General features: G+C 32.5%; 8 protein-coding genes and 1 pseudogene across 11 annotated transcripts; 4 read left to right on the forward strand and 5 right to left on the reverse strand.

The window, feature by feature from the left end:
• The first annotated feature begins 6,641 nt into the window (after positions 1–6,641).
• LOC102583471 (WAT1-related protein At3g30340) lies at positions 6,642–9,531 on the forward strand. Its single transcript, XM_006360362.2, has 6 exons — positions 6,642–6,888; positions 6,990–7,052; positions 7,159–7,275; positions 7,502–7,883; positions 8,384–8,535; positions 9,303–9,531. The coding sequence occupies exons 1-6, from the start codon at positions 6,707–6,709 to the stop codon at positions 9,448–9,450; spliced, it is 1,044 nt and encodes a 347-aa protein (XP_006360424.2). The 5' UTR covers positions 6,642–6,706; the 3' UTR covers positions 9,451–9,531.
• Positions 9,532–18,279: 8,748 nt separating this feature from the next.
• LOC102583797 (uncharacterized) lies at positions 18,280–19,023 on the reverse strand. Its single transcript, XM_006360363.2, has one exon. The coding sequence runs from the start codon at positions 18,927–18,929 to the stop codon at positions 18,423–18,425; it is 507 nt and encodes a 168-aa protein (XP_006360425.1). The 5' UTR covers positions 18,930–19,023; the 3' UTR covers positions 18,280–18,422.
• Positions 19,024–24,276: 5,253 nt separating this feature from the next.
• On the reverse strand, positions 24,277–28,214 carry LOC102597033 (GDSL esterase/lipase 6-like). The gene is made up of 5 exons (XM_006360400.1): positions 28,207–28,214; positions 27,386–27,576; positions 26,493–26,638; positions 25,189–25,654; positions 24,277–24,515 (listed from the first exon to the last, which is right to left on the reverse strand). The coding sequence occupies exons 1-5, from the start codon at positions 28,212–28,214 to the stop codon at positions 24,277–24,279; spliced, it is 1,050 nt and encodes a 349-aa protein (XP_006360462.1).
• A 415-nt stretch (positions 28,215–28,629) lies between these two features.
• On the reverse strand, positions 28,630–30,994 carry LOC102597360 (GDSL esterase/lipase 6-like). Its single transcript, XM_015314809.1, has 5 exons — positions 30,981–30,994; positions 30,598–30,791; positions 30,374–30,507; positions 29,785–30,250; positions 28,630–28,868 (listed from the first exon to the last, which is right to left on the reverse strand). The coding sequence occupies exons 1-5, from the start codon at positions 30,992–30,994 to the stop codon at positions 28,630–28,632; spliced, it is 1,047 nt and encodes a 348-aa protein (XP_015170295.1).
• Positions 30,995–31,810: 816 nt separating this feature from the next.
• LOC102584129 (ALG-2 interacting protein X-like) lies at positions 31,811–43,127 on the reverse strand. The gene is made up of 10 exons (XM_015314827.1): positions 42,599–43,127; positions 40,520–40,827; positions 38,824–39,777; positions 38,185–38,274; positions 37,406–37,474; positions 36,033–36,173; positions 34,430–34,478; positions 33,871–33,974; positions 32,408–32,865; positions 31,811–32,332 (listed from the first exon to the last, which is right to left on the reverse strand). Exons 1-10 carry the CDS (start codon positions 42,972–42,974, stop codon positions 32,074–32,076), a joined length of 2,808 nt encoding a protein of 935 aa, XP_015170313.1. The 5' UTR covers positions 42,975–43,127; the 3' UTR covers positions 31,811–32,073.
• Positions 43,128–44,131: 1,004 nt separating this feature from the next.
• On the reverse strand, positions 44,132–48,297 carry LOC102584460 (ATP synthase subunit beta, mitochondrial). The gene is made up of 9 exons (XM_006360365.2): positions 47,686–48,297; positions 46,717–46,792; positions 46,512–46,600; positions 46,250–46,367; positions 46,060–46,163; positions 45,808–45,966; positions 45,495–45,719; positions 45,083–45,394; positions 44,132–44,533 (listed from the first exon to the last, which is right to left on the reverse strand). The coding sequence occupies exons 1-9, from the start codon at positions 48,175–48,177 to the stop codon at positions 44,420–44,422; spliced, it is 1,689 nt and encodes a 562-aa protein (XP_006360427.1). The 5' UTR covers positions 48,178–48,297; the 3' UTR covers positions 44,132–44,419.
• A 1,542-nt stretch (positions 48,298–49,839) lies between these two features.
• Positions 49,840–54,639, forward strand: LOC102597685 (protein DETOXIFICATION 16-like). Of its 4 annotated transcripts, none has more exons than XM_006360402.2 (9): positions 49,840–50,184; positions 51,862–52,406; positions 52,564–52,650; positions 52,734–52,790; positions 52,856–53,094; positions 53,192–53,310; positions 53,402–53,488; positions 53,877–53,938; positions 54,395–54,481. In XM_006360402.2, exons 1-8 carry the CDS (start codon positions 49,909–49,911, stop codon positions 53,922–53,924), a joined length of 1,458 nt encoding a protein of 485 aa, XP_006360464.1. In that variant the 5' UTR covers positions 49,840–49,908; the 3' UTR covers positions 53,925–53,938; positions 54,395–54,481. The 4 variants fall into 4 exon arrangements, with proteins under 4 accessions (XP_006360464.1, XP_015170321.1, XP_015170320.1 ...); XM_015314835.1 differs by lacking the exon at positions 54,395–54,481 and adding an exon at positions 54,167–54,351; XM_015314834.1 differs by lacking the exon at positions 53,877–53,938 and having other exon boundaries at positions 54,395–54,639.
• Positions 54,640–54,985: 346 nt separating this feature from the next.
• Positions 54,986–58,143, forward strand: LOC102598006 (putative pentatricopeptide repeat-containing protein At1g12700, mitochondrial). The gene is made up of 2 exons (XM_015314833.1): positions 54,986–55,338; positions 55,415–58,143. Exon 2 carries the CDS (start codon positions 55,431–55,433, stop codon positions 57,261–57,263), a length of 1,833 nt encoding a protein of 610 aa, XP_015170319.1. The 5' UTR covers positions 54,986–55,338; positions 55,415–55,430; the 3' UTR covers positions 57,264–58,143.
• Positions 57,348–58,143, forward strand: LOC102584789 (arabinosyltransferase RRA3-like; annotated as a pseudogene).
• Positions 58,144–71,478: the final 13,335 nt, after the last annotated feature.

Here is a 71,478-nt window from a genome sequence, read left to right on the forward strand (position 1 = left end):
GACCAAATTCTCTCTCTTTTAGGATTATCTATTTATTATCAATAAAGAAAAAACCTAAAATAAACAAACAATTTAGGCAGAGTCCTTAATTATGAAGTTTGTTATTTAGCCAAATGCCACATAAATCTAAATTATTCAGTTCAATAAATTAAATACAGATGATTATGCCAAAAAAATAGTAATATATATATATATTGAATATCATTTTCATATATATATATGATGGGCTTAATTTGACTAATCGGTTATCTTCCAAAAAAAACTATTTGTGTACGTTGCAATTGATTAGTTGGCTAACTATTTCTAAATCTTGTTTTACGTGTTGAAATAACTTTATTAAATCAATATATGTTAAATTAAAGTCATGGCTCTTTCATTGGTTTGGTTGGTAACCCTCCTAAACCAATTAGTTATCTCAATATCTCATATAATGCATGAAGTCAAAATCATGCTTAATTCCTCCTTTTATTTAATAATTTATTTGGTCACACACTTCTTTTTCATGTATGTGAGAAGGAAAGGAGGATGATGTAAATTGAACTCATACTTATTGTGTGTGCTCTTGTAATATCACAAGATTATAAGTGCTGATGAGGAAAATAGTTCAAGATTAATTACTTTATCGAAATATTCTAAATTTCGATTGTATCTTATAGAATTTGATTTTACTTTAAAGGATGAATATATTGTTACGGAGTTGATTTTCAAATCAATTTATAAAGTCCAAAAATAAGAAATAATAGCTAGGTTTATTTTGGTGTGTGTTGTGGAGGCTAAAGTGAGGTAAGCTTAGGCAAATTGTATTAGGTATGGTTGACCAACTAGTTTAGTTGCGTAGGGTGAAATTGAGAGTCATAGGAGTATAGTCATCATAATGCCAAAGATGATGTTTTGTTTTATATATTTTACTCGGTGTCTGAAATTCACGCATTGAAGGATTTATTTTGGGGGATTACTATTAAGATTATTTTTTTCATTTTGGGGGCTTGAATCTGAGACTTTTATGATTAAGAGTGGAGGAATCTCAATCATCTAACTACAACTCATGTTGGTGCTAAAACTGATGTTATTATATTGGTGATCTTATTTTCTTGATGTTTCACTCAGTATTAGATACCTGCATTGAAGTCCGACTAATTCAGATGTGCATAATACAAGCTAAGGCCAATTTCGTGGAATTGGCGTTTAATAAGTTTTTTTTTTTCGAACTCAAAACTGAGACCTTTATGCGGAGGAATTTTAACCATCCGGAAATATGTTGATTATTGATGATCTTCATTGTCCTTTTTAGTATGTTAGTATTTAGGTTTATAATAATCTAACTTAAAAGAATTGGAAATTAATTTAATAGTTTGGCATATGTACGTATAATTATATTAGTTTATAATCTATGCATGTATATTAACTATTGGCTATAAATATTTTTGACCAAGTAGCCAAATGTATAGTCTCAGTATACATGTTAGTTATATATACATATTTTACAATTACTATACTCATTATACTGAGTTATAAACTTTATATAAGCTAAGTAAAGATTATACTTAATTAATTTCTTGTAAGAGTAGCTATAAGGATGATCAAAATTAATTGTCATGAGAAACTCACAATCAATCATGCAATATAAAAGAAGAAAAATGAACACAAGATTTGGGTTTGGGAGATATATTGTCTTGATGTCAACACTCGATATGAATTTTATAAGAAATTTATGAAATCCGATAATACACGAGACATTAGCACTTGCAAATTAGGTTTCAACTAATCATGGGCCAAAAATTCACTTGGCCCAAATTCAATAGTTTGTCTAGAGCTGGCCCAAATTGGAACCTTCTAGAGCTGTCTAACTCATACGGGCTTTGGATTTTATGGGTTAGGCGGGCTAACCTAATGATGGGCCGAAAAACATCAAGTTCAACCCATTACTATGTGGCTACGGGCTTAGACGGGTCAACCCTTTCTAAAAAAGAAATATATATTTTTTATAATTATTAAATTTAAATTCTATATTTAAAATTTTAAGATAACTATCTTCACTTCATTTTACTTGACACTCTTCTTTTAAAATATATTATAAAATGGAGGAAGCAAGATTTTAAATTTATTTATTGATACGAAAATATGTTGTCATTATCTCTGGACCTCTTTCGTGTAATATAACCCACAAACTACATAGGTAAACCCACTCCGGTGGAAATTGGAATATACCCCTAAATCACATAAAGTATATGTCTACAAACCGCATAGGTATTTCACACTCTAGTGTAATATAGCCACAAATCATACAAGAAAGGCAAATCGCATTAGATAAGTCTTGTGAAACGAACTCAACCCAAAAAACATGTAAATAAATTTCAACTCCGAAACTCTAATTTGAAATATCACCTGCTCAACTAACTCGTGATATTAATCGAGTGGTATGTCTTATTGATATTTCTACGAAGTGCTATATGAATAGTCATAGCGCATTGGTTATAGGTTTTTGTGTCTACAAATGGTCCTACACAAACTTCTGCTTCTACAGCAGAAACCTAAATGAGATTTAGCTTCTCTATGAGGTGATACCATTGTCTTCTTAATTAATACGGGCGGAGCTAGAGTATAACTTACGAGTTCAGCTAAAGCTATTATTTTTTATTCAATATAGTTGTATAGGTTTTAAGAATTTCATTTTTTATGTATGAAGGATTTTAAAAGAATTAAAAAAAAATTGAATTTAAAAACTTTAAGTACTGTTTCCATCTCTAGTCATATATATGATTCACAATTAATTAGATGTTTATTCATGAGTGCTTGTAGCAACACTAATGAACTTGGTGGGTGAGGTCTTCTTTAGTAATCGAGTTAAATTATGAAGAAGAATGTTTGAATTATTTGATGGAATGGACAAGCAAATACAATAGAGGAGACGACCTAAAATGTAGATGCTACGATAATTGTATATTTAGTTTCGAGCATAATTACAATAATAACAATAACAATAAATTCAGTGTATTAATTTATGAAAAGGATATAGAATAGTATATTTTAGTGCCTAATTTGTCTTGATTTTCAAATGATGAATAAGAAGAAAAAATGGAATAATTGGATTTTGGATAAGTAGATAGAGAGTCTGTTTCAAGTAATTAATCCCACTAGTTAAGACGTTAATTACTTAGATATACTCTAGTTTGCAATATTACATATTTTATCAGATTTTGGTGCATCCAGATACGTTCTGATACATCAAGAAACATGTACCTCCGGATACATGAGGTCAAATTTGTTCAAGATACATTGTATCCAAGTGGATTCACATATCTATCTGAGATAAGTAACAAATCTCGCTCGCCTCTCTCCGATCTCCCTCGCCACTCTCCTATGTATTTGATATCCCAGATACATGCGAATCACGAATCACACCAGATACATACAAATACATGTATCTCATATGTATCTAATGTGATTTGCATGTATCTGAGATGCATAACAAATTAAAATCCCGCTGGCCTCCTTCCCAATCTTGCTCACCTCTCTCCCTATTTTAGTATATATGATAGCAGAAATATATGTATCAAAATGTATTTCTCAATATATAATAGGAAACTCATAATTCACATTAATAATAGTATATATGATAGTGAATTACGTCAGTAAAGTGATTGTTAAGGAAATGAGGCTGCTTGTTTCTCTAGTTGTAGCATCCATACCACACAATTTATGAATGCATGACATAGTTCCCTTTTAAGTCTAATTTCCACCACCTTCTAAGACATTCTACTTTCAATATATTAGTGATTCTCAAAGAACTTTGACTACTTTAATTAATTTTAATAATATAATTATAGCTACCAATTTAAAGATTAATTTGCTAAGATATTCTGCTTATTAAAATGCGTGGGTGTAAATTCTACAACCGTACTAATATATGACAGAAAACTATATTATCTTTGACTTCTGTTTACTTATTATTATTGTTCATTATTAATTTAATATATGGTGGTCATTGTTTATTTTGACAATACATTATTTAAAAATGTAAATGGCGTCCTTTCATAATTCAGTAATCAAATCACTAATTGGTGGAAGAAAAAAGGCTCTCCAAGAATCATGAGGTGGTGCAACTAGACTATTTGCTCTTCCTTTATTATTCTAATATAAAATAAATTAATTTTATATTGTTGGGGTTCTCGAAAAGTATTATATTCTTTTCATTCAATTTGGTTAACCTATTTAATGAATTTTCTCAAAAGTTTTATGCCATTTATTTAATTTTCTCTTTTATCTTTTGGGAAAACTATACAAATTGGACTCACTAGGAAAAATATTTATCCAAATTGGACTCAACTCAATATATTTATTCTTATTGGACCCATGACCTAAATAGTTTACGTGACTATCTCCTTGTTCTATTCACTGAACCACTGCTTTTTTTATCATTGATATCATCAAAGTATATATATTTACATATATATACTCTGATGGTATCTATATACTCTAATGATACCAATATATAATTGAGCAGTCTATTCACTGAAACATTGTTTGTTCCTCCTTGATGTCATCAGAGTATAGATATACTAATGGTATCAAGAAGTAACTGAGTAGTGTTTTCACTAAAGTACTGCTTCTTTATCTTTGATACCATTAGAGTATATATATACTTCAAGGAGTAAATGCACATCAATAATTAAAAACAAGGAGGCAGGAAAGTAAGGGGATAGTAGTTTCTCTTTTGAGATATAAGTGTTCTTTTTTCTTTTTCTTTTAATCCGTCTAAGATCACAAAATTTAAAAATCCTCTTTATAGATCAAATAAATTAAAAATGGGCGTGGTATTATTTTTCTTGAGAGTTCCATTCATTCATGCACAGGAGGAATTAGTAATAAATAACAATAAGATGCAATTAGCTATTAAAAAATGTTATCTTATGAGTTATCTAATCTATAATTCAAAAGAAATGTTTGTTTAATTAAATAAATAAAATTAAAAGAAGACAAAGTTATTTAATTGTTTGACTAGCTAAACTAGTATACAACATTTCCATCCAACGTTGGACGAACAAACTTGTTTTATTATATACCAAAAAAGTTGAAATAAAGGCAACAGAATATGAAAAAAATGTGGTGCATACTTTAAAAAGTAAAACTAATTATATACAAAAAAAGACAATACAAATTAAGTAACAATATAGGTTGTGGTAGGATATTTAGGGTCCCTCCGTCTTTAATTAGAGTTTATGGATTTGAGTCTTAACATATGATAAAAGAAAATAAGTCTCTATTCGCTTTATCAAACATTGTTTTTTTTTTTTGAAGAAAAAGGCAAAGAATATGAGTTTGACATAGAAAACAGTGAATCCCTAGATTTCACCGCCTCTCCGTCCCTGACTGTGATTATAAAGGTGATCCAAGATTTCAATATTATGGATATTGAGTTCGAAATTCAACCGTAACTCATTTGGTTTACTAGGCTCAAGATTTATTATTTGTGTTTGATTAGTGAATTTTTAACATATATACATAGGTTCGAGTCAAAATTACTAGTTTGAATGAACTATAACTAAAACACTGCATCCGCCTTTGTGTGACAGGGCACTTTTACCCTTATTTTGTGCTAGTCTTTAATTTATGTCCCTCATAACAAATATTTCTTCCATTTCAAATTATGTGATGTAGTTTGTACAGATACAAAATTTAAGAAATATGGAGAATTTGCAATGTTCCAAAACTACCTTTAAAATAATGATTTTTTCAAAAAAAAATACCATTGTGAACTTTTTGCCAAATAATTAGACCCAACATTGGTAAAATGTAATATTAGTCAAATTAAAAAATATGAACGGACTAAAAAAGAAAGTGTATCATATAAGTTGGGACAAAAAGAATAATGTTTTCGCAAGGTATAAATTTATATTTTCATATCATAATATCCCATCAGTATAGTTCATGTCTGGACATGACTTCAGTTTTAAGGGACCTAAGTCCTACTAGGCATAAATTCGATTGCTAAAGATTGAAATTTGAAAGACAAAACGTGCAAATTTATGAGGTTAGTGAGCCTTCCATCCATCAATTGAACCCTGAGGTCCATACATATTCTCTCCTAACATAAAAAGTAAATGATGTGACTCTAGCCAGTCTTGTACCATCAAACATCATGGAAAATGGAACATGTCCTATGCCAAATCTTGATCTTGTTAACTTTTATGTGTTAGTAATTAGACGTAACTTGATGCCATCAGAGTATATATATTGAAACGGAAAGACCACTTACACATTGTTCATATTAATCCAAGATTAGACACATTGTTCTTCTCCCACTTTCTAAATATATTACTTATTAATACACGAAACCAAAGAAACTAGTTCTTTGTTTCCAAAAGTAGAAGGATAAGATGCTTAATGTTGTATTTGCATATAATTTCTAAGGTCATTAGCTGATTATGCATAGAATATTTAATTAAATAGTAGTTGAAAGTGGCTTAAAGAACAGTATAAACATGGAAATATTGGCCTTGACATAAAAAAATAAATAATGATGTGATGTATGAGTCTATGAGAATCATATCTTATATTCACTCTGTTTCATGATGTTTTTACTATATATATGCTGAATTTTGGTGTGTGTCTATGCACCAAATGTGGCTCTAAGGCGAGCGATCAAGCAAGCTAACATACTGGAAATATAGATAGTGCTAGTTTCGTTCCCTCAGGGAAATTAGAAATGAGTTTCTTTGAGAAATGGAAGGCAGTATCTGCAATGATTGTTGTTGAATTTGCTCTGGCTGTTGTAAATGCTCTATTCAAAAAAGTACTCAATAGAGGAATGAATCAATTGGTGATAAGTACGTATAGGTTTTCAATTTCTACGATTTTCTTAACTCCCATCGCGTGTTTCCTAGAGAGGTATGGCCTTTTTTACACATCATGTACTGATTAGAACAGTTTAGTTTCCATATCAGGTATGTATGACATTTTAAGATGTTAGTTAGTTTGCCTTTTTGCAGGAATTTTATATCGAATTTGACAGGTCGTGTTGTGTGTTCTCTGTTTTTCAGCGCGCTTTTAGGGTGAGTACTTTTCTCCTCATTCTATATGCTTAAGTATATATCTTCATCACATTTAGTAAAGCAAACATGACGAAAAAACTCTGATGAGAAACATTGGTGTTTTCAGGGGTACGCTCACTCAATATTTCTTCCTAATTGGACTTAAATACACCTCAACAACATTTAGTTGCGCGTTCATCAATATGGTTCCTATCAACACATTCATCATGTCATTGCTACTCAGGTAAGCACCACTTGATTGATTCTCAGATGGTCACTCAGCTGATAGTTATTATCTCATAAAGTCACTTCCTTTATTGAAGAAAACTGGACTCACCATGACTTTCTGAGATAATAACTATTAGCTGAGTGACCATCTGAGAAATCAACGCCATCAAATTGTTGTACTAACTTTTGACGACTCAAAATCATTATAATGATCATATCCATATGCATGAATGATCTTGCAGGCAAGAGAACATAAATATGAAGTGCAAAAGTGGGAGAGCTAAGGCATTAGGAACCTTATGTTGTCTTGGTGGAGCCTTAATACTTACTCTATACAAAGGAATGCCATTGATGAATCAATTAACACCAGAAGTTGAAGTGAACCACAATATAAAGAGTTGGATTGTTGGTTCATCATTTCTATTCGCGGGGAGCCTCGTGTGGTCTTCGTGGTTTCTTATACAAGCTAGGATTGGGAAGGACTATCCTTATCAGTATTCAAGCACAGCAATAATGTCATTTCTTGGAGCCATTCAATCTGCAATCTTGAGCTTGGTTATTGATAGAAACACATCTACATGGTTTCTCAAAGGAACTTTAGAGATCTCAACTGTCATATATGCTGTGAGTAATGCCTTACTCCTTCCATTCATAAACTCCATGTCCAGTCAAAATCAGACAAACAAATTGAAACATAGAGAGTATTATACAGTCAAACCTCTCTATAACAACATTGTTTGTCCTAATGTTTTTTTGACTGCTATAGCGAAATATCATTATACAAAACATATAATATAACATGACATGAAAGATCGGTTCCATAGGAAACATAAGTGTTATAGTGAAGTATTGTTATAACGAATGACTGCTATAAAAAGGTCTAACTGTAATTGATTATAACCATGATCATGAGTTCCATAGGAAACATGAGTGTTATAGTGAAATATTGTTATAACGAATGACTGTTATAGAAAGATCTGACTGTAATCGCTTATAACCATGATAGGTTCCATAGGAAACATGAGTGTTATAGTGAAATATTGTTATAACGAATGACTGATTTAGAAATGTCTAACTGTAATCGATTATAACCATAGTAATGTTTATTATGTGTGTGTATACAGGGAATGGTGGGATCAGGTTTATGCTATGTGGTCATGTCATGGTGTGTAAAGCAAAAGGGTGCAGTATTCACCTCTGCATTTAGTCCATTGATTCAAATATTTGCTGCTGTGATTGACATCTCCATACTTCATGAACAAATTCACCTTGGAAGGTGGGAACTACTTTTCTTTAACAAATTATTTTTTACCAAAAAATGGAAAAAGAATCAAGAAAAGGGAAAAAAAAAAAAGAACAGACTTAATTTTAGTTTATGTGACACTATTTTCACAGCTGATCATTCTAAAATGAATGACACATTTCTAAAATTTGAAAATAATATAACTTTAATTTTTCGTATTACCCTTAAAAAGAAGTTTAGGTAGTCACACAAGCGATGTGAAAGGTATAAAACCACAAGTTTTGAAGGACTTATAACTGCACATATATAAAATCATAAATTTCAAAACTCATTTTTTTTTCTTAAATAAACTTCATGTCAAGTCAGGGAACCGGTAGAACAAAATATCCCACATTCATGCAGGGTTTGGTGAATGGCCGTACCTATCCTAATGCAAGCATATTTAATGACTATTTCCACGACGCGAACCCATGAACCCATGACCTATAGGTTACATGAGATAACTTTATTGTTACTCCAAGCCAATCTTTCAGACTATGTCAAGTAAATTGAAATCGAGGGAGTAGATGCTTAACCTTTTAAAATATTATCTTCTAAACAGACAAAAGACTCAAATATGTCATCAAACAACTTTGGCATGAGTGAGCCTTTTCTTTAACGAAAATGGCATAGATGAGCCAAACTTTTAACGGATGACATCAGTGAGTCTTTTGTCAAAGTTTGATGACATATTTGAGTCTTTTCCCTTGATTACTATTACTCTACTAAAATATCTTCTTCTTCTTTTGTTGCTTTAACAGCATTTTGGGGTCCATTTTGGTTATTATTGGCTTGTATATTCTTCTATGGGGTAAAAGCAAAGACACAGAGAATTTGAAGAATTCTCCAACAACAGAAAAGAATGTGCAGCCTACACTTCCTCTTACTTCCAGCCCATCTCATACATAAGAAGGTTACATAATGCCAAAAGTGTATATCCAATATGGCTCTTTATACAGTCAAATCTTTCTATAATGACGTCATTTGTCTGGATATTATTTGACTGTTATAGCAAACATAGACTATAACATAAACATGAAAAGTTGGTTCAAAAAAAAAAAAGTTGGCCTTTATATTGAGAATGATTGTTATAAAAATAACTGACTGTGTACTGTAATCAACACGACGTGTCCTTCTAAGGGTCCAAAGAGTTATGATCTGTTTATTAACAAGTTCAAATTTGTAAAAGAGAATCTTTCCATCATCCACAATAATGTCTAACATATAATATAATTAGGGAAAAAAACTTAACTATAAATTATCACAATAATGTCTAACATATAATATACACATATATTCTTATTCGCAACATTGATAAATATATATATGGTGCTGATGTAAAGTCCATTTGTGAAACTAATACTCAGCATATGCTAGACTAAAATAGAAGTCTTTGCTAGAATCTTTCAATTGGTCCGATCTAGTTGATTTCTCAGATGATCACTCAACTAATAGTTTATCCCGTTTATTAGCCACTTGTTCCATAATCTTATGTTTATCAATTGAAGACCCCCTACAGTTGTTGATAAGCACATCTTATCCCATGATAAGAAGCAGTGACAAATTCAAAATTTTCATTCATGGGTGCGCTTGAATGTCCTAGACAACTAAGCTATTTGGCCCTTTGCATGTTGTTCAAGAAATTCATAAATTTATATATATGCATAAACACAAAAAATCTCTATCCTATATAATACGATATAATTTTTTGTTGAGAGAGCTTTGATGAATATACCCTCCCGTCCCCTAGCTAGATCCACCCCTGATATTAAGAGGTTGTCAATGTACCCCTAGATATTCAAAATTACTATATTCTTTTTGTTCCGTTACTCCTCCGAATTACTGTTCTGGAATATGATATATTTAAGTGAAAAAACTTAAATATGTCATTGAACTTTTAAAAATAGCTCATATTTATGTTATTTGTTAAAAATTTAGCTTATCTAAGTCATTTCCGTTTGAGAAAAGGTTCATTCATGCAATTATTTGTTAATTGAAATGGCATAGATGAGCCAAATTTTTAACGAATGACATAGATGAACCTTTTCTCAAAGTTCAATGACATATTTGAGTCTTCTACCATTTAAAAAAATATTTAATTGATGATGTGGTTGAATCATAATTGACCACTTGTAAAAAAGGACATTGCAAAATCGAAACTATTTCCAGTTAACAAATAATGGCATAGATGAACCTTTTTGTCATACAAAAATAGCATAGATAAACCAAATTTTTAATGAATGATATAAATTAAAAAAAAATCTCAAAGTTTAATGGCATATTTAAGCCTTCTCCCTATATTTAAATTCTTTCTTCCTAGTCAATTCATTGAGACTTCTACAAAGATATTCCATTACAATGGCAAACAAAAAAAATATATTCCATTCTTACTTATATGATTCTTGTAACGACTAATTAAAATATATTAAATGTTCTCCTATCTTCTTAAGCCAAAAAATATTTGTTTTTTAAAATTACCTTTTTACACCTGCCATAACATTAACAGGTAGCTAATTACATGTCATGTGAAGCTTTTTAATATTCTATTAACAAAATTTCACTTTATATTTACCTAACTTATTCGAATGGATTTTCTTTGTATACACCTGTTAGTTTCCACAATCAACAATGAGAAAAGAAAAAAAAGTTAACACAATATATATATATATTTTTATTAAAAGCAACATTACTACTAATAAAAAAGTTTCATATTCGATTTTCAGTTTGATTTTGTATACTTTAGAAGGAAGATTTACAATTCTCTTCAAAAAATTAACGAAACCATAGACTCATAACATATTCAATTTCATTATGTCTATTTTTAATTTTTTTGTTTTATTATGCTATAGTAAATTTGATCGGCTATTTGAATAGAGATCCTAAATAAATAATATTAAAATGAAGGATTCTTGTACGCTACGATCGATAATATGACACTTGTCACACCTATTTATACGACAAGTTGTCGAATCTCTTTTATACCAAACAAATTAAAAAACATATAATTTACACCAACTAGTAATTAATATATTAAAAAACGTAATCAGACATTACTAATCTTTTACGTGCACTTTTTTTTTGCTTTTTTCGTTTTTTCTACGTGCACTTTTTTGCTTGCATGGCACATGGCACAAACATATCAATGTTGTAAAAGATTACAGTTAGCTTTTTTTTTAATCAGTGCGGCAAAATCATTAAATCAAGATACTCACAAAAGAGATATAAATATAAAAAAATTAATAAACATATGAATTAATTAAAGAAATTCAATATTTATGATATAAACATACGAGAAACTTTAATAGATAAGTTGGTTGGCTATCTAAACTTTCATCTTATTGGTGAGGATTTGATTCCCCACATTGTAATCTCCTTTCCGTTTCCTCTTAACCTACCTTATCTAAAAAAAATATATAAACATACATAAATAATAGTTTTAACCATATTTATGAGAAATAAATTTCTCTAGAAAATGGGATTTCAGTGAATACCATTGAATCTCTTTATATCCACCTTTTTCTCTTTCTAAAATGAATTTGAATTAATCGGATCTCATAACTAGGAGGGAAAATAAAGAAATTAAGAGATGTCAACTTCCTATCAAATGAATTAATGGCATGACATGACAACTAATTCTCTCATTTGTTTCCGTGATTCTTTTGCTAATTACTTTTAACCTCTCTATTATATTCTCTTTGTCTATAATTACTTCACAAGTTTTGAATTGATATACCCTATTAAGAAAATAATTATTGACATAGTGAGTTTACTATTTTACCCCTATTAATTATGAAGTGAGTAAATTAAAAACTTAAGATTTTAAAAAAGTTCTACCTTTTTAAAAATAATTAATTGAGGGTATAATAATTAAAATTTTTTGTCTTTTCTTGATTTGTCAAAATGGACAAGTAATTAGGGACGGAAGGAAGGGGTATAAATGAATTAATGGCATGACAACTAATTCTCTCATTTTGCTTCCCCTTTTATTCTATTGGGGTGAGGTGTTGAATATAGATGTCTTTGAAGTTTGAACTACTAATAGTTAATTATTCAAGAAAAATAGGAGGGTCACTTTTTTGATTAATTTATTGTGTCTCAACTTTATTTAATTATTTATACATAAATGTGATAAGTACATTATACAGGTGGTACGTTTTGTTATCCAAAAATTAGAAGTTGAATAAATTGAGATTAATTTTCATGTCAATTTGGTGTATCCACGTGGCCTTGAATTTATAGAAAAATGATCAATTCATTTTGTGGTCCGTTGTAAATTTATTTTAATTTATTGTCAGTATTCTCAAGATATTTCTAATATATTTGGTGTGAATTCAAAATATTTTTATGAAATACAATAACATATTTGGTATGGATTCAAAATATTTTTTTAAATACAGTAACATATCTGGTGTGAATTCAAAATATTTTTTTATAAACAATAACATATCTAGTATAATTTTTTTAAAATAAAATATAATAATATATTTAATTTAATCTTAAAAATAATGTAGCAAATTTAAATACAGAATGACATGAGAGCTATATAATTATAGGGGTGGTATATATAGCACGTTAGCTCACCAAAATTTATCCTATAGCTAGCCATTTTAAAAGTCATGGTATATAAGATTTTTTAATTAAATTACCGTCAAATTTTTCTATAATAATATTAGTTTCGATATTTTTTACTGATATAGGGAGAACTTGTTATAGACCTATAATAATATTTGGTATTAAAATCTTGTTGGACCAAAAATATAAATTAAAATCTTATTTGATTTTAATTTTCAATAATTATCCAGAAAATATAAAAACTCCTTTAAATTCAAAAAAGTTCAGGAGACATTTATATTTCAGTAATTAAAAATTAAAGGCATCTAATATATCATTAATAAACTTTCATCCTTATAAAAGTAATTTTTTTTGTCTAAACAAATATGTGGAGATCTTTTAATTTAATGAAAATTGTTTTTAGTTACTTAAATATGTAATGATGTAATATTCTTTGTCAAAAGTTGTATAAAGTATTAAAATTTTCAAGCTATTAATTTGGCCAAAAGTATTAGGTTTATTATTATTTAATTTAGAGATTCTATTTCTACAAGATAAATATCTAGCAATAAAATATCTTATGATGTTATCTATATATATGAGTGTCACTAAACAAATATTTAGTTACAAAATTCTTTATAAAATATGGCTGCCTCTCCAACACCTCTCTTTTGTTCCTTAAGAAAATTGAGTATGCCTAAGTTACAAAATTATCAAATTATAATGTCTCGAAGTTTTCGTGGTCATGAAGGTAATTAATATATTAATTCCACCATTTCATTATTAATTTTAGCTTTTAATTTCTTTATTTACATCAATAATCATCAACTTGTTCATACTCAATTTGTTTTCACTTTGTTTCATATGTTTGTTATGCTCTTGAAGTCATACGAGAGAGGCGAATTCAAAGTTTAAAGTCTATATATATATAGATACAAAAATGAGTAAATATATAGTTCCACCCTAAAAAGTGAGGTTTACCCTATCTTCCTTCTATCTTTAAATGGTGGATTAATCAAACCTCATCAGTAATGTAGCATCTCTATCTACCCTCTCTTTCTCCTAATGTAATAAAAGAAATTACAAAAACATTCGAGTTCAGTTGAATCAACAGAACTCTCCCTAGATTTGTCTCTTTTTTCAAGATTTTATTTTTTCATAAAGTATGCTAGAAAATGGAATAAGAAAATGAATTAATTAGAGGGGATAAATTTTGTCTCTTAATTATTTTCTAATATTTTGCAGGGAATTCATCTTATAGTATTGTTGATTCAAGTTTGAATACTCTACGACAAAGAATAGATGTACTAAGGAAGAAGGACAAGTTGATCAACACAATTTACAAACATGAAAATGGTTGGAATTATTTATGGGAGTACCATGATAAAAACAAGAAACATTCTTTAATATTGGAATTGATTGAGCTACTAGGTTTAGCAAGCACCAACATAGGATTTGTTTTCCTAAGTGGTTATTCTTGCATGCTTCTTGTTTCCCTCATACTTCATATGGCTAGACATTGATCTATGTTGTTCGAACTTTTAAAAAATACTATTAATAGTCTGTGTCAGATTTTAAAAAAAATATTCCCTATGTTCTATATTAGATAGATGTGCACTTTTTATTTTATACGGGGATTAAGAAATCATTAATAGATTGATCAACTTTACTATTTTGCCCTTTGTTCATATTAATTAGCCTCTTGAAAAAAGAAATTATCAAATTTGCAAAATTTGCTTAAATTTTCGAAAATTATATTAATTATAGGGGTAAAATTTAATTAATTCTATACTGATTTGATAAGTGATCAAATATTATGAGACTAATATTTATAGTAAGATGATCATTTAATATGAGACATAGAGAGTATATTTTTTTTAAAGAACTAGTAATTTTTAAAGGATCAAGTATGAACGCAGACAACATTTTTGAAAAATTGAAGCGAAAATATGTTATGTATGAGGGCTGCATATTTGGGCTCGAATTAAAATGACTATGTAGTCTTATTTGGTTTAATTTGGGTTGATCCAATTAATTGGTCTTTGGACTTTGTTTGGAATTTCTTTCTTTCCTAGTATTTTCTTTTGAGCTTTAAAAATTGGATAAAAAATAACTTTATACTATAAGATATTAATATTAACAAAGTAATTAAATTCAATCATATAATACCCTATAATATATTATAATTGTTTATTCAAAATAAATTATGAGATATTGCAAAGTTTGTTTAGATAAAAATGTTATAGTAATTACAATATCTATTTACGAAGTGTAAAAACGAATACTTTTATGATTAACACAGTCTGTCATAAATCAACCACAAAAAAATGAAGGTAATGGAAGTGTGGAACATGGACCAAACCAAATAGTGAATTTCTCAAAATCAGACAAGTACTCACTTACCCTTTTTTTTAAAAATTTAGACCAAGTCGATATAAAAAGAGACTAGTCTATTCATTTTTTGATATGCGACTTGGTCTATTTCTCATCGATCAAGACATTTTCGATCTTATTATTGGACACATACAACTAGTTTAATTAATTGCCACTAAAAACGATTCTTTTACCAACTAAAGTTTAATTGTCACTTTTAATTATTGACTTTATACTATATTTTAGCTATAATTAAGCAAGGTTCCAAGCTAACAAGATATAACAGTCTCCTCCAAATATTGTCAAAAGTCCGCTTGCTAAAGACAAGGACGGAGTAACTTTCACTAGACTAGTTAAGCTTACTACTTGTAATAAGTTAGCTCGTTTTAAAAATCTTGTTGTAACTACTAACCCATATAGGGTTAATGAACCTTTTGTAACCCCTTAACTATATATATAATATAATCTTGTTATAAAGAAAAAAAAGAAAGAAAGGCTTGAGTTAAATAACAAACTATAACATGTACGTACATTTTGTAGGTTGTTTTGGTTTGTTATACTTTCTCCCATAGCCCATAGTCCTAAAATAGAATATATTTACATCATATCCTCTTCTAAAGTTTTATTTAGAAGAAAGGTGAGATAATAATTAGTGAAGAAATAACTCACAACATTTTTGATACATCACGCAACTAACAAACATTGATTTTTGTCATGTTCTAATCAATGATAAGATTAGCTGGTGTATAATTGAAAAAGTTAGACTGAATTTGAATTGATTAAAATATAAAAATAATATATAAGTGTAATTTTATAAGTGGAGTGCGGAAGGATAGGATGTTACGGCGTAGACTTTATCTTATTTTTGTGGGGTAGAGAGCTAAGTTATTTTAATAAATGAGTGAGTTATTGACTCATTCAAAAGAGTTGGACTTAAATATGAAGGATCTAAAAAGCAGGTCATAACTCAAACCGCTCAATTATTACTCCCTACATCTCCTATTATTTGTCATGTTGCGTTTTTCGAAAGTCAATTTGATTAATTTTCAAAGTTAAATTAGATTACAATAATTCGATATTTTAAACAAAAAATTTAGATATTCAAAACTATACGAAAAGTACTATAAATTGCAATTGTTTGCATATCAATATGATGAAAAAATACATTATAAAATGTCAGTTAAAGTTTTTATAAATTGACTCTAAAAAAGAAACTATGACAACTAAAAGTGGACGGAGATAGTACTAAGTTTTATTCTTTGAGTGTGTTCGATATGAAAGAAAATATTTTTCAAGAATGTAGGTAAGGTTTCTTATATTTTTTTTTATGTTCAACACGTAAACAAAAAATATATAAAATATTTATACATATTCTAGACACATAGTAGATGGGAGTGGAGTGTAGAGGTATAGGTGTTGGTTATGAGGGCTACGAGAGTGTGAGTGAAGATAATGTGTGTTAGAGAATGAGAAGTATACACAATCAACATAGAATGTCACTTGTTGAACTTGTTTTCCCTACTTTATCCTAAAAGTCATTTTTAAGGAACTTAATTTCCTAGAAAAAATATTTTTCAAATTTTTTGATTAATCGAACATGAAAAAATTAAGAAAATATTTTCCTCCATTCCGACTACATCTTTTGTTTGTTGTTTTATAATTTTTAAGTATCTAATAAAATTATTTTCTCTATTTATAAATGACTTTTTATTACAAAAAATAATTCAGAAATATAGCTATTTGATAACAAATTTGAATGTTGTTAACTGCAATTTATTACAAAGTTATAGAAAGAAAAATATTGTAGTTCTATAATATCTAAAACCAATTCAAATTTGAATGTGATCATATCGTAAAAGGATTCTGTCACAACCCCACAACAATACCAAAAATAATACTCCCTCCATCCAACTCCCCAATGACACATTTTTTCATGTAAATCGTTTTAAAATAATATTATTTTATTATAATTAGAAATAATTTAATTTTAATTTTTTTTAATTTTTAATGAAATAATTTATAATCATATAAATATTTAAGAATTATTTTAAATCATAAATTAAACACTATAGCAAGTCAAAATATGACCTATTTACTGATATTATATTTTTTAGCGATGGATGATAATTTTGAAAAGTCCTCGTATTACATCTCTGTTGTATACGTAGTCATCAGCCCCACAATCACAAGACAAAGATACTACATAAAATATTAAGAACTATATTTTAAGGTCAAAGGAAGTGTTCTCCTAATACCTACCTAATATTGAATATTTTCTTTTACTTCTCGAAAAATTAACCTACCAAGTCACTCTTGTGAAGATTTAAGAGGTGGATTTAAAATTTAAGACATAAATTATAAATTACCATTATTAATCCATCTTTAGTCGTATCAATAAGAGATTTCTTACAAAATAAATATAAGATCGATTTTCACTATAAGTCTTCCTCTTTCACAGTTCGTTACATGTTGTTCGAGGAGATTTTATTGGCGAACGAAATGAGATTTTAAAAGTATTTATCCTGTTATTGACAAAAATTAGAGGAGTTCAAGAAGCTTTCAATCGATTCAAAAATTACTTTGCTAACAATTGTGTGGTAATCGAAACAAATAAACAAGTTCATCAAGCTTCAAAAAAAAATATTTTAAAGCAATTACGTCATTACTGATAAACACGTACATGATTATCAACATAAACAAACATTAAATAAAATTATGAGACTTATGCCACAATAATAAATATTCATGCACATAAGAATACATCTTAATTAAGATCGACTATATCAACATTTCAATTGTAATATAATCCATATATTCCCAAAAAATGAGCACACAATTTTTTTAATAATAAAAAAAAGGTGTATACATATAATGTAAAATTTCATTTTTCTTTTCACACTAAAAATCTCTACTAAAAAAAAAAAAAATTCTAATTTTTAAAAATAAAAATAAATTTCTCATCTAGAAGAAACAGGTTCTTCCATAATCGTAGCCAACGAAGGTTTCTTCGATCTACACGCCAACCTATACTTCATTTCTCTCCCCACCGGAAACACCTCAACCTCACCTGAATCCCAATCTCCGGCAACATTACTTTCCGGCGCCGGCATATCCTCCGGCGAAATCCTACCATTTCCGCCGGAAATTCTCTTCGCAGCAGAATTAGCCGCCAGTAAAATCACTGTCATATCAGTCGCCGTCACAACCGAATTGACTCTCTTCATCGGAAATATAATATAAACATTACCGAATTCCAAATCTTCATCAGCTACTAAAGCTGAAAATCTCCGTCCGATATTCAACGAACTCGAATCCACTAAAAAATTACTTGGATACTCCATCATGATTTCTGCTGCTTTAATCGGTTCTCGAAATTGCCTGATTTCTCCTCCGGGAAGAACAACTCTCGATGCTTTCGAATTCTTAATTGACGGTAAAATTGGGCATGAAGTAAAATTTCCCATAGAAAATTGAGAAAAAAATTCACCCAAATTGTTCAATGAGTTTCAATTGAGAGATTTTTTTTTGTTTTTGTTTTGGGGTTTTGTTTCTTTTTTTTTTTATGAAGAAATGTGTGTGAATGGGTGATTTATATATATGTGAGGAAAAAAAAATAGTAGTATTTGAATTTAGAAATTACCACGTTTTTGTGACTATTGAGTCAAACAGTTTGACGAAATACACGGCATAGAAAAGGGGAGGAATTAGTAGGAAGCTAATTAAGGTATGAAATTCACTAACGAGTCATTTGATGTGACGTATAAAATATGATAATTATTTTATTATGTGTTGAATTGGAGGGTATTAGATAGTTATTAAATTATTAACATAATGATGTTATAATGAGGTATTAGATAGAATAATTTATTTCAGAATAATTATCTGAAGTAATTTGCTTCCAACCAAATGACTCCGTAAGAACAAATCAATTACTTGGTTATGAACAAGTCACTTATACTAAAAGAAATGGGTTAAGTGTAAATCTTTTAACAAAGTTTTAAATTTTGAAATTTATATGCTTTAGGGTGTGTTTGGCATGGCTGCGAGGTAATAAGGTATAAGGTTTTGTGTGGATATTACTTTTTTAAAAATTTTACTTATGGTTTTATTGATTTTTTTTAGGGTGTGTTTGATTGGACAAGAAATTTTTATCGAAAATAAGTAATTTTTTAAATTATATTCTTATATTTTTATATAAGTAAAAAATATTTATCATATTAAATACTTTTTGGTTTATATCCTTTATATTCTTTTTGGTTGTTTGTGATATATGAAAAATTATATTAGAAAAATACTTAGTTACTATCATTGTTATTATTTTAAAAGAAATTAAAACCAAACACCTTCTGAAACTTTAATAAAAACTTCATCCAAAATTAATTTTTCAAAATATTTAAAAATTTATGATCATACGCTAATTAAATTTATTCGTGCCAAACTAAAATTAGTGGGAGTACATAAATATCTTGTCGATGTATAATGCGTGTGGGGCTGCATACGAGAAATCCCGTGGGATTTGTGTTCGCTAAATTGTGGATGAAATTTAATATTTTAAAAGTAGTGGAAAGTTCTTGTCCTTATTCTTTTTCTAATACTTATTATGTCCTTTTCTTTGTGGGTTTTAGGAGAAAACCATTTAGTTGAAGTGTTCTTGATGTATATTTGTCATGTTTATTTTGGTAATTTATTTTTTTAATTTTTTCATTTGGTGTTTAATACTTATACTAGAGTTTGATTAAATCGTGTCGGAAGTTCACAGTGTTCAGTACTTATATTAGAGGCTGATGAAATCGTGCCAGAAGTCCACTTTGGGAGGTAAAATGCTTCCTAACAAAGATGACTCTATACTCACATTGAAATCTGACTAAATACAGATTCGTACCGGAAATCCATATTGGGGGTAAAACGTTCCTTAACAAAGGCGATTTGCACTAATATTTTATACTCCCTAATTGTCGAGTTTTGGCTGGTTACGAAGTTCATAGAACTAAAAAACATTATTAAATCTTCAAATCTTTAACTAAAGACATGTTGAAGTGTTAAAATATTTGTTGATCTTGTGTCTATAAACCTGTATGTAGAAAGAAAAATATGTTTTTTTTAATCTGACTAAAAAAAAAAAGGACAAATAAATTAAAATGGATGTAACTAAGGTGTGAATTGATAAAATATAATTAGGAAATCACACGTTTAGGAAAGTTGTTGAAGTGTCGAAAGACTTGACTTCAAGTGTCAATATACTACTAATATGTTAGTATGTGGCTGCCATTTTTATTTTTATCTTACAATAAATAAAAGGGTTGATCTATTTAATTTAAATTTGGTACATGCATTTTAGACAAATTAAGGAAATATTTGGTTGACAAGTCAACAAATGTCAACCATAATTTATGATCAAAGCAATACTTAAAAATTCTAGATTGAAGGTATTTGAAATACATTCTTTCGTTTTAAATTATCTGTTATATTTTTCTTTCACATATTTTAAATAAAAAAATACTTGTTACTTTTGATATATAAAAAAATAGTAATATATGTTTTCTGTTTTACCATCAATAATCATTTTGCAAATAATAATACTATATTTTATTTTCATACTAAACAAATTAATTACGTACTTATTATTATTTTCAATATTTGTATTTCAAAAAATATAATTATTTATTTATAAAATCAATTTCAACATTTAATATTTTATCAGCTACTTTATAATTCAAATGAACCTACTAATCCTAACTGACTCATAGTTATCTAATCTTTTAAATGGTGCATGCACAATACACGACACTAATAATTCTAAGTAATCAAGATACATTATGAGATAATTAACATTCTATAAAATTTTCAATCATTTTTTACTTTTTATTCCAGTATTGAGGAGTGAGGATTATAAGTACCTATTATTATTTTTTAAACTTATATAGAAAGTAAAAGTAACAACTTGGAAGATAATGTGCTTATCTAGTGCATACATAACAACTTGAGTATTTTCCACCTTAGGCTAATCAACATCAATTTGTAATAAGCTGGTTCGGTGAAAATTAAATTGATAAATCACATTTAAATTTGAATAACATAAATTTTTCACTGATTCACGATGAAAACAACCTTACTCCTATCCACCCTCCAACACACTCGATCATCTCACCCTTATCCTCATAGCTCCAAGCCTCCAACTTTCACTACCTTAACCCAACCCTAACCTTTATAGTATTCGTTCATATAATTATATAAATATTTTTGAGATTATATTTATGATTTACTTAACAAACATGAAAAAATAAAGTAAGAAATCCCATTCTTTAATTAACTTCAAAGAAACATTTACCAAACACATCTTAACTTCTTGACAAGTGGTATACAATTTGTGCAATTACTTTTGAATTTTTCATAAAAATATACCGACTACGAGCTCCTTCAAAGCAATTCGATTATTTTATATTTTTATTGTTCTTACTTGTTCAAAATTGTTTCATTCAAACTATTCTGACACAATTTAGATGTAACTTGTTAGAAAATATTTTTATGTTAAATTAATAATTTGAGAAGTTTCTCTTTATTGATTGGCAGTGTCCCAAAAGTGTATGTTTTGGAGCCGTGTGCAGTCTTATTTCTAGCCACGAAGATAAATAAATTATTTTCGATAAATCCTTATCTGAAGTAAAGTATATTCAAATTAGTAAAAAAAGAAATACAATATGTAATGAAGAAAACATATAAAAATAACAATGAAAATAATAATATCATCAACAAATAATATGATAAAAGAAGAAAACGCGATTAGAGTTATGTGCAAAACTATTGTTTTCCTTCAATGGGCCACTTTCTATTCATGAGTTCAATTTAAGAAAAGAAAAATCAGAGATAATTAACAAGAAACAAGGGTAGTAAGTGCCTAAAAAAAGAACAAACTGATTAATTTGTAATTGCTTTAAAGACAAGAAGATTACACTAAGTTCAATTGTTTAAAGAAAAAGAATAATCATAGATAATAAGATAAATACAAGAAACAAGGATAGATAACCACTTCAAATAAAGAAGAACCAATTGATTAATATTACATCGACGCTTTAACAACAAGATTAGGACATAATCCTTAGCCAAACTAGTACTAAAAGCCAATCAATTCACATAGCTCAAGATTTTGATGCGTTCATATACGTTCAGATATATGGATCTTGAGATATTGGGGTTAAAGTTAGGTGTAATTTATTCTAGATACATTGTATCCAAGTGGATTCGCATGTATCTAAGATACATAGACAAATTTCGCTCGCCTCCCTCGCATCTCGCTCACCACTCTCCTATCTCGCTCGAGTATCTGGTATCCCAGATACATGGGAATCACACTAGATACATGTATGTGGTGTATATGTAGTGTGATTCACATGTATCTATGATATATAGACAAATCTCGTTCGCCTCCCTCCTGTTAACCTTCACATCTCTCCCTATATTGTTGTGTATTTAGTTGAAAAAACATGTATTTAAGTGTATCTGACTCGAAATTTACTATGAAATTATAAATTAGTGAGATAAAATGTAATTATTTCAAACTATATGGAGAATTAGTAAATATGATGGGAATGTTTGTGTAATTAGGTAGTTTCTCCAATTTAAAAATAACTAACAAGGAATATGGTGGTATAGATAGAATACATTCATCCATAATCGGAGATCTCGAGTTCAAAATCCTCGGTATTGAAACATTTGTTAAGAAGACACATAATACTTTGGATATTTAGTAACTTAAAACATTAAAAAGGTTGATGGACCACATAGGAGTTGTAACAAATTGTGTAATTTGAGCGATATATCTTATGCATGGCATAAAAAGTAAAGTTCATTACTTACCTAGCTTCGTATATTGCACTATCCCCAAACAAAAGTTTTAATTAGTTGTGCGAACAAAAATCTCATATTAGAAATCGATAAGTAAAAAATCCATTATAACAAAAATAACCTTTAACAGTAATAGATTTGCTTATTAATAAAAAGTGTTAACATCTTTATCAGCATTAGTTAATTATCATTGGATCCAATATCGTTATAGGCTTTAGGGACATTTACAAAAAATACTAACTACCACTAAACACACATATTTAGTGATAATTAAGCTATTGTTGTTAATTTTATTGCCACTAAAGATCACTTTCGATGTAGTGAACTACATATAAAATGTAGTACTTTCTTAATAATATTAGGCCTTTTAAGAAAAAATATTCTACAAATTTGGTTCAAAACGAATAATATGATCATACTATATATTAACTAAGAAGTGATTATATTGTATGGGCCCGTACTTAGTATCTGCGTTCGTTTATGGGCTGGTCTACCATCTTTACCTATAGTTTGAATATTGGTTTTGTCATTTTGATAATAATAAATGTTCGAATTAATCATAAATACTCGAATGATGTGGATCACACATAGTGAATCTCTATATAAGCTCATGGTGATAGGTCATATGTGGAACTTATTGTTCAAGGAAAAAATATTACCTATGCGAACAGAATTCACATAAAAGTTTTAATATTAAGAAAACAAACTACATATTATAAGGTGTAAGTAACGATACTCTTATTGATATGAGATGACCTTTCGTATAAGGTATATTTATTGACGGGTCAAATCTTGATTTCATCTCTGCTCTTCAACATAATGTAGGCTTAAAACAACTAACATAGAGAAATAAATAAAGAAATATACATATAAAGACCATAACATTTTTAAAAAAAAAAGAAAAAAAAAGACAAAGACCCCACTCTCTATTTTAAGATTTTTCAAAACACAACTTAATAATTTCCTTAATTAGTGTTGAGTGAGGGTCATATTTGCTAGTGTTTTGAGATTTATAGGTCTAATTCGAGTATGAATTCCATTCCACAATGCCTTTGAGATGAGATTATAAGTATGCTCTGATGGATGAAAGTAATCCCAAAACAAGTATTCATTGGGCTTTGCACATATCTTGTACCCTTCTTTACCACATTGCAATAATCCTCCAAGTGTTCCATCACCACAACATGCATTAGTCGCATCTGAAAATCCTATGTAACAAATCATCATGAGTTAGTTTAGTGGATGTTTGGACATAAAAAAATATACTCTGGTCTGTCCAATTTTATGTGACACTGTTTGACTTGACACGGTGTTTCAGAATGTTTATGAAAAAAAGTAAGTGTGTTTTCAAGTAGCTATGAAATTGTTGCTTTTAAGAAGAATAAAAAAAGGGAGCTCTTGAAATTAACTTGTGGTCTAAAACATTCATCAGATATTTATTTGTGTGGTTGTAAATCATTTCATTAAGGATAAAAGGAGTTGCTCTCTGTTTAAAAAAGAATGATCTAGTTTGACTTGACAAGAAGTTTAAAAAAATAAGAAAGATTTTTCAATCTTGTGGTTCTAAAGTAAAGTTATATCAAATGTACCAAAATGTTCTTTAATCTTGTGGCATTAAAAATGTCACGTGGAAAGCTAAAATTAAAGTATTGCCAAAAAAAAGAGGTCGTTCTTTTTGAAACAAAATAAAAAGGAAAGTAGGTCATTCTGATCTGAAACAGACGGAGTAAATTTTTTCTAATTATAGTAACAGTAAGGTAACATTATTTTTTGAAACAGATTAAATAGAAAAATGTGTCATATAAAATGAGACAGATCGAGGGAGTAATATTTATAAAATAGTAGTATTTGAAGGAGGAGTGAAGAAATGTAAGAAATTACCATAACGTTTAGGATTAGCTTTGAAGATTTGAACAATCTTGTACACATCTCCAAACACAGCAAATGAACCAGGATACTTAGTTGGTATTATTTTTACCAAACTCTCTAACCCCATATTATAATTTTTGACCATTTTATTCATCTTTCCATAGCATTTATCAATTGGTGCACCAGGCAAGAGGGTCCTAGCTGGGACACAACCAACGGGGCCTAACGAAAACAACGCGATTCGACGTGCCCCTAGCTTGCAAATTTGATCAACAAAATTTGTACCTTGAGCTAACATGGCTTGAACATAGGCATCTGGTGTAAGTGTTGGGGCATCAAATGGATAGAAGTAGCTAAAAATGTCATTGGAGCCTGACTCAAAGAAAAAAAGTGATTGTTGTATTTGTTTCTTGGTTATATGGTTTTGTTGGACTAAGGTTTTGAATTGTTGAATTTGATCTTGAATTTGTGTCACTCCCTATATGCATCAAAAGTCAAGAATTAATATCACTAGTTCAAACAACAATTATAACGACAGTAGTATATTCAGTGTAATTTCATACGTACCCCTATCTATTGGTGTAGAAAGATTATATTTTTGATAAACATAAAGAAAATAAAGTCAAGATTGATGTATACAAAAAAAGTTTTAAGTTATATACTTCGTTAGCGTAAAGAAAGTATACTAGCATTTGTTTTGAGTGAAGTACTTGACCACTTTCAATTAATTTGCATATGAGGTCAAAATCAATTAATTGTGATAGTTGAGTTCAATTTTGATAAAATTTTGGTTTAAAAGAGATATTTATGATAATAAGCTATTTAAATTCTTTTTTTTTCTTTTTTGTTGTTTTTTCACTCAAGGTTTGATATCTACTATAGGACTTTATTAATTAGGCTTCCCACTTGAGGTTTATTATCACCCTTGTTTATAGGTGACAATCGACACTTCTTTGTTAAAAAATTATCACGTGTTATGAAAAAGCTAAAAAAAAAGAAGGAAAAAGATATCGCTACTGAACAAGTAGACAAGATGATGTTGTTAACAAGTAGACATACATATTTTTACATGGCATCCTATATGTCCGCACGTGAGATGAATTGATTTATATTATATTACGTACGACACCTATGTCTATTTGTGCACATTCAAAATTGAAGAACGTAAATATCAGATGATGTCAAATTAAAAAGACAAGGTTATGTCTTAGGCCTATATATTTTGGATTATTACCTAGTGGTTAATCACAGTAAATTAATAAACGATAAAACAAAAACTATATGATAAATACATCCTTAATTAATTAATTTCTTACCAAATCCTGATTTGTTGTTGATAGAACTCCACTACCAGCACTAGCAAAGTTAATGCCATTTGATGGATACTCTTTTCTACTTCCATTTACTAACTCAAGTTGTGCTTCCAAAAATGGCCTTTGCAAAGGAATCCCAATAAATTGAGCTGCAATATTCCACCAATTCGTAAACGTAACAGAGTTAGAAATTTTACTAAAGAGATTAAAAACAATATAAGATTCCGTCACATGAAATTGCAATTTTCGAACCACCTTTAACGCTACAATAAACACTTCCCTCATGCTAATTTATATATACCTTCACAAAAGAAAGAAAAAAAAGACTATTATTTTTACTTTATTTACACGAAATAAATTTTCAACAAAAAGAATTCGATTAAACCCCCTTCTAATTATAAGTAATAATTTAAAATGACATTATCTTATATTAAAATTAAATTGTTGAAATGTGATCAAGGATCAAACGTTTATCATCATTCCAAAAGCTATAACTAATAGTAAAAACACAACTTTATTTTTTAACTAAATCCACCAAGAAAGCGTCATGTTCAATCTTGACTCCAACCTGGATCAGGACCACTCCAGTCCCGCATGAGCCTTGCCTTGCCATAGGCAGGATACTGACATTACCCAACAATTTCCCTCCCTAGTCCCAACACCTGCCTCAAGCAGAATATTTCTCTTAGGAATCAAGCGTCATGTTCGATCATGATTCCGACCTGGACCACTCCAGTCCCGCATGAGCCTTGCCTTGTCATAGGCAGGAAACTGACATTACCCAACAAATCCTTTCCCAAGTCCCAACACCTGCCTCATACAGAATGTTGTTCTTGGGAATCGAATCCACGACTCATAAAATTCGAAAAGTGTAGGGAATTATAACAAGAACTTACAAATGAAATCAGCAACAGTTCTTCCATTAGTAAATCTACCAGTTGGATGATGAAAGAAATTGGAACCATAAGGTGGAAAATCAGCTTGTGCTGTGCAATTTTTGTTATAATGATTGTTACCAGCATCAAATATAGAGTCACCAAATATGAAAATTGAAGGAACATTAAATCCCAAAACACAACTAATAATACTATTAATTACCAAAAAAGAAGCAACAAAAATAAATTGAATTTTTTTAACTCTTTCCATTATAACTAAATGTGTTATATAACTTTTAATTTGGAAAATAACATATGGTGTGAGTTTTATTTATATAAGAAAAATTAGCTAAAAATATGAAACGGAACACACGAGTTTAGTGCATTATATGACCTAAGAAAATAACCAATTTATTATAAAGCTACTGCCAACTACTAGAATTTTTTGTCTATTAGTACTTTATCATTAACTTTAATTCACTTTATTTATAACTTTTAAGTGTGTTTATAAAAAGAAAATTGATTCTTAAACCCCACACTCATGTATGTTACGTTGAGGTACAGTACAACATTTGTATGACAAAAACTTAATTTTGAAACTTATGGCTTTAAACGTGTCATAACATTTGTGTGGTAATAAAAAAATAAATTCTCATTAAGAATTAAATGAAAAAAAGTTAATTATTTTCAATTTAATTATTTTTTTTGTTGTTGAAAGAAACCAAAATGAATTGGAACAAAAAAGACATTAAGAGAAGAGAAAAAAAGTTTATTTCACTAATTTGATTTATATTGCCTTATATTTTTGCGTATATAACGTTATAAGGCCTCACTTTATCTACCTACGCATGTAGTTACTCGAAAATTAATTGAATTTGATCAAAATCAAAGAGAAATCAAGATAATTGAGACGAATTCAAAAAATCTGATTACGTACTATTATACATCATATCATAGAATAATCAGAAAATTAATATAGTATAATTTTTTTTTAAAAAAAAACCAACCGAATCAAACCAAAATAAAATTTTAAGGACTACACACTCTATTGTAAAATTTCAAAAGACAAGTAATTTCTTATTGTTGAACAAGAATTTAAATCTTGAATCTGTCTCTGCTGTTTTTCTTATTTGATGTAGGCTCGAAAACAACATGATAATAACAAAATATACATATGAACACCATAACATAAATTTTGAAAATAAAAAGACAAGGACCCCACTTTTTATTTTAAAGATTTCCAAAACACAAATTAGTTTTCTTAATTAGTGCTTAATAAGGGTCATGTTGGCTAGTGTTTTGAGATTCACAGGTCGAATTTGAGAATAAGTTCCATTCCACAATGTCTTTGAGATGAGATTATAAGTATGCTCTGATGGATGAAAGTAATCCCAAAACAAGTATTCATTGGGCTTTGCACATAACTTGTAACCTTCTTTACCACATTGCAATGCTCCTCCAAGAGTTCCATCACCACAACATGCATTAGTTACATCTGAAAATCCTATAAATGTGATCATAACAAATCATTATGAGTTAGTTTATAAATCTCTATAGACTTGTAAATAGACAGACTTGTATAAATTTCACTAGTTTAGGAGCTAATTAGTTAGACACACGCTAGTTTGTAATATTACAAATCTTATCAGATTTTGGTTCCTCCAAATACATGTATCAAATCTCTGGATATATGGGGTCAAAATTAGGTGTAATTTGTTCTAGATACACTGTATCCAAGTGGATTCACATGTATATATGATACACAAACAAATATCGCTTGCCTTCCTCTCATCTCGCTCGCCACTCTCCTATGTATATGGGATACATAGACAAATTTCGCTCGCCTCTTTTCATGTTTCACAGTATCTTGTAGCAAAAACCATGTATCTAACTTAAAATCTTATATGAAATTATTAAGTAGTGATATAAAATGTAATTATTTCAAACTAGAAGGAAAATTAATAAATACTCCCTCCGTCCACTTTTATTTGTCATGTTGTGCTTTTCGAAAAGTCAATTTGACTTATTTTCAAAGTTAAATTAGATTACATTAATTCAATTTTTTTAAACAAAAAAATTAGATATCAAAAACTATATGAAAAGTACTATACATTGCAATTTTTTACATATCCATATGATGAAAAAATATATCATAAAATGCTAGTCAAAGTTTTTATAGTTTGACTCTAAAAATGGAAAGTATGACAATTAATAGTGGACGGAGGGAGTATAATACGAATGTTTAGGTAATCATGTAGTTTCTCCTTAAAATTCCCTCTCACTACCAAACCCCATAACATAAAACTTTTGCAAATTAAGATTATTAAAAAAAACAAGTGATTAAATGCATTAGAAAATTAACTAGCATTATTTCTATAGTATATAAAGTAAATGGAACTATAAAAAGTGTAAGAAATTACCATAACTTTGAGGATTAGCTCTAAAATTCTGAACAGTTTTGTACACAGCTCCATACACAGCAAAAGAACTAGGATACTTAATAGGTATCCTCTTCACCAAATTTTCTAATCCCACATTATAATTCTTCACCATTCTATTCATCTTTCCATAACATTTATCAATTGGTGCACTAGGCAAGAGGGCCCTGGCTGGGATACAACCAACGGGGCCTAACGAAATCAACGCGATTCGACGAGCCCCTAACTTACAAATTTGATCAACAAACTTTGACATTTGAGTTAACATGGCTTGAACATAGGCATTTAGAGTAAGTTTTGGGACATTAAATGGATTGAAATATGTGAATATGTCATTTGAGCCTGATGTGAATATGAAGAGTGATTCTTGAATTTGTTTCTTGTTTATTTTGTTTTGTTGGACTAAAGTTTTGAATTGTTGAAGTTGATCTTGAATTGGTGTCACTCCCTATATATTTTTCAAATGTAAAAAAACAATATTAGTATAGCAATTTATTATTCGATTAATAATATCATACGTTAGAAATTATACTGTGTAGATAGATAAAAGAATGTTAATATATTTTCTTACCAAATCTTGATTAGTTGTTTGTAGAACACCACTACCACCACTAGCAAAGTTGATGCCATTTGATGGATAATTTTTCCAATTTCCATTTACTAATTCAAGGACTGGCTTTTGCATAGGAATCCCAATAAATTCACCTACATGCAATTTTTCATCAAACTAAATATAAGTAATAAAAAAATTAATTTCTTACGGTATTCAGATCTTAATACAATATTTTTACTCACAAATAAAGTCGGTGACGGTTCGACCATTAGTGAATCTACCAGTTGGATGGTGAAAGAAATTGGAACCATAAGGTGTAAAATTAGCTTGTACTGAGCAGTTGTTTTTGAATTGATTGTTACCAGCATCAATTATAGAATCTCCAAATATGAAAATTGAATGAACATTAAATCCCAAAACACAACTAATATTACTACTAATTACCAAAAAATAGGCAACAAACATAAATTTAAATATTTTTACTCTCTCCATAACTACAAGTAGCTAATATATATTTGGTACAAAAGAGAGAATAATAATTAGATATATATAGAATAGATGGTACGAGTTTAGTGCATGCATGCATAGGGGTAATCTTTATAAATGCTTATCGGGCGGATCGAACGGATAATGTGTCATTGTCATCCGTTTGATCCGCCCGATAAGAACACCTCCACTAGTTATAAAGATATTATTTTCTCTGTCCCAAGTTACGACACATTTTTCTTTTTAATTGATAAAAAAATGATACATTTTCTTATTTGACAAACGTTTAATGATACAATTAATATTTTTAGTAATATTAGATCTCACTTATTTGGCAAGAAAGTCCATAAAGGTGTACTTTTCTATTAAATTTATTTATTTATTTTAGAGGTAATTATGTAGTATTACAAAGTTTTTTCATATTTTTTAAACTCTGCGTTGAGTCAAACTACGTCAAATAAAATGAACTAAGTAAGTACTTGTCTACTGCCAACAGCTACTAACATTTTTTGTTTTCTAGTACTCAAATATTTAATTTCCCTTTGTTTGTTTCTTTAATTTATTTTGTAGACAACCTTATTGATGAGATATAGATGTCTTCATTTGATTTTGTATCAAAAAGAACAGTATGTCATTTTTAGAGGGTGGTTAGCAAGTATTACGTATTACAAGAGAAAAAGTCAAATTTGACTTGAGCATGAGCTCTTTCTCAAACAAAAATGATATAGATGGATTTTTTTTCAAAATTCGATAACATATTTGAGTCTTTTCCCTGTTCGATTTGGTAAGCAGACCTATAACAAGAGGCCACGTGACAAAGCTGTTTTACAAAACCACCATTAAAAAATAACTACACAAATGAACAGGTTTTGTAACCACAATGGCATAAATATGACAATTTTTTAACGGATGACATATTAAATTACTATTGGTATATGCAAAATACCAACAAATATACCCACAAAAAAATAAGATCACATTTTTTTTAATCATTCACGAGAGATATCAGATCTTATAGAGTTCCAAAATTATTGATCTTGTAGTTTAGGTAATCAATTTTACAAGGAGATACCCTGTACATGTGTGCTTCATTCAAACTTACTTACAAATGTATAACAATGTATGCTAAGATCTGGTACAGACAAAGAAGTCTCGTTACGTCCAATCCAATCGACTTGAGAACGATAAAAAATGAACATGAGATACACACGGAGAAAGTTATTGGAAAACTATCATTGCCTGTAATAGCCACTCTGATGGGGAGGAGGATGAGGATATGGAGAAGGGGCTGTGTAAGGAGGCTGAGGCATAGCTCCGGGTTGCTGTGGAGGTGCATTATAGTATGGACCCCTCCAACCAGGATAAGCAGGTTGGCCGTACTCGTGGCTAGGTGGAGGTTGTTGTTGATGTTGAGGATAGGGCTGTGGATGCGAATATGGTTGACCTTGACCTTGACCTTGACCTGGAAAATGGTATGGCGGTTGTGGAGAACTATAAGGAGGAGAGGTTTGACTCTAGCCAGACATTGTTGGTTGCTGAGGAGGAGGTGCAGCCGGTTGTGGAGAACTATAAGGAGGAGAGGTTTGACTATAGCCAGACATTGTTGGTTGCTGCGGAGGAGGTGCAGGCGGTTGTGGAGAACTATAAGGAGGAGAGGTTTGACTATAGCCAGACATTGTTGGTTGCTGAGGAGGAGGTGCAGGCGGTTGTGGAGAACTATAAGGAGGAGAAGTTTGACTATATCCCGACATTGTAGGTTGCTGAGGAGGAGGCTGGTATGTAGGAGCCTGGTGTGGTCGAGAAGGATTGGGTATATGTCCAGTCTCGGTCGGCATTTGGGGATTGGATCTTGGAGGCTGATGAGCATGCCCAACTGAAGGATAAGTATACCCACTTGAACTTTTATTATCCTGGAAACTGAGACCTGAGATCTGCCTCTGTACCTCTTCCATCATTTCTCGGCACTGCATGTTTCTTGTCATCACAAAATCACTACATTGCTGTTTCACATTAGTGATCGCCTCCTGTGCAACAAAAGACAAATTTATATGAATTCATATCCTGGAAATTTGCAGATAGATCCAAGAAGCTCGACATATTCAGGAAGAACTGGAATAAGACTAGTGATCTGTCCCACTGCGCACAACTAAAATGAATCTTTGAAGTGCAGAAAAGCAATTTTGAGTTACAAGTTCCCACCCCTGACAAGGCTCAAACCAAGCCTCATACCAAAGAACCTAAGCAGATACAACCATTAGCAAATGAGGTTAGACAATTGAAGATCGTTGCCAGATTTGCAGGAGTATCGGGGGCTTTGACATCATTGACTAGGCTTATATGAGAAGATCCAAAGGGGTTCTTTGACTTTGCACATGAGTGTAGATTATCATACAGTTGAATTAGAGTGAAAATCGAGAATGTGATTGTAATGACAGATTCTTGGTGAGATTAGTGGGATGGGATTGTATAAATTATTATCGTGAGTAATTCATGGATTAGATGAGAGATTACAACTCAGATTGTTCTTCTAATAATTCGCCTTGATAATTTCTTTATTGGTGGAGCTGGTAAAGGACCGCACAGTAAAGCCAAAGGCAGGGGAGATGGAGAGAGAGGAATAATGTATCCGATGGAATTATCACAACCCCAACCCTCCCCCATCGGGGAGGGGTTCAAAATGTAACCCACGGAATAGTCACATCTCAATCCTCTCAACGGGATAAAATAGGTCCCAGAAATACAAGCCAATTGCATTATAATTCCATGGAACCAAAAGGAAAGCGTTCACTGACTCTAATCTAGCTCACTTTATCCCCACCCCAGCTTCCTCTTCTCCCAACAAAATATCTTATCTAGGACACAAATGATCCTATATCACAAGTGGAATATGCTCAGAGGTTCCACTGCAAGTGAATGGTTGGAATCCTCCTTGTGTTGTACACTGGGTGAGCAAATATTCCTATCTCCACCCCCTCCCCAAACCACTCCAATAGAAAGGGCCGTTTCAAAAGAGTTGAAAATTCTCATACCTGAAGGGTTACATAGAACTTCAATCCCTCATTGATATTTTCCTTGATTTCTTGATATTTCATAATGGCAACTTCAATCTGCTTATAGATTCTCTCGCGGGAAGCTGTGGCATCGACAAGAATGAGCTTAGCAAATTAACAGTAACTAGAACATCTGAAATCAGCAGCCATACTAGAAGAAATATCAATAAGCCACCCCGAGAAGAAAATTCAAAGTAGACAGATAAGATATAAACTAGTAGAGAATGCAGATGATAAATGGCCAACATATCATAGTAAGGGCTGGACAGCACTTCACCATGTCAATTTTAAAATTGATAATTGCAGCATCCCTTTAAAATGACATCAAGGGACCTAACTTACTTTGATTATACCACAGGACACATAATGAGCAGTAAGAAGTCATTTTGATATGCAAAAATTGAATGAAAGGATCAGCCCATCAAAATTTAGCCCACCTAAGTTACTTGGGACAGAAGATCTTTGTGTATCAAGAATATCTAAGCTTCATTGTTCTACAGCAAACATTGCAAAATGATTATGGGAATTAAAAACACACCTTTATAGTCTTCAAGATTGAAAACAGAAGCAAACTCATCATTTTGAGCCTGCAAAAGGAACACCACCTTGTTAGAGAGCATTCAAGGAGATGAAGCTTGAATAATGAAGTCCAGCCCAAGTAGATTGTTCTTTCCCAAAAGAGGGACTTTTTCTCTATGCTTGCACAAAGGAAACTCAACATGAAGCATTTCTGGTCCGAAGGAATACAATGCTTTGGTTAAGCATGCCTTTATGCAATAATTGTGCACTACAACTCTTAATTTCCAAAAATATAACTTCACCTCAGTCCCAAACAAGTTGGGGTCGGCTAAATAAATCTTCATTGACCATATTTATCCATATAAACTCATTTCAGGCGCTAATTATGACATGCAAATCACAGGATTCAAACATATGAAATAACAAGTATCAAATAAGAAAAGAAACACCACAAATATAACTGCAATTAAGGAAATAACACTCATGCTATGAACTTCTTTAAACCCCCCTCCCCTCCCCCAACCAAACATTTCTCTTTAACACTTTCTAGATACAAACAAGTAGATTAACATGTGTAACTCAAAAAAGTTTGGAACGGAAAGGCATGCCATGGGTGATATCCCAATTAAGAATGTTGTAAAGAAATGGATCTTGGGCCTAACGCAACCCCAAATGTTAGCTCAAGAGATGAGAATTGTCCAAACCATATAAGGAGACCACCCCTCCCATAAAAGCCCGCCGTGGGACTCTTCAACACCCCACCACCACCACACCCAATGTTGGACATCTAGAGTGTGGGCAATTTTTAATATGGGGATCCAACATCGGATAACAAGAATTGGGATGGGTCCTGCGTAGATACCATGTAAAGCAATGGATCTTGGGTCTATCTCAACCCCAAAAGCTAGCTCAAGAGGTAAATTGCCAAAGACCATATCAAATGACTACCCATCCCATAAGAGACCGATGCTGAACTCCGCGTGGAGCCACCTTAGGCAAAGGGTGGTCCAGAGCACACCACCCATCCCATAAGAGCCTCACGTTGGACTCCGCAACATGGGTGGAGCCACCTTAGGTGAAGGGTGGTCCAGTGCACACCCTTTGCTGAAAATTATGTGGTGTACAGAGGTTAAATATAAGCTACTATGAGTATGTATTTAATTTTGCACGCTCTTAACATTACTAACAAGAAAATTTGCACACCCTTCGCCAAATTCCTGACTCCACCACTGCTCTGCAACAGATTTCATTATATTACATCTGTAATGCTTTCCAGATCAAAAAAATGCAACTACCCGTGTTGGACAGCGTAAAAAGAAATAGAGAATCATAGTTGAAAACAAACACCAGGCGATGACACAAAGGATTAAAAGAAACAAAAAAGGAAAATGCCTTGCATCCCTTGCTTTGTTACCTATAAATTGTATTCTGAAGAGCAATCCTGAAGCTAGCAATATGGTAATATATAAAGGAACTCCTACTAAGGACTGTGCAATAGACACTACCTCACATTTACCACACAAGTATTCCTAAGTTAAAGCTTAAGAGAAGCTCCCAAGTTGAAATGAAAAAGTGCAGCAAAACAAAAAGGTATAGCCCTGAAAAAGACATGAATTCTGAACCTGAATTTGCAGAAGCAACTGTTCTTGTGCCTCGAGGTTTTGAGAAATTTCTTCACAAAGATGATCATATTTTGCTATCTCCTTCCTGAAAAGATCCTCCTGGGAGCCCGTGAATGCCATCAATTTTGGAAGTATATCATCCTGATTAATATCACACAACAGATATAAAGTCAAGTAGCATGTTTAGATCCCTTCATGGTGAAGCAAGGCAAAGAAAATGCTAAAAGAAATAAGCATGTTGTATATGGATACACAAATGTTAACTTAGCACAAAGGCAAATTCATATTACGTTATCTGCTACTGAGATGATGAAGACCAGCGACTAATGCCAGAGGAGTAGTCTTAACTATGTCACCGCTTCTTTATAAAAAGGCCCGATCTATCCCTCTTTTTCATATACTCTGAAAAAAATACTTTTCGACTTCCCTAGAAATGGAAGTTGCGAGATCACATTCTGAGACATAACTAAAAGAATTATCAAGCTGCGTAACCAAATAACCTCGCTCCCCTCACCCAATAATGAGTTTCTCAATTTAATGAAGAGCTACGCTTGATGTGATATAATCGAACTATCCATTTGAATTTGTAAAGCAAATGGATCCTACACCTAACTCAGTTCCAACAACTAGCACATGAAGTGAGGATTACCCAAAATTATATAAGGAGACAACATCTCGTTCCCTCAACCTAGGCGGGACATTCTACCACCCCTTAAAAGCTCAGGGGTGGATCTGGAGCGTAAACAATAAACAATGCGGCTCAACATTAGGTAATACCACGTATAGAAATGAAACATGGGCTTTATTCAACCCCCAAAAGCTAGCTAATGAGGTGAGGATTGCTCAAAATCATACAAGGAGACAATTGTCCATTCCCTCAACAAACATGGGACATTCTAACAGAATTATTAAGAGAGCGGGCCTCATTCCTACTATTACTGCAGCTCCTGGTCCTTCACTCATCAATAAGATAAGAACATATGAAACCGTTGGACAAAAATCCAATCCACCGGTGGAACAACCTGCACAGAGTAAACCCTCTAATCCAAGGATTCATTCAGGGTGGCAACAGCCAACAGTGAGTTTTGACGCCAAAATATATTTATCCATGGCTTACATCATTATAGTATGAACTTATCTTTATTAATATCATGTTAATAAACTCAATAACTATAGAGCAGCAGAACAAGAGGATGTGCACTAGCAAAGGATTATATCTTCATCACCTGCTAGGGTGAAAGATATCATACTTGTCCAACTCTCCTATGAGAACGGACCAAAGGTGGCTGAAGCTTTATTCCCAAAAAGAAGTCCAACTCTACCTTATAGAATTCAACTTTGCAGAGCATATTTTAAGAAGAATCTTACTATACCTTCCTCTTCATATCTTTCAGCATATCTTCCAGACCAGCGCGCTGAGCACCAAGAGTTTCTAGTTGCCTCTGCAAATATAAGCAACAATGACTTGAAGGAGACCACTAAAATAATTTAAGTTGCAACAATGTAAAGCTTCTACGTCGAAATAGGACAAATAATTCTTTCTAAAACAGATTGGAGTGAAGTTCTGAAGTGCCTTTCTACAGTTCATATATCCAAATATTTACGGACAATTTCCTTCCGTAATTTTAGTAACATGCAGTCATGCACAATATACTAAATATTACGTTACTTAATATCCAAAGATGCCTGCATAGTATAATTGTCTTCTAATTTACTATTCAAAGACCACTTCTCAATCACAAAATGGGCATTATAGGAATTTCAAACTAGAAATAATGTGCAGTAAGTGCTCAAAAATCATCCATGAAGGTTGATTAATATTCACTAATAAAGTATTTTGTTAATGCACGGCTGACATCAATTTTCAATTTATCTCCTAGTGACGAAAAAGCAAAAGCAGAAAACCGTCATCAGAAAAAATTTAGACACTTCTCAAACGGAAATAAGTTATGCTTTCATCCCCACACACCCCACACACCCCACCACCACCCACCAACCCAAAAAAAAAGGAGATGATATATATGTTGGCCTGTAAGGCCTTCCAACAGAACAGGCTTTAGTTACTCAAGAAACAGGTTGCAACATAAACCGTTGGCTAAGGAACACAGAAAGACCAAATAACACAAATGTAACGCCACTAATTCCTTGTTACCAGGCTCTGCTTCAGGGCTCCCACAATGGCATCTTCAGTGGCGTCCAAAGACAAGATTGGTCTTGCCAAGGTTGGAAGAGCAGATTCGATCTATAAAAGAGAATGCACATCTCAGGACATAACTTGACAGCTATCACAGAGAGAAAGAGAAGTGTTGTCACATTGTATTTGATAAGCACTAGATGCAGTGATGAAATATTTTTGCAACAATAACATGACATACATGTACAATAAGCAACAGATGGAGCCAAGTTTCAAAATGAAATCAAAATTTAAGGATCAAGGACTACAAATCTAGTATGCATTTAACCTGTTGAAAATCCTTGGAAGTGAACCATGAGAGAAGATACAAATTATATGGTATAGAAGCATTGACCATCTTACTAAGCTAGTGGTGGTACAAGCTTGTTAAGAGATTAATCTAATTCACCATCTTATTACCAGATAGGTTTGATAGTTATCTTCAGAAGATAACACCTAATACTATATATCTACAAATAAATCCAAGAGCCAGAGCATTTGATTAGCTTATCTTTGATGAGTAAAGCCCTTGACAAACCCAGGTGTCAACTAGAAGTGGCACAATGAGACATGACATGACTAGTTATGCAAAATAAGGTCCAAATCATAAATACGTACTGGACGGCAGTCAAGGATTGACATGAGTGCTGCATGATCCCTTACTGAACGCTCAATTCTGACATCACTTTCTGCGGCTTGCTTCAGGTTTGCTGCAAACCTATTTAACCTGTCCTGCAGGTTTTTTGTTAAGGTAGTAGATTGAGGCCTTGCCCATCGGGTTCCGAATTGAGTTCTAAACTGTGTGTCTTCCGTTGCTTCTTTTTGCAAAAGCTCCTCCGTTTGGACCAACAACTCCTGGTTCACCCTCTTCAGATCTCTGAGTTGCTGCATCTCAGCATCCAAACCAGCTGGACCACCACAAATTTGCACTGCCTCTACATCTTCTTTTAAAGCCACAGGTAGTGATAAGTTTCCCTCCAAGGCCAGAATAGAATCAGGCAAGTCCATTTCTCTGAGCCTCACTCGAGCTAGCTCACTCCCCTGTTGTAACTTCTCGGCTTGAGTTCTGATGACATCATCAACCATCTCAGTGTACCTAGAAAGAGCTTTTGCACTGTTGTCTGGGACAAGACTGGAAAACATCTTCTCTTTGCTTGCATCCAGAATATCATTCATCTGCATAGGCTTGACCAAGGAAAATGCTGCAAGTGGTGACAGAGAACTGGCTGGTGGAACCCTCATGAGGTAGACTCTGTCATTTTCCTTAATAGCCTTCTCCAAGTTTAGATTTGAACTAGCTTCTAGCTTAGTAATTGCATCCAAGAGCTGCTGTGGTGCTCCCCTTGGAGATGTTTTTCTTGCCTCAGACAAGGCATTAACACCACTCTTCAACCTTGCAATTTCCTCTGCAATTTCTTCTTTGTCATGGAGCTCTAGACTGTACCTGTAGCAGGCCTCAGCATAAAACAGTGATGCCTTAAGCTGAACATGAGCTAGCCAAGCCTTGTCAAAGTGCTGGTTCAGAGGTGCAACATTTAATGCTGCCAAAGCTTCCTCATAAAACAATCCAACCTGTGATGGGGCATTCATTTCATTTTAACATCAATTTTGCATCTCTACGTCCAAGCACTTAATAAGACCTAAAATAAACTCCACTGGTTTGGCCAAATTTGATTATTTACAACTTATAAGCTAAATGATACGTGTTGAGATGCCATCTACAGGAAATAACATGTGCAATTAACTAAGAACCAATATCTGAAGGAACTAGCCAACCCAACTCAGACATGCCTTCTTCAGTGAACTATACAGAGTTCAAATTAAAATTCGAAAAGAAAAATATATGAAATTGTTCTCACCAAACCCTAATTCTCAAGCTGCATATGCCACACCTATAGAATAGTCTAATATAATTTATACATGAGTTTATTCAACCAAACTCCAATCCAAGCCTCATTACATGTAGGATTGTCATTATTTATTACTTAATATAAAATGTGCATATTAACAATACAAAGTTGCACAGACCATAGGAGCTTTCCTCGCTGACTAGATTTTTGATAGAAATGTAAAAATTAGTGGTCTTCATCTGTCATGGACTAAATTATTACCTTAAAAAATCTTAGGAAGATTCTAATAAAGAGAAGAAAAAGTACTAACTCACTCGAGCTATCTAAGAAAAAATGATGTATAGCAATGTGACTGATGTCAAGAACTCAACTAAATCTCACAGATAAGTTTTTTTCTTTATAAGTAAATCTCATACAGAAGTTATTGAGTGGCATAGACTAAGCGAAGGAATAGAGAAATGAACCTGTCTTGAAATCTTTGCACAGACACCAGGAGTATTTCCCTTGGCAATGCTATTCTCAAAAACACACTCCTGAGCCTGAGCCAACATGAGTCTTTCCAGCATCCCAGCACATTCGACAGAGACATCAACAGTGTTGGAGCTGCCCATTGATGCCTTCATTGCCACATTGTCTCTCAAGAAGGCAAATGCCCCAGCAGCAGCAATAAAGGAATGTGATCCCTGTCTTCTCCCCTCAACTGATGAACGATCAAAACCCAATCCCATCTGACTGTGCACTGACCCCAGATTGAACAAAACTGCAGCTTTTTCTGTGGACACCCCAAGAAAAAAAAGGATCAGTAGAACTGTATGATAAGATGACAATAGTTCGAGCTTAACATTGATTTCTCCAAACTCGTAATAATTAAGGCTAATGTACCCCTATTTTCCTAACCAAGTGACAAATATCACCATGCTTTTATAATTACTCGTAGGTAAATATAGACAATTTGTGTGAAGAAAACGGCTGTGTGTTTAATGTTCATCTAGGCTTTGGCAGCAAATAAGTATTCAATACACTTCCTACGCTAGACATAACTACCCTCAAGCACAGATAAAAAAAATAAAGCCTTTAGGGCTCGTTTGGTGTGAGGGATAATACCAAATAGTCCCGGGATTAAATTATAGTACCGCTTATTTTGTTGTTTGGTTGGCAAGTTCGGGATAACTTATCCCGGGATTAATAATTAGTACCGGGATAAGTTATCCCTAACCTAGGGTGGTATAGTAATCCCGGGATAACTTATCCCGGGATAAAATAGGTAAATGACAAAAATGTCTCTTTCAACCCTTTTGTTATATCACTTTTTACATTAATGAAGGGCATTTTTGTAAACAAATAAATTGTTCTTAAAATTTATTATTTTGAATACAACAAACCAAACACTCAATAAAAAATAATCCCAACACAACTTATCCCATCATAACTAATCCCAACATAACTTATCCCAACATAACTTATCCCATCATAACTCATTTTCAAACCAAACGACCCCTAATAGTATTAAGAAGCAATTTAGTAGTTTTTCACTGGAGTGACTTTTTCTTCATTGATACCATCAGAGTGTGTATAATATATATATATATACACCGTACCTTAAGGGGTCGTTTGGTGTGAGGGATAATACCATATAGTCCCGGGATTAAATTATAGTACCGCTTATTTTGTTGTTTGGTTGGCAAGTTCGGGATAACTTATCCCGGGATTAATAATTAGTACCGGGATAAGTTATCCCTAACCTAGGGTGGTATAGTAATCCCGGGATAACTTATCCCGGGATAAAATAGGTAAATGACAAAAATGTCTCTTTCAACCCTTTTGTTATATCACTTTTTACATTAATGAGGGGCATTTTTGTAAACAAATAAATTGTTCTTAAAATTTATTATTTTGAATACAACAAACCAAACACTCAATAAAAAATAATCCCAACACAACTTATCCCATCACAACTAATCTCAACATAACTTATCCCAACATAACTTATCCCATCATAACTCATTTTCAAACCAAACGACCCCTTAATTTCCAGATAGTACTGGTCTAAGGTTTAGATAGTACTCTCAAGCAAATTCCTTGAGCATCTTCACCACCTCCAATTTCAATGATGGTTAGATAAGTTTTTCCAGAAAAGAGAATGGGACACCTATGTATCTGCTCATAGCAAGTGCATAGCAATGGAAAGCTATACCCTATACAACATCAACTGCACTATGAAACTAAAAAAGCAAGGACTGACAACAAAAGATGCAAAATTTAAGACCCAATTGAATGAAGATACTGAATACTTGGAAAGACAAAAGGGGAAACGAGGCCAATGTAGAAGCTAAGCGCAAGTGAGTAGCATAAGAAGCTGAACAACAAAAAGATCAAAATGAAGGGAAAAGGAGACTACTTTAGAAGTTGAGAGTAAATGCGCGCAATAGAAAGCTGTATCCCAGGAATTATTAATTGTACAATCAACAAGCATACAATTAGAACAAAAGTACACAAAATTCAAAAAAAAAAAAAAACCAATTGAACAAAGTTGCAGGAAATACCTAAATAGATGTTCTGCTGAGCAGCTTTGAGCTTGTTCTTGAAAGCATCATACCAAGTAAAAGTAACAGAATTAATATGGTCTTGATCAGGTGAAATAGGGAAACGAGACTCAACAGCACAAAGGGCTTTATAGTAATTCTGCAAAAGATCACGGCGAGCAGGAAGAGATGACTCATTAGGGCCACGTTCGATATCGGAACGGAATTGCTTAAGCGTTTGAAGATCATCTTCGAGATTTTGAGCTTCGCGTTCAGAGTAATTGTAGACTATGTAGTTTCTGAGTGGACGGTAGAGATCTAGAGAGACAGTTTTCTTCTCAGGGATTGTAAGCATTACGTTGGCTGTTTTCGCCGTCATTGACGACGGTGCTGCCATTGTTAACGGTGGAACTACTGTGATGTGTATCTGTTTGGAAAGAAGAAGAAGTCAATTGAAGAAAAAATGGAAGTTGTGATTTTGCTATTTGCTTAATGGGGAAGTCATGTATAAGAGAAGGGGTGAGGTTGCCAAGTAAGATTGGGTTTTTTCTAGTCGTTTCCTTTGTTATTATTTTTGCTTTTAAAATAATCGTGGTGTCCAATCATTTTACGTGATTTTTATGTCTCAATTTATGTGAAAGATGCGAAAATGAAGATGTTGATTGGATATATGAGTATATATAGAGAGGTGATGAAAAATGAGAATATTCGGACAAGGTGGGAGTTGATTTGGTGGAGGACAAGACAGCACGAAGCGAAGTTGAGATGGTTCATACATGTGAAGAGGAGATGCACGAATGTCTCAATGATGGAGGTGTAAAAGGTTGATTATGGATGATTTCAGAAGGGATAGAGATAAGCCGGAAAGTATTGAGGAGAGAAGATACACGGATGCCCAATGTGGAGGTGTGAGAGATTGATTATGGATGGTTTTAAATAAGGTAGAGATAGGCAGAAAAGTACTGCAGAGAAATAACTAAGACACATTTTCAACTTATTAAGAGTGTAAACTTGGGTAGAAGGTTGTGGGGGATATGAATTAAGGCAATAGGTATTCGTGTTGTGTTTTGTCAATAGTCAAACTTTGAAATCAGAGAAGATGTTGAAAACGCCCTTAAACTCATAACTTTTATTAAGAATTTTGTACTCCTTCAAGAATTTGAGACACGTGGCAGATCGAATATGTAAAAAAGTGTTTCTAAAGCTATCAATAGTTCAAGATCATGACAAAACTAATAATTTACATCAAAATAAAGTTTGCATTAATGATAAAGATCTCTGAAGAAACCACTAAAAAGAGATTTGAGCATATGAAAGGATCCGAACAAATTTTAAGTTCATGGGTGTTTTCTATACTTGAATCACAATGTGAATCAACTAGATATCATCTACGACAACATACTTAGGAAGTGACAAGAAGTTGGCTACACCAACACACATGTCCAGAAAATCAGTATAACTCTTAAAGAATAGCAAATATTACTGGAGATAAATGACTCCCAAAGTGTAGATAGTAGTTTAGATAAGATGATCACTGCACAAAGAAAGATGATATCGGCCATGAAATGAAGAATAATTGGAGCATCAAAAATTCTCGAAAAAGACATGGAAGTAACATATACAAGTTCGCCATTTACCCCCTTATTATGTGACACAACAGAACAGGGGGTTTGGCAACAACGTCCTTGGCTGCAGCATGTCTCTCTATAACAATCCCGCGTTGGAAAAGATGAAACAAAAGATTTTGGACCCCTCGGCCCTCCCAAAAAGAAAGTAAAATGTCACAAACTAAATTATTTTGGTGAAGAGAACAAAAGAAAGTCACTGATTTTTATAATCTATCTAGGCTGCAGATTCCTTTGCAATCTTCTCTGCCTTGGCAATGACCTCATCGATACCACCAACCATATAAAACGATTGCTCTGAAAGGTCATCGTATTTGCCATCCAACACTCCCTGTCAAAAGATATTAACAAAGAGTTCATCAACATAGGATCAAACAGAAGAAGGTACCTAAAGTTGTTGACAATCTTCAATCAAGGGCAAAAAAGAAAAAAAAAAGTCCTCTTTTTTTGGAATGGGGAGTCGCGAAAATTTGAAAAGCACTCATCAGCATCATAAAAACCAGGAAGAAAGGTCAATTACATACTATAGCACTGCACATTCTTGCAGTAGACAAGGGAAAGTAATGGCAGATGCTCAACTCCAATTATCAGCAGAAAAACATGGAAAGTTGGCATCACATGAATAATTAAGATTTTAACATGTCGAAGGAGTTTTATAGCATGTATGATAATGTGAGAGCAACTAATAAATTCAGTAGTTCATTACATACAAAGGAGAGGGAAGGTAAAAGGAACTTCTAGTCACATAGCATACTAGCAGCATGAGAAAGCCTCCATACAACAATTAGATGCAACAAACATAAAATATCTCATATTTTAAAGTTCAAACGACAATGAATATAAACTGACAAATAAGTCGAAGATTGAGGAGATTAATTACCTGGAAACTGTTAATGCTCTCCTTCAAGTCGACATACTTTCCAGGGGCACCAGTGAAAACTTCAGCAACGTGGAAAGGCTGACTGAGGAACCTTTGGATTTTACGTGCACGGGCAACAGTCATCTTATCATCTTCACTAAGCTCATCCATACCCAAAATGGCAATAATATCTTGAAGATTCTTGTAATTTTGAAGAACTTTCTGCACCCCACGGGCAGTATTGTAGTGATCCTCTCCCAAAATGTGAGGTGAGAGCATACGGGATGTAGAATCAAGTGGATCGACAGCAGGATAGATACCAAGCTCAGAAATCTGTCATCCAAAAAGAAATGTAATGACCAAAGTTAAATGAACTCCATCAACTGTGAAAGTTAATAAAATTACAGCACCAGATCAAACAATGGCATTATACCTGACGGGACAAGACAGTTGTGGCATCCAAGTGAGCAAAGGTTGTAGCAGGAGCTGGATCTGTCAAGTCATCAGCAGGCACATAAATAGCTTGGACGGATGTGATAGAACCTTTCTTGGTGGTGGTGATACGTTCTTGAAGACCTCCAAGATCCGTAGCCAAAGTTGGTTGATAACCCACAGCAGATGGGATACGACCAAGCAAAGCAGACACTTCTGAGTTAGCCTATTTCAATACAAGATGCAGATAGTGCCACAGTCAGGTTTTACAAAATAAGCAAAATTTATACATGGACTTTTAAAAATAAGCCTACCTGAGTAAACCTGAAAATATTGTCAATAAAGAGAAGCACATCCTGCCCCTCGGCATCTCGGAAGTGCTCAGCCACGGTCAAACCTGTAAGTCCAACACGTGCACGAGCACCAGGGGGCTCATTCATTTGACCATATACAAGGGCACACTTGCTTTCACTCTGAAATAGTTTGAGATCATAATATGTCAGCAACACAAAGATAAAAACAATACGAGACAAAGAGGTAGAGAAAATATTTTTGATTAAACTGACTTGCTTCTCGCCTAGCTTGATGACACCACTTTCAATCATTTCTCGGTACAAATCATTACCCTCTCGAGTTCGTTCACCAACACCGGCAAAGACAGAAAAACCACCTGTATAGTCAAGTCATCCAACTGATCAGCTTTGCAGTGACTTTTATATGACCTATATAAGGAGGTACAAATAAACCAATCCTAACCATGTGCTTTTGCGACATTGTTAATAAGCTCCATAATAAGCACAGTTTTGCCAACACCAGCACCACCAAACAGCCCAATTTTTCCTCCTCTTTGGTATGGTGCAAGAAGATCAACAACCTGACCAAAAGCACAACAATGATAGAATAGTCAGCATTATTAAGTTCAATAAAAAGCAGTAGCAGAGGAATCATTAGTGAATGCAGCATTTTGGATGGTGTGCAAAAATATACCGCCCAAGAAAATAAGAACTGAAGCAAGTACCTTAATACCAGTGACAAGAATTTGTTGTTCAGTGGCTTGCTCAACAAAGGCAGGAGCTTCACGATGGATTGGCAAAAAGTGATCGGTTGCTGTAACCATTTTACAGATTAAGATGCAATTATCAGAACCATTCGTATGGATAGATTACACTTTTAGTCCAATGGATAAATTAGAATATGGCTCATCCACAGAAATTCTGACTTACTAATTGGGCCTCTCTCATCAATTGCCTCTCCAATGACATTCATGATACGGCCAAGTGTGGATCGACCGACAGGAACCTGTCATCACAAGAAGGGGAAACCATCAAGCTCAAAACAAATTAAATAGGTCCAAGCTCAACTAAACGTAAGCAAACTGTTATACAAGGAAAACTTGGACAAGACAGGCGGCAGCCAAAAGGAAGATACTAAAAACAAAAACAATCAGAAGATACCATTACAACGAAGCCAAAGCACAGTCACCATACCCCATCATAAATTCTAAAAGAAAAAACAAAATAATGCGGGGAAACATGAGTGATGGATGTCTTCTGGTGATCATAAGGAAACATGAGCGATCCACTCCCATGGTAGTAAACTCCTACAGTTTAACAGCGCCACATGAGTGATCCACTCCCATGGTAGTAAACTCCTACAGCTTAACAGTGCCAAGTTTCTTTCAAACTGTACACTAAATCATGAGCAAAGATGAATTCAACACCCTGCATAGTAATAGCCCACTTTCCACTTCAAAGGTACTATTTTATTCAAAACTCTCACAACAAATCACAAGGATAAGTATAGGTTTTGTACAGAAAAACCTATAACTTGGGATTGGACGTTCCGAAACTCTCAGAAGGTGTTCGGATGCAATGTGCCAAATGTAACAGAATGAATACCCCAACCAACTTGAGATTGAAGTGTGATCAACTGATCATTGATTTACTCTTCCTAAACAGATAACTATTACATTAGATGATTCAACCGTATTGCAGTTTTGTGAACTATAATAGAACTACAGATCTCCTGCATTAAGATCTGAAAGCACTTTCAACAATGTATAATATATACAGCTCCTACAACGCTAATATTCAAGTTTTGACCCTTCAGAAAAAAAATGCAATCTTTTAAACAAGTAAAGCACGAATATTTGAAAATGAAAAAGAAAACGACAAGGAATTCTGATCACTCACGGTGATAGGAGAACCAGTATTAAGCACAGGTTGACCACGAACAAGTCCTTCAGTACCATCCATAGCAATAGTCCTAACCATATTCTCACCCAAATGCTGAGCAACCTCAAGCACAAGTCGGATCTGATTATCCAACACCTCAAGAGCAGTAAGAATTGGAGGCAATCCATCATCAAATCTCACATCCACCACAGCACCAATAACCTGACAAACCTTCCCGATCGCACCAGCACCTGTAAACTCATCTGTAATTTTTCCACTAGCTTCACTATCAGATGACTTCGGCGGTGTTGATGGCTTAGACGCCGGAGCTGCTGCGGAGGTAGCGTACTGTACAGCACGGTTTAAGAGAAATCCTTTAGGGGATGCGCGTGAAGCAGGTCTAGCAATGGAGTTTGCTATTGATGATCGGGATATTGGACCACCACCGCTGCCGGCACCACGTTGAGCCGACGAACGGAGGAGAGAGGCGATAAGCCTCCGGGAAGCCATGGAAGTGTAGAGAGAGAACGAGTAGAGAGAGAGAATGAAAAAAAGGACAGCTAGGGTTTGTTTTGAAATGTGAAGAGCTGATTTAACAAGAGCCCACTGTGTGTGTATGTGAGATCCGTTTACTGCTTTACTCTGCTGAAAAATCAAAGAGCATTTGCATTTTTTAAATTATTTTTTTTAGCTTTTTAGCTTTTATTCCAACTTTTTTGGCGAATAATTTGGAAGTCCTTATTTTTACTAAATCAATCATTAATAAAATATTATTGTAAAATAATAAAAATTAATGCTAAAATAAATATGTTTAAATAATAAAATTAAATTTTATTACATTGACACAATAATTTTGGTATGGTAAATTGAAGATGATATCACACATGGTATTGATGCGGCGCGTGGATAAAGTGGAGGTTTGCCTCCGGAGTTTTTTGAACATGAGAGTTTTACGTAGTGATGGTTAAACCAACGTTTGTTATACGGGAGCAGAGTGATGGCCAGTTTAAAACTCTCATGTTTAGAAGGTGTATACTGTGAAAATGAGGATATTGAGATGCATGTGTGGACATATAAGAGAGATAATATTAAGAATGAGGTTATTTAAAAGAATGTAGGAGCAACTTTCGTGGTGGACAAGATGGGGGAAGCAAGGTTGAGATGGTTTGGACATGTGAAGTGGGGATGTGCAAACGTTCCTCTAAGAAGGTGCGAGAGGGTTGGAACTTGGATGTAATAAGCACAAGGAGAGGGAGAAGTAAATCGAAAAAACACTGAAGATGAATGATTAGACAAGGCATAACACAACTTCAGATTATCAAAGATATGACATTAGATAGAAGGATATGGAGGTCGCGTATTAGAGTAGAAAATTAGTAGGTAGTGGAGTATTGTCTTCGCTTTTGAGGATTCAAGCATTGGTGTATGTCGTTGTACTAGCTATATTAATGTGTTTCTAGTTTTTGATATTTATCATCATCTGTTTATTGTGTTTCGGCTACTGCACTATTTTGTTGTTGTTCATTTTCTTTTTAGGCTTTGCTGCATTGTTTCTCTTCTAAGTTGTTAAGTTCACGTCATTGTTTTCCTTTTCTTTATTCTTTAAATAGTTACACTTAAATCGAGGGTCTTTCAAAAACAGTTTCTCTAAATTCATGAGGTAGTGAAAAGGTCATAATAACTTGGTATATTATTGTTACTATTGACATAATAACTAAATTCAATATCTTTTTGACATACAATTAACATATTAAAGATATTTTTATTACTCCATATCTAATATGATGCAATATTGTATCAACCTTATATTATATTATATATCTTTTTATAAACGCAAGTATTAAATATAAAAATATATTACTCCATTCATTCCAATTTATATCACATCATTTCCTTTTTAGTTCGTCTAAAAAACAGAATGTCACAATTCCTTATTTGACAACTATTTAATGCATCATTCCCACTTTACTCTTATTATGTCCTATAAACTAAAAGTAAACACAAAAATAATTTTAATAAAGATAACTTGATAAACATAATAAAATTTACGTCTGATCAAACAATGTCACATAAAATAAAACGAAAGAAGTATTATTTATTGAGGGTCTTGTTAGATCTCTATCTATGGTACCAACCCCACAATTTTATATGTGATAAATCCTTGTCCAAATGTATACTAAGGGTCAACCAGTAAATTGATGATTAAGATCCCTCTTACTATCTTGAACCAACAACAAAAAAATGGAAGGTCTACAAGTTCCATTATTGTCAAATCAAGAAACAAACCATGATTTTGATACTATTACTACTAACAATGAACAAGAATATTGTAGAGGAGAAATCATTGAAGAAATAAAGAGGCAATTAGGACTTGCTGTCCCTCTTATAGCAGTTAATATTCTGCAATATTGTCTTCAAGTTATTAGCATCATGTTTGTTGGACATTTGGGTGAATTGCCTCTCTCTGGTGCTTCTATGGCTACTTCTTTTGCTTCAGTCACTGGATTCAGTGTTTTGGTAAGTTAACTTCTTTTGTTAGTTACTATTGTTTGTTCAAATCATCTTGAATGGTTATTGATTGGATGTGTATGTTGCATCAGCAGTGGCAGAGCCAGGATTTTCACTGAGGGGTGTCATAATTATATTTAAAAAAATAAAACTAAAAGTTGGCTTTACTAACTGTACAGAGGCGAATTCATGATCTAGACTCTAGAGTTAGTGGATTCATGTTACTATTGTTTGTTCAAATCATGCTTAATGGTTATTGATTGAATTTGTATGTTGCACATAGCGGCGAAGCCATGATCTAGACTCTAGAGTTAGTGGATTCATGTTACTATTGTTTGTTCAAATCATGCTTAATGGTTATTGATTGAATTTGTATGTTGCACATAGCGGCGAAGCCATGATCTAGACTCTAGAGTTAGTGGATTCATGTTACTATTGTTTGTTCAAATCATGCTTAATGGTTATTGATTGAATTTGTATGTTGCACATAGCGGCGAAGCCATGATCTAGACTCTAGAGTTAGTGGATTCATGTTACTATTGTTTGTTCAAATCATGCTTAATGGTTATTGATTGAATTTGTATGTTGCACATAGCGGCGAAGCCATGATCTAGACTCTAGAGTTAGTGGATTCATGTTACTATTGTTTGTTCAAATCATGCTTAATGGTTATTGATTGAATTTGTATGTTGCACATAGCGGCGAAGCCATGATCTAGACTCTAGAGTTAGTGGATTCATGTTACTATTGTTTGTTCAAATCATGCTTAATGGTTATTGATTGAATTTGTATGTTGCACATAGCGGCGAAGCCATGATCTAGACTCTAGAGTTAGTGGATTCATGTTACTATTGTTTGTTCAAATCATGCTTAATGGTTATTGATTGAATTTGTATGTTGCACATAGCGGCGAAGCCATGATCTAGACTCTAGAGTTAGTGGATTCATGTTACTATTGTTTGTTCAAATCATGCTTAATGGTTATTGATTGAATTTGTATGTTGCACATAGCGGCAAAGCTAGGAATTTTACTGAGGGGTGTCATGATATTAAAAAAGAAGAAGTAGATATATTTAGAAAATAAAACTAAATGTATAGAGGTGAATTCATGATGTAGAGTTAGTGGATTCAAAAATGTGATAACATGTGTCATTTTGCTATTGTTTGTTCAAATCATGGTGAGTGGTTATTGAATGGATTTGTGTGCAGCTCGAACAGAGGTGAATCCATGATTGAGAGTTAGTGGATTCATAGTGTGATTAACGTGTTTGATTTCGGTGCTTGAAACAATTTTGTCTTCTTCTTATTATTACTATATCTCCGGGGTTGATAATTTTATATGACGAACTACTTAACTCAATCACTTGATGTTGTTGCTCTTCATTATCTCGTGTTGAGGTTTATCCTACGGAGGTACTCAAATTGGATTAGTGATGGATTTATAGTTTTTGGTTGCAAAACTAATAGTTATTTCCAATTGCGTAAACCAATAGTTCAAATCACACTCAGAGATAAGGAATTCCCTTTTTTTTGTTATAAGTATACATAGTTCGAGTGTAAAGTAATAGGTTCAGTTGAACTCGCAGAATAGACAAGTTCACCTATGTGCCCGAATGAGCTAATTGGGAGCTAGTTCCTTTCTCATCTCGAAGTTTCATTCCTTGATTTTCACGATTTTTTTGGTAGTTAGGAATGGGAAGTGCACTGGAAACGCTATGTGGGCAAGCTTATGGAGCTAAGCAATACCATATGCTTGGCATTTACACACAAAGAGCAATGCTAGTTCTTCTTTCCTTGAGCATTTTGCTTTTACTGATATGGTTCAACACCAGCACAATTCTCATAGCTTGTGGTCAAGACCGTGATATATCTAACGAAGCAGGACAATTCAATCGATGGATGATCCCAGGCCTTTTCGCGTATGGCATCCTTCAATGCCTCAACAGATTTCTACAGACTCAAAATATAGTGATGCCCATGATGTTGACTTCTGGTTTCACGGCTTTGTTACACATTCTTATATGTTGGCTTTTCGTGTTCAAGATTGTTCTTGGAATCAAGGGAGCTGCTTTGGCTAATGCCATTTCGTATTGGATTAACGTGTTTTTATTAGCTGGTTATGTTAAATTTTCCCCGGCTTGTAGAAAAACTTGGACTGGTTTTTCGAAGGAAGCTTTAGACGACATTCTGGATTTTATCAAGCTTGCCATTCCTTCTGCTGTTATGATCTGGTTAGTGTAATCTCATTTTGTTCACTAATCAATATGTTCAATGTACTTACTCGTTAATGTGCTTATGCATATATGTTCTTATTCTTTCCAATCCATTACTAGCCATATCTGTTATGAATTAACTGGCCTTTTTAACGTATTATCGCTCTGGTTTCAGTTTCGAATATTGGTCATTTGAGATGGTTGTTCTGTTATCTGGCCTTCTCCCTAATCCTAAATTAGAGACATCAGTGTTATCGATAAGGTTCGTGTTCTATTAACATCCTTCTTATTGTTTACTTTGCTTTGTATATACCTTTACACAAGTTCTTTTGAAATTCTTTTCAGTCTCAATACTTGTTGGATGGTGTACATGGTTTCAGTTGGACTTGGTGGTGCTATAAGGTAACTCGATGCACGGTGCTCACATGATCTGATATGTATGAACTTAAACTAATTGTTTCTATCAGCACAAGAGTTTCAAATGAATTGGGGGCTGGTCGTCCACAAGGAGCACGATTAGCTTTACATGTAGTCGTGATAGTGGCCATCTCAGTAGGATTGATAATCGCGACCACCACCATTTTGGTTCGTTTTGTGTGGGGGAAGCTATACAGCAACGAAGAAGAAGTGATCAAATACGTTGCCAAGATATTGCCTCTGCTTGCTTTATCTGATTTCTTGGATGGCTTCCAATGTGTGCTATCAGGTTGAAAAGTACTCGACTGATCTTTCGTTAGCTGTATTAAGAACGACAACGTTACATGCTAGAGGAGTATGCTCATTTTGCATTATTTCTTTTCCAGGGGCTGCTAGAGGATGTGGATGGCAAAAACTCTGTGCATTTATCAATCTTGGAGCTTATTATGTTGTGGGATTACCTTCTTCTGTTCTCTTTGCATTCGTTTTCGATACTGGAGGCATGGTACATCTCTATTACTCTTTTAACATCCCCTCAAAACTAACTACCCCGAATCTCATCGATCGTTGTCTTTGATTTATGTTCATACTTTTAGGGACTATGGATGGGGATCATTTGTGCATTGCTGGTGCAAAATGTGGCGCTTATCGCGATAAATATATGCACTAATTGGGATAAGGAGGTATATGCATATAGATTGCTCATTCCCTTTTACTTAGTAGAAATATAAGTGTAATCCAATCCTCACCAGTTGTGAAAGCAACTCTTTTTACCTTTTGGTTTTTGGTACCCGCATTGAGTCAGACTAGTCCAAATTCGCGTCAGGAAGTCCCACAGTGGAAGGTAAAGTTTTTCCTAACAAAGGTGACTCTCGTATCCAAGTCTTGACAGCGAGACTTCTGGTTAAGGATGAATGAGTGACTATTCCCACCCCGTGTTCAGAAAGCAAACTTAGTTTTGTTTGATATGCTGCCTATCTTTTAATGAACAAACAACAATTAATTATTATTTTTTTGCTTTCTTTGAACCTATGACCAACATAAACCTTTTTTTTTAATCTTTGATATTAGGCCAGAAAAGCTGTAAATAGAGTTCAAGGTTGTGGATTAGTTGTGTGACATTTGGAGAGAAGGTAACATTTTAGAATTTTATATATATATATATATATATATTCCACAACTATATATGTCAATAATTTTTTTAGGAGAAACCACTATATAATTCGCTATTATATATACTACTATTATTCTTATTATTATCTATATTTACTTTCAAAATATTATGTATCTTACCACTAATTAAGAGTTTCCTACCATATATTGAAGAATATACACTTAAATACATGTATTTTTGCTATCAAATACACTAAAACAGGGAGAGAGGCGAGCACGATTTTGTTATGTATTCTAGATACATGCGGGTCACACTAGATACATGTATCTATATGTATCTGGTGTGATTTGCATGTATATGAGATACTAGATACATAGGAGAGTAGCGAGCAAGATGGGATATATGCAAGGGAGACAAACGAGATTTGTTATGCATCCCAAATACATGTTCACAAATCATTTTGCTTCAAATGTAGGTGGAAATATTTCAATGTGGGCCGATCAAGGCCCGTGGATTACTGGGTTGTAGATTTGGTGGGCCGCTCAGTCTCACCAGGGCTCTTTGTATTGATAATTGGGCTGATAATCCCTAAATTACAACAACATTGGCAGGAATTATGAAGAGGAATTTTCATAAATAGTTATAGTTTGAACAATAATTACAAAGAAGAATTTTTCATAAATGAATATATTTTGCACAATATTTATGAATAGTAGTTATAATTTGTCTAATTACAATTCATAGCAACTGTTTGAGAAAGGAGAAAGGTGAACAGACTGTATCTCAGTTGAAACTGAGATACACATATTACAGACGCATATACACACAAGCTCCTCTCTCTCTCCCGAATTTCACGCGTCTTTCTCCTCTCTTTCCTAAATCTCATATTAGTTCTGAATTTGAAACACATATTGATACACAAACACATATATTATTTGACTATTTATATTATATCAAACAAAATAAAGAATTTTTTAAAAATATGATAAAATTTTACATAGTCAATTTATATATTTCCCTATAACAAATGCAAACTTTGGTAGTCACAATCTCTTTTACTAATTTTCTTGGATGACATACTTATTTCTTGTCGGCAAAAAGTCATTTATGTCAAATTATTAGAGACTTTTAAAGCACACTAATGTAGAATGGCAAAAGTCTGGGCTCTCACATAATTCAGAGTTGGGCCTCTTTCCTCATACAAGCCCACATAAGCTAAGGTATGTCGCTCCTTCTTCTTCTTCTCTCCGATGTTGAGCTCCGAGCTGCAATGGCTTTGAGAAATCGCCAGCTATGGCAGCAAACAAAGATGATTTACAAAGTGACTATAGATTCTTCAGTTCGAAACCGAAAGTAGATTTGAGGAAGCTGAGGCCAATGATTCTGAAAAGGATTGAGGATCGGGCGAAAGATTATCCAGTAAAATCCCTCCTCTGTTCTAGCCCTATTGTCGTCATTTTTGAAGTTCTTTAATTTGAGCTACTTTTAACCTTAGAGAAAACAGAGCAGCCATGCTCTTTCATTCATGGAGAAAACCTAGAGGTAATTTCTTCCCTTTAATCCAACTGTTTGCTGCTATATCGCATGGCCATGTAGCTATATTTCATTCGTGCGCTTCTATTCCTTCTAAATATCCTTCGTTTCGCAAAAAGCCATCGGTTTCTAAGAAGCGTAAAGTTGTAATTTTTAGGGAATTCAGAGATGTGAATAGTTTAAACGATGCTGTTTGTGTTTTTCATCAATTGGTCCGTAAAGAACCAGTTCCTTCTGTTGTAGAGTTCGCAAAATTGTTAAGGGTGATGATTAATATGAAAGAATATTCTGTTGTTGTTTCGTTTTTCGAAGAGATGAGGAAGTTAGGGATTCCCTTTGATGATTATATCTTGACTATTGTGATTAATTCTTTTTGCTTGCTGGGTTGTTCTGAGAATGGGTTTTCGGTATTGGGTGTTTTTTTCAAGAGTGGTGTTCAGTTTAATGTGGTTACTTTCAGTACTCTTATGAGGGGACTTTTTGAACAAAATAAGATTCAGGATGCTATGTGGTTGTTTAGGAAGCTGGTGAAAGAGAAAATTTGTAAGATGGATGAAGTTATGTTTGGTACAGTCATGAATGGGCTTTGTAAACAAGGGCATACTCAAACAGCTCTTAGTTTGTTGAGGATAATGGAGCAAGGGGATGCCAAACCTAACACAGTTGTGTATAGTATTGTTGTAGATGCGCTTTGTAAAGACCAAATGGTAGGTGCTGCTTTCAATCTTTTCAATGAAATGAAGCGAAAAGGGATTACTCCGAATGTACTTACGTATAGTTCACTGGTTGATGGTTTCTGTAAGTTTGATCAGTGGGAAAAAGTTAGGCTTCTTTTGGATGAGATGATGTATCTTAATATTTTCCCGAACGTGCACACGTTTAGCATGTTGGTAGATGCATTTTGTAAAAAAGGGATGGTTGAAGATGCTGTGGAAGTGTTAAAGATAATGGTCCAAAAAGGTGAACATCCCGATGTGGTTACCTTTAACACTATAATGGAAGGGTATTGTTTGCGCGATGAAATAGATGTAGCAAGGAGAGTTTTAGACTCTATGATTGATGTTGGTGTCAAGCCTGACATCTTTAGTTACAATATATTAGTCAATGGATATTGCAAGCAGAAGAAATTAGATGAGGCCATGCATTTATATTGTGAAATCTCGCAAAAGGGGTTGAAACCTGACATTGTTACATATTCTACTATCTTGCAAGGCCTTTTTGAAGTTGGTAGAGTTGAGTGTTCTGAAAATTTCTTTACTGAGATGCAAAATGCAGGCCATAGTCCTGACATTTACACTTGTGGCATTATGCTTCATGGTTATTTAAAAAATGGACATGTAGAAAAAGCAATGTCCCTCTTTCACAGGTGGGAAAAACAAAAAGAAGATACTTATATTTTGATCTACAATACAGGCAATGATGGATTTTTTAAAATTCAAAAGCTTGATAGAGCTCGTTCTATTTTTGATAAGCTTTATTCCGTAGGGTTGCATCCTGATGTTATAAGATACAATGTAACAGTAAATGGACTTTGTATTGAAGGTTTAGTAGATGAAGCCAAAGAGTTGCTAAGAAAAATGGAGGACAATGGGTGCTTGCTGGACAATGCCACTTCCAATCTTATTGTGCATGGATTTCTCAAGAGTAATAAAACTAATGAAGCAATGACCCTTTTGAAGGAAATCATCCAGAGAGGTTTTCCAGCTGATAAAGTCACTATGTCATTGCTAATAGAACTACTCTTGTTAATAGGGGAAGGTCCTTTTTTGCTTAATATGATACCACAACTTCATCTAAGAAATGAGAAATGAAGCTCTTTTTCCTCTCACTATGTAACTACTTGAGAGCTTGACTACAATTGGGAAAACCAAATGATGATAGCACTCGAAGTTTAGTTAGCTTCCAATAATGGTTGACTCGCCCAACTGTGAATTCATGGAGCGGGTAAACATGATGAAATCTGAAAATAGGAAGTTGTCTAAGAAGAATGCAGAGTTGCAAAAGCAGGTGAGAGAGCTAAATCAAAAGCTTCAGGCGGCTCAGCAGGGAAATGGTCGGCAACTGGTGGTGTCGAATCAACCTCAGTAAGCTGGGCCTTGTGGAACTGTCAAAAGTTTGAGAACTAACCCTCCTGTTATGCCTGATGAGTCAGTGAACCCAAGATTAGCAAAGCTCTTGGCAGAGATTGCAGTTGGCAAAGAGGTCATAGTTGCATTTGCTAATTCAAATGTGAAATCCATGTTGGAGGTTTGGTTCAACAGTATTAAAAAAATCGGTATTCCCAATTATCTAGTCGTGTCTTTAGATGACGCTATAGTGGAGTTCTACAAGGAAAATGACGTCCCAGTTTATAAAAGGGACCCTGATGAGAATGTTGATTTTATTGGAAAAAGTGGAGGCAACCACGCTGTGAAGTTCCGAATTTTGAGGGAGTTTTTGCAGCTTGGTTACGGTGTCCTCCTGTCTGATGTCGATATTGTGTATTTGCAAAATCCTTTTGATCATTTATATCGCGATTCAGATGTTGAATCAATGTCAGATGACAGCTTATGGTTATAATGATGTTTTTGATGAACCATCAATGTGTAATAGCAACCTCTTTTCTTGAGAAGTCAATGTGTAATACCAACTACATTCAGAAAGTGTATCTCTTTCACCACAGTAGTAGTTTTATTCGAAAATTTTGCAGTATTTGTTCCTTTCTTATTTAGTTTAGTGGCTTGCTCATATTATATATTCTTTGGTTCATCTTGTCTCTTGAGTGGCTGGCTACTGGAAGCACAGAGCAGCAAGGGCATTGAAGTAATGACTCTGTTTGCAAAAAGACCTTACAAGCCTATTTAGTTATCGTCCTCATTTAAAGCCATATAGCTATTAGTATTTGATGATATTATGATGCCTATAGACATTTTAGATGACTATTATTTAGTTTAGGTATTTAGGCATCTTGACTTCTTTTAGCACTAGAGTTTGTGAAGCAGCTTCAACCCTGTGTTGTTGTATCCTATGACAAACTGGTATTGTCCCTTATTAAAATTTCTTTGTTGAATGAGTGCTTAGATCTAAGTGTAAACCTGCAAAATTGAACAACTCAATAGATTTTAGTTATATAAAAGATTAGGTGGAAGGTGTACCCTTCAATCAAGAATAAGAAACTTGATATTAAGCTCAACAGAGTCAAATGGCTCAAACCACCTAGAAATTTTATTAAGCTCAACAGTGATGGAAGTTGCATTCAAGGAAGCTGTGGTGGAGGAGGGCTAATCAGAGACAACCAAGGCAACATGATGTTTGCTACTCTTTAGGTCTAGGCCAAGGTACTAGCAACATGGCTGAAGCCCGAGCACTACTATATGGTCTTAAATGGTGTGTTAGTAGAGGTTATGATAGGGTTTGGGGAGAAACAGATTCTCTACTCTTAGTTAAATGCATAAATGGAGAATGGAGAACGCCTTGGAGATTGGACAAATTGATTCAAGAAGCACAACAAATAGTTGAATCTCATGGATTTATCATCAGTCATTGCTTCAGGGAAGCCAACAAACCTGCTGATATATTAGCATCCAGGAGTTATAGTGTTGATGCAATACATGAGTTCAACTCTTTCTCTGATCTCCCGAGGGAAGTTAGGGGATTAATTAACACATATAGATGGGAGCTCCCTTCCTTCAGAATGCAACAGGTTAAACCTTCTAATTTTATTTACGAACCCCCCTGAATCCTCTTTGTCAAGGAGTCAAGTTAGTAGAGCAATAGCTAACTTAGACTCCCCCCCCCCCTCCCCCCCTTTTTGGTGTTAACTTGTAGAGTTTATCTAACTCTAGTTCTACCCCAAGATCTTGTATTAAGTTTAGTATATCAAGCTTCAAAATGTAACTTTTTCATATCAATGATCATTGGAGGCAGTTTATATTAAAAAAAAAAAAAACACATGACAATATAGTTGAACTCCAACAATCCTTTGTCACAATCTACATATAATTAATATTGTTATTCTAATAATATATCTTTTTGTCATACTTTCCCTATTAAAAAAAAATGAAATATTAGAAAGACCCTAATAAGAAAAGACAATAATCTAAAATATTCACTACTATATACATGCAAAATATATGAACTACAAATTTATAAGTAATACATACTATTTATATACAATTACAAGAAATCTGGACAAATGGACATTATCCAACTGCTTGAGCTTTCTCCCTGTTATGTATCTTGCAAATTAATGAATTACATATATAGTGAAGGAAGAAGTTGAGGGGTCACATTAGTACATGACAGGACATTAAGAGAAACTGATAATGTTTATTTAAATTTTAAAGGATGTTATCTATTATTTATTGTTTTATAATATTTTGATTTATTGTAGGGCTAAAATGGTAATTCAACTTTGTACTTTGAACCTTCCCACTTTTAATATAACTAGGGGGGAAATGGATAGTATTAAGTTTGATTGTATTAGTAATACTGAGATTAGGTATGCTAATATTAGTTATGCTTATATTTTTTTATGCATTATTTGGTCTGGTGTATTGAAAATCATATGCATTGCATAATTTCTATTAAAAAAAATTGTTTACAAAAAATACTCTTCACAAATACCGTGAAAAGAATGTAAAAATAGTTTTGAAGGAAAATTATCTCTTTAACTATGCTAATGAATGCATGCATTACAAAACCATCAATTGCTAATGGTACCATGATTTGTCATATAATGGTTATATAAAATACCAAATAGAATGTATGACTAATTATTGCATTAATTGAAAATCTGAACAAATAAGATATCTATAATAAATAAAGGTAATGCATGTATTATTTTTTCTGTCGGAAAACTTCTTGGTATAACTAAATCTTCTTGTTTTTTGTCTTCTAGCTAGTTTCCATGTGTATTTCCAATTTTCCCTAATTTTTTACTCCTAATTATACTAATTGGAAACAAATTGAGTGAACAAATTAACAAACAATTATGATTATTATTAAATCATTATTTATCTTTAATTAATTACCTATTGTGTCCATAAAATCCAAACTGTTGACAAATATTAGATCATATTAATTATTAAATCACTTTTGTGTGTACCAATAGTTTGTCCAATATTTCTTGTCTCATACAAAATGACAAAAACTACTATATGGTACATATTCAAACAATAATGGTTCACAAGATTACTATTAAAACTTGTCCCAATTTTTCATGATGGGCAGCACACACACACATATATATATGATGATATGATGATTAATGCCAAAGCCTGAAAATATTTGAAGTACCTCTTTGCTTCAACATCAATATATCAAATTCAAGCAGGTTGCTTACCATACATCCCTACACATACTTTCACCATACAAACCTTATGATATCTTCTTTAAAAAATAAACTCTTCAACAAAAAAAACATATCTAATTAATTACTAGTAAAATTGATTGACAAAACAGCGTAAGATTACGCTAAACAGGTCTCCAATGAACTAGAAATCAAATAGGGAACTTTATAGTAACAAAAGAAATCATTAAGGACAAGAAACTACCGGAACAATACTACTACAACTACAAGTATGGGTGGATAGCAAGATAGCGCACTACTACCTACTAATCTTCTGGTCTCCTTGTCGTCCACTACCTCATGTCTAAAGGTCATGTCCTCGTTAAGCTGAAACCGTGTCTAAACACTCAAAAAGCTACATAATGTTCAATGCATCTCATACATAATTAGTTATACCAAATTATTTCATTCAGAAGCAGACAAATTATGTACTCAAAAAGCTACATAATGTTCAATGCATCTCATACATAATTAGCTATACCAAATTATTTCATTCAGAAGCATACAAATTATGTATGCCTGCCCATGAGGACCCATGACATCTCCAAAACCCAACTTATAAAGACAAGCTTGCAATCAGTTACATTTTGACCAAAAATAAGAGCAGATAATGTTGTTATTAATGCTAATAAATACATAATAAATTATTTTGACCAAAATTAATTGCAAATATCATTCTTATTATTTTTGAGATAGTAATAATATATTATTCAACAGATTCTTCAATTAAATTCTTTAATGAAATGAAGCGAAAAGGGATAATAAATTTGGCAACCTCTACTAGAATGGCCAATGTGATTAGTGGATAATTAAACAGAAATATGCTTAAATCCTGTTGGACATGATTATTGATTATGCCTTTTTGTTTAATCATTTTTTCAATGAAAGAGCATGGCTGCTCTGTTTTCTCCTTAATTATTTTTTTATATTATAATTATGGTATTACTTTGAGAGTTTCTTGTTATTTTATTTCTGTGATTATTCTATATTTCTTGCATTGAGATTATTTGTAACGACCTGATTCCGTCGTTATAAAAAAATCAATGGGTAAAAAATTGGACCAGAAAAACTTTTGAGTAGTGAGTTGGAAATTCCTAGCCTAGTCCAGATTTGGACGAAATCTGAGTCATGTGAGGTCTAGGGAAATCTGGTAATGAATGAGAGATCTAATTATGATTTTGATAACATGAGTGGATAGCTGAGACGTTAAGAAAACCGTACGACTTTACCGAATCAAATTCGGGCGAGTAGAACTCCCGAAACTGATCTTAGCGTGAGCGGGGAGTTTTTGAATGTCATGGGTTGAAGGTGTGTTGTGAAATGGGGGTTTGAAACTCTAATTCCGACGTTCTGTCTCCGCGCAAGCCGCCAGGGGCGGGGCCACTGTGGTGGGATGGGGTCTGCCGTAGCGACCCAGACGCGACTTACATCGGGATTAAAACCCAAAAACGTTATTTTTCTGCAAGGTTCGTTCTTGAGAGCTAAGAGACGACCCAAGACTTTTTCTTAAAGGTTTTCCACCTCTTCTAGCACTAAAGGTAAGGATTTTACTCCCCTAATCCGTCTTTCGATCCGTAGAACTTAGATTCTTGGGTAATTATTATTGAGGGAAGGTTTTGATATGAAGTTAATGGTGGAAAAGCCCTAAATTGGGTATTGGGATCTTGAGTTTGGCCTAGGATTGATAATGTTGATTGTAATTCGGGTAAGTAGGCCTCAATTATTGATCCTTATATTTAATTGTTATTTTTAGACCACGAACAAGCGGAAAGAATTCGAAAAGGGAAGAATCAAGTGTCTTAGGAGGATTCAAGCTAGATTTCGAGGTAGGTGATGGTTTTGATTTCCTATTTGTGTTTTGTATGTCGATTGATTGCTATATTGTATGCATGCATGTATTCGAAGAATGAAAATGTCGAAACGATCCTAATGAATTGACTATGAACAATGTATGCCATGAACTTGTGTACTTGACTATATGATTTAAGTATTGTACATTATGGATGTGATTGTGGTTGTGTTGATTGGATCGGGTGTCACGTTCCGACACACTAATTGGGATCGGGTGTCACATTCCGGCACACTAACAGTTTGGGTATGAGTTTCATGAGAAGACCATTGTATTGTTATATCTATTGCTATTGAGAATGTGGAATAGTACATTGTTCCTGAAATGATAACTAATTGTAACCGGTATATGTGTGCTTATTATATTGTGATTGTCTTTGTATATTGTGCTTATGGGAGTAGCCACGTGATCCTACCAGTACATTGTGGTTGTGTACCAATACCACACTTGCTCTTTCTTTGTTTAGTACAAGACATCTTCAAGTGGCTACTGACTGACCTCATTTAGGAGATCACTGATTGAGACCGAATTCATGGGTGAGCCAGTTCTTCCAGGCTGCCATGTGTTCTCACTCTTTTTAGTGCATTTCTGTTCGGACTTAGACTAGTACTTTTGATATTCACTTGTTTAGTTTCGGGGTTGTACCCCTTGTTCTTAGACTTGTCGTTAGTAGAGTTTGGGTACATTGACTTTCAGGCTCTAAGCATTGTTTTTCGCAAATGTTTTGATTATTGTTTTGTCAAACTTTCGGAGTTTAGGAGAACTCCAGTTTATTTCTGCATTGAAACCTGCTTTTGTATTTTTAAATGTCTAGCTTTGGGGTTAGTTGGTTAGTAGTAATGGTTCGGCCGCTGGAGGATTAGTGTGGATGCCAATCACGATGATTTGAATCGTAACATTATTGTAATTAATATTCTTTTGGTATAGTAATTGTTTCCTTTATTAGAATACGTTGTTAGGCTTTCCTTAGCCTTTTATCTTTAACTTCTTGTTTTCCTTTTTAGAACTATTTAATAATATTTTTGCTTGAGCTAATGATCTATCAGAAACAATCACTTCATTCCACAAGGTAATGGTTATAAAATCGGTGTAAACATTAATTTCTCTAAATCCTGCATAGTTATATGATTATACAAAGTCTACCTGTCTCTATAGTCACAGGACAATTTATTTCCACAAGTCGTAAAGTGCATAAATTCTCAACCAACAATTAGACTTTGTGAGAATTAATTAAATTAAAGAAAACAGAGTCGCATTATTAAGTGTATTGATTATATGTGTAGTGCGGTCCCTATTCTATCTAAGTAATAATAATAATAATAATAAAATGATAAGATTGCTTCTTTTTTTCACATCAATACGCACTATATTAAAAATAATCTTTAGCGATAATTAATTAACAATAATAGCTTAAGTATGTAATGACCCGGACCTAAAAAGATCATTTTGATAATTTTAAATGGTCATTTAACTATAGTTAATTAATTTGTGGATAATTTTTTATTTTTTTTATAATAATGGGCCAAGTTTGAAATATTAAAATAGGTTACAATCATTAGTTTCCTATTGTTGATTATAGTATTAAATTCAATTGTCATATGAAATTAATTAGAGTAGGTATTGATTTCCTTCATTGATCGATAATTGTTATGATTCATGAAGTTTTGGAGCGTAGTGGATGCAATAAATATTTATTATCATTATATTAGTATAATAGTTGTAAGGAATTGAAGGTTGGTAGTTGTGAAGGCATATGATGTTGTTGTATCGTTCTTGGCGGCTTTGAAATTTAGGGGACAAGAAACATTGCTAACATTATTATTATTATTATATTATTTTTGTTTATTATCAATTTTTTTTGGGAATTAAGGGAATTGAATTGTTAGGAGTATATATATATAATTATTTTCAATACATGCTACGCTACAGTTTCAAGTTAGTTTAGGTCACAAAATTTTTGAGGAATTACTCTATGTTTTCCGTGGTTATGGATTAAGCATAAGATGTAAATTGAGTGTCGGATCTTTTAAGACAAAATAGTGTTGGAATTATTATTATTTTTGTATAAAATTAAGTATTGAATATTTTGTATTACATGAATACCGTTAGAATTGTGATATTGGAAAAGTTGAAGCTTAACTCTAGGCTTGAAACTTAGAACCTATACTAATATGGGTGTTGTTAGCTTCGAAATCTTATTATGTTCATGTACTTGAATAGATTGCATTAATTTGGAAGCTCAACGAAAAGGGAAGGCTCAAGTCCCGGAGTGAGTTGTTGATTAATTGAGGCAAGTGAATTTCTAAACCCTTGTTAAGTGTATGAAATTCGTGTATTTTCTTGTAATATGTGTTTGGGGGTAATGAGACTTGGTGATGGGTTGACTTGTCCACATTGATTGATTCTAATGATGAAAAAGGGGTATTAAAAGGCAATGTGATTAATTGACTTGTTTATTATGGGTGATTGTGTTCTTTATTGAACCCGTATACTTGTGATAGGTGAGGTGATTACAAATCATATTGATATTTGATTGAGACGCATCATCCCTTTTATTGAAATCATATTGTGCACATGCATTGAGATGAGATTGAGTATAAGTTAGGCACATGGAGATCATCCGTGCTAGGGATGGTGAGATGTTAAGATTATAATTTGGGCACGTGGAGATCGTCCATGCGAAATTTGTTTGATTTATGATAGTACGTTGAGATCGTCTGCACAGACACATGGAGATCGTCCGTGTCGGTATATGGACCTCGCGAGTCCCCCATGGGTCATGAACTCTCGATGTATTTTCGAGGAGTATCATGTATATACGGTTGAGAGGGTACTTGGTATTCTGAGGCATATCATTTCATGGTGTTATATTGCATGACATCCCATGACATCCTTCATTCTTGATGATTATGTGTTTTATTGTTGGTTGGAAAGTACTTGATATTTGATTATCTCTATTTGATGAACTTGATCTTGTGTGTTGCTGATATTGTGAGTGCCTTTTTGTGGAAGTTGTGATTGATGAATATTGAGTTTGTTGTTGAGGATAGGTAATTTGTTAAAGTGATTGTTGTTGAGTTGGGTGCTATGTAACTGTGAACTGTTGGGTTGAGCTTGTTTTATGCAGGTTGTAGTTGTGGAGGTTCGATTGATGTGTAAGAAGTACTCGTATTTTATTCTCTTAGCTTGTGTTTAGAAGTTTACTTGCTAACTACCGTGTGGTTTGGTACTCACCCCTTGCTTCTATATTTTTTGTAGGTTACTAGCCCGGACCTTTGTGATATTTTATCTTCTCCTTGTCTGAGGCTTCTTATATTATGGAGATTTGTAAGGTAGCTACTTGTCATTTCAGCAGACCTTCTTACTCTTATTTATGATTTTGTCCTATTCTAGAAACAATGTCATTTGAGACTTGTGTTTTTCTTTTGAATCAATTGTAATACTTTAGAGGCTTGTACACATGACAACCAGATTTTGGGGTATTTTTGAGTTTATTATAAAATTTCTGCATTTTATTGTAATGGTTGAGTTTAGGCTAACTTGTCTTGGTGAGATAAGACGAGTGCCATCTCGTTTGAAATTATGTAATGTTATTTTTATCCCATATTGAGAGACATAGATTAATAATACGAGCGCTTAATCACGAGTTCCATGACAACTTTGATAGTATTTGGTGATCGAATAGTCAATTCATTTTTTTTAGTACAAATTTGTAATTTGACATTTGTATGATAGTTCAAATTAAAAACTTAGACTTCGAGAAATTTAATTTCATCATAGCTCGATTTATTAAGTAGCCATAGAGATATGATCATTTGAAATTAGGTAACGTACGTGTTACTATGATTACTCTTTTTACTTAAACATCATATTATGTACCCCTGCAACTTTTTGAACATTCTTGTGCTCAATTATTATGTGTTAGTACGTATAAATCATTTTGTTCTCTGACTTCATGCCGTCTCAACAAGTTTGAGGGCTTAAAGCCAAATTTCATAATGAGGTCTTACTTTGTTGGTTATCATATATAAATTCAATAACTATAATACACTCCATGTATATCTTAAAAGTGAAGCCTCGAGAGGTAGGATTTATGTAGACCTTATGAAGTAAGAATGTAAATGATGAAATTTTCAATGAAATATAATATAAAGTTAGAATAATAAAACCTAACTCAAAAATTTTAAAAACTTATATAATAATATTGAAATAGTTTATCTGAATTTGATAAGTTGATATAATGATATTATAATAGTATTGATTTGTTGCAGTATTTGAAATTTAAATAATACACCAAGAAAATAAATTTGATTTTTTTATAAGCACACAACAATAGATTTTGCATAATGCAAAAAATTTTACGATTTGGTAGACTTTAGAATATTCAATTACGAGAGAATAATAATATAAAGGTGAATGATAAAAGTAAATATAAAAATAATAATGTAGGTTCATGATAATCGTCAAAATATAAATAAGTCAACAAAATGGTAGCCACGTAAGAAAGGAGATTACAATTAACTAAACACTATATCATTAGAAAAATTGGGGGTCCTAAAATATTTGGGACCCTAAGTGATTACTTTAGTGGCCTTATGGTCGAGATGACCCTGCCTGACTTGTTAGGAAGAAAAACAAAATCGACACATTTAATTGATTAGATTATGAGCAAAATTGACTCTTCTCCACTTGAGTTGTCGTAATCGTTAGTAAAAATGGTATTTTTCAAATTAATTTGCTTATAACGAGAGATGTTTGTGCTACAAAACTGAAATAAATAATAAAATCATTTCATTTTGCATAATTTTGGATATAATTGACCAATTTTCCTATCTTAATAATAAAACAAACAAGAATGAATGTTTTTAGGAGTGGATGTTCGGTTTTTTTAATTCAATTTTATTAAACTTTGGTATTTGGTTTTGAAAAAGTGTCATTGAGTACCATATTGAACTGATTCGATGTTTTTAAAATGTTTTTTTATGCGAATGAAAAATAAAATGAGGAAAAAATCAAAGTATAAGATACTAAAAAATTTAAAATCATGTTAAGTAATGATGTGTCTCACCATGAAACACTTATTGTGCTTAAAAGATTATATTTATCTTTACCAAGAACGTAATATTGTGCCTCCAACTAGTGCTCGAAAAAAATAAGGACGAAGACGGGTTCCTTTAATTTACAATACATATATCGGCAAAAATTTGTTTGAGTTTCACTTGGGGATTAATTAATAATTGAAGTTAACTATCTGAATAAATCTATTGCTATTTTAATTTGTTCAATTGCTAGTTGAATTTTATTTATTGGTTAATTAAATGCCCTTAAATATATAATTATTATTTTTAAATTCCACGTTCAACTATTCGATGCACAAAAATTTGGAGACCAACCCTTACATTGAACACCAAACCAAAGAATCCACCTGTTGAAGAAACAAAAACACCAACATCAAGCCAAAAAACTGGACGAGAGGGAGTTGCTTGGATGGTAAGCACCCCTCACTTCCAACCCGAAGGTTGCGAGTTCGAGTCACCAAGAGAGCAAAAGGGGTGGAAGCTCCTAGGGAGGGATTAAAATAATAATAATAATAATAATAATAATAATAATAATAATAATAATAATATCTTTATCAAAAAAAAAAAACCAAAAAATTGAAGAACCAAATTAACTCGATTCGATCCTATTTTTCAATTTTCTCATATTTATGTCAACCCCTACATTTTTCCTAAGATAATTGATATGTGGTTTAAAATGTGTCAACAAGTAGGGCTAGGCATTCGGTATTTCGATTCGGTTTCAAAAAAGAAAATCGGTTTTCGGTTCTTGTACAACGTGTACCAAGCACCGAATCGAAATTCGGTTCGATTTTTCTTATTTTGGTTCGATTTATGTTATTTCGGTTTGATTTTTTGTTATGGGCCTGCTTAGTGGGCTTTATAAAATTTTGTAATTTTTTTGTTTATTTTATTTATATATATATATTTTCTTAACATTGAGTTTACCCTTGTTATAACATTGAAATTTACCGGTCGTTGTTGTGCTGTGGCTGCCTGCTGGTCGACTGGCGACTGCTGCGTGCTTGGTCGCCGGAACGATCGCTGCTGCTGTAATCTGTAGACGACTAGACGTGGGAAGTGAGAACGATAATTTTTGCCTTTTGGGAAGTGGGTCTGTAACGTTGAAAAGTAGGAAAAGTTTAAAAAGACAAACTTTTGACCTACTTCTGCTTTTAATTTTAAATTATAATATTTATTATTTAATATTAATAATTAATATTATAATATAATATATTTCGATAAATCGAAATACCGAATAACACAAAAATTACATACCGAAAACTGAACCGAAATACCGAAAAATACAAAAACATATATCGAATACCGAACCAAAAACTGAAATAATTCGATTCGGTTCGATTTTTCGATTTTTCGATGTTTATGCGCAGCCCTATCAACAAGCACCCCTCGAACGTTCTTTTATTTCTTAAGTTTACGCGTTACAAATTACAATTAATAAGTACTAAATGGACAGAAAATAATAATAAATTGAGTGGACATGTCTCTATTCTGTCTATTCCATAAATAATAATATTTCTTTCGTCTTTCTTTTTAATTAGTCCAAAATATATATTTACTATTAATAATTTAATTTTAATTTTTTTAAATTTTTATGAAATAATTTATAGCTACACAAATATAAAATATCTATGAATTATTATAAATAAACAAATTTCTAAACTATAATTTCTTTCTCAACTCAATATTCAATTAAATTATATCATATAAATTAAAACGGAGAGCGAGTAATATTTGCACTTTGTTTCCCACTTGTGTTTGAATTGCCTATCGTTACCCAAAAGTGTTAGGTGTTGCAGGTACCACTTTAATTTAATCATTGAGAGAGATTGAATTAATGCATGAAAGATGAAGGGGGTTCGCCGACCGATCTGAATTGTGGTGCAGTGATAAGATTGCTTTACTTTTAATTAAAGGTTTTGGACTTGAGTCTTGGTATAGAGAAAATCAGGATGAAAGCACTACCCTTGAAAGGGCCCTATAGTATGCGATTTAAATTTAACCGGGGCTCCATTATGATCTCCGGACATCGTATGAAAAAAAGAAGAAGATGAAGAAGGGGTCTCCACATTTTATTTAGAGTCCGACTGAATTGAAAGTTACTCTTTCCATCCCATATTAGTTGTTCACCTTATTAAATCAAGAAAACATTGAATTAGTAATATTATCTTTTTATTTGTGATTTCTTAATATACGTGTATAAAAAAAATGATTAACTAATATAAGACGGAGAAAATTTTCTTCTATGTCTCCATTTTTTTTTACTTCTCTTTCTATGTCATTTCCACATCATCAATCTTTTTCATTCAGATTCCACGTGATACAGTACAAAAGTTTTTATTCCAATTTCCAGCTACATGAAACGTTTTTTTTATTTTTTGTAGGTACACATAAAAAGGATTTGTAACCTAACCATATTTTAAGGTTATATTTGTTCCTTTTTAATTTGAAAAATAATTGAGTCTACAAAATACATTTTGAGATTGAGTTAAAATTATTACTCCCATTTATATTAATTTATGTAAATATATATTCAGAGTACTAGAGTCAAACACTTATTGACAGTGCGTCTGGAAAAAGTCTTCTATTTATTTAATTAAACTTAGATACACCCTCGATTTGTTTCATGACATAACAAGTGGTCTCAAACTCTTGTAGGAGCATGAGACTCTTAGTAAAAAGCTGAGAGAAGTGTTGAAAATATCCCTAAACTTGGCGAGAATTTAAGGGTGTATTTCAGTTATATATGTTGCAAGATCGGGGGTGTATTTAAGTTAGTCAAGTAAAGTTGTATTTTTAAGGTTGTCAATAGTACAAGGGTAAAGCTAATAATTCGTGCCAAATTAAGATTGTTTTCAGCACTTCTTTCTAAATTTAATTACAAATTTGGATATAAATTCTTCAAATACTTATAAATAAAATTTATATATTTAAAAATATTACAAACAATTAATATAAATAATCTTTTTTAAAAAAAAATTATAGTAAAAATATATTTAACCTCCTTAAATATAATACTTTATCTTCACATAAATTGAGACGAAATACAATTTTAAAATGTCTAATCTTTAAGCTAACGCTTACCTTAATGGATGCATGCAGGACTGTTTAATAAAATAAAAAATTGAATTATAGTATAATCGAAATTTGATCTTCAAAACTTGAAACTTAAAACTTAGATATAAAGTGATATTGCTAAATTCTATGAAATAAAATTTGACTTTAAAGAGTGTTACCCATACTCTCTCATATTAAATTGTCACTTTGTTTGGTATGAGACTTTTTTGGGACTCACTCGGGGCTTAATTTTTGGTGAAGTACTGATAAAACGTCATAATATATTTATATGTAGGGCTTAGTTTTATAATGTGTCAAATTCCCTAATATATTAGCATTATTGATCCACAAATCTTTAACAAATATATAAAAGGTTCAATTCATTTTTAAAAATGTAAAGATTGAGAATAACTCAAATAAAAAATTATAATATTGCATATTTACTAATTGAGAATATCATGAGAATGAATATCATTTGAACATTCTTTTAAAAATAGCTAGAAATATAATTAAATTTTATATCTTAACTTTCTATTGATTTTCATTTCTTAATTTTATGCTTCTCAAAATAATCGAATTTTTATTTAAAACCCTTTTATTTTTAATCACAATAGAATAATGTTTTAAATTATACTACTAATAATGTTTATGGATTATTTACTTTAAGGAAGGCAATATTTATAGTTTGATAATATTTTTTAATGTGAATTTTC

Source organism: Solanum tuberosum, unplaced genomic scaffold (genome assembly GCF_000226075.1).
Source record: "Solanum tuberosum cultivar DM 1-3 516 R44 unplaced genomic scaffold, SolTub_3.0 scf00322, whole genome shotgun sequence".
In the NCBI taxonomy this organism is placed as follows: domain Eukaryota; kingdom Viridiplantae; phylum Streptophyta; class Magnoliopsida; order Solanales; family Solanaceae; genus Solanum; species Solanum tuberosum.

Coding starts and splice junctions, on each gene's coding strand:
- LOC102583471 (XM_006360362.2), top strand. CDS start 6,707: ATGAGTTTCTTTGAGAAATGGAAGGCAGTATCTGCAATGATTGTTGTT. Junction 7,053..7,158: donor TTTTTCAGCGCGCTTTTAGG/GTGAGTACTTTT, acceptor TGGTGTTTTCAG/GGGTACGCTCACTCAATATT. Junction 8,536..9,302: donor GAACAAATTCACCTTGGAAG/GTGGGAACTACT, acceptor TTGCTTTAACAG/CATTTTGGGGTCCATTTTGG.
- LOC102583797 (XM_006360363.2), bottom strand. CDS start 18,929: ATGGGAAATTTTACTTCATGCCCAATTTTACCGTCAATTAAGAATTCG.
- LOC102597033 (XM_006360400.1), bottom strand. Junction 26,639..27,385: donor AACTGTTGCTGATTTCATTT/GTAAGTTCTTGT, acceptor GGAATATTGCAG/CTCAATTTATTGGGATTCCT. Junction 25,655..26,492: donor CAACAACAAATCAGGATTTG/GTAAGAAATTAA, acceptor TGATGCATATAG/GGAGTGACACAAATTCAAGA.
- LOC102597360 (XM_015314809.1), bottom strand. Junction 30,508..30,597: donor AACCGTCACCGACTTTATTT/GTGAGTAAAAAT, acceptor AATTGCATGTAG/GTGAATTTATTGGGATTCCT. Junction 28,869..29,784: donor AGCTAATCCTCAAAGTTATG/GTAATTTCTTAC, acceptor TCACATTTATAG/GATTTTCAGATGTAACTAAT.
- LOC102584129 (XM_015314827.1), bottom strand. CDS start 42,974: ATGGCAGCACCGTCGTCAATGACGGCGAAAACAGCCAACGTAATGCTT. Junction 34,479..36,032: donor AGTTGCTTCTGCAAATTCAG/GTTCAGAATTCA, acceptor TTCCTTTTGCAG/GCTCAAAATGATGAGTTTGC. Junction 32,333..32,407: donor CAAACCTCTCCTCCTTATAG/TTCTCCACAACC, acceptor TCCTCCTTATAG/TTCTCCACAACCGCCATACC.
- LOC102584460 (XM_006360365.2), bottom strand. CDS start 48,177: ATGGCTTCCCGGAGGCTTATCGCCTCTCTCCTCCGTTCGTCGGCTCAA. Junction 45,720..45,807: donor ATATTTTCAGGTTTACTCAG/GTAGGCTTATTT, acceptor GTATTGAAATAG/GCTAACTCAGAAGTGTCTGC. Junction 45,395..45,494: donor CAACTGTCTTGTCCCGTCAG/GTATAATGCCAT, acceptor TTTGGATGACAG/ATTTCTGAGCTTGGTATCTA.
- LOC102597685 (XM_015314834.1), top strand. CDS start 49,909: ATGGAAGGTCTACAAGTTCCATTATTGTCAAATCAAGAAACAAACCAT. Junction 53,311..53,401: donor TTTTCGATACTGGAGGCATG/GTACATCTCTAT, acceptor TCATACTTTTAG/GGACTATGGATGGGGATCAT. Junction 53,489..54,394: donor GCACTAATTGGGATAAGGAG/GTATATGCATAT, acceptor CTTCAAATGTAG/GTGGAAATATTTCAATGTGG.
- LOC102598006 (XM_015314833.1), top strand. CDS start 55,431: ATGCTCTTTCATTCATGGAGAAAACCTAGAGGTAATTTCTTCCCTTTA.